Below are 72,089 nucleotides of genomic sequence, written 5' to 3'. Positions count from 1 at the left end.
GTTTTGATCTTCATTAGCAGTACCAAAACTTTGTCCTTGCTCAAATCTAAGTCTACTAGAATCTCCAATTCACCTTTGTCTTTTCAATAAGTCATCACATTGTGCTGAGTTGATCTTGAATTTTTCTTTATACTTACTTACAGTAGTTAATGTTAGGTCCTGGAGACAACTAAGAGGGGGGGCTGAATCAATTGTCAAATAAATTCAAACCAAAAACAACTTAACCAACTTAATGTTGAATACCGGTAAACTAGTCTTTTATACCAGTTGACAGTTTTATCAGTTAATTGCAATACCGGTAAAGATTAATGCATGAAACAAAAAGAAAAAGTCATCCACAACACATAACACCAATATTTGTACATGGAAACCCTGTAAGGGAAAAACCCACGGTGGGGAACCTTACCCACAATCAGATGATACTACTACAAATAGTAAGTGTATACAAATGGGGTCTGCATATGCAGAAAGGCCAAGCACCTAGAGCTCATTGCTCAAACACAAAATAGGAGTCACACTAACTACAATTCGATGGTTAAATCCAATAAGGATGTACTGCTCAAAATAGCATCTTCATATGCTGGATTTAGTATCGGTGTAGTTCTGATATACTTTCATAAAAACCTTGTTTCACCTTCAAATGATGTCTATGTGTATAGCTCTACTTATTCTTGCATATACCTTCATACAATTCTTCTTCGCATTCCTCATTCAATCTTACAATAAGATCTTACATTTATATCATAACCTAGGACCAATTTTAGTAGGTCAGCTCTAAAGGATATTACAATAAAATCAATTTACAATTAAAACAATACCTGATGTAATAACTGATACAACATGTCGACTTGATGCATTTACAACAATAATAAATCATCTCCATAGTGTGTCGTGCTGATCTAGAAAAGATAATCCTGTTGGTGTATAACTTGGACCTATTTGCCAATAACAACAAATATGCCAATAAAGAAATCTCCAAGACAAAGTGTCCAAATGATGTCTTTGACATAACCAAGTGTTTTCCATGCCATTCCAAGTGTCGGTGATCATTATATCCTACCAGTGTACCAGATATCGGTGACTGTGCATGAGTCATTTGCTTGCTGGTGAATGTTGTTGATTCTCCAAAGTGCCAAAGTTGATAAGGTTTAGTATGTGTTGACATCAATGACAAAACCATACCAAAATACCAACAATCTCCCCCTTTGGCATTGATGGCAACACAAGATGGAAAAACCATCAAAGTGCCAAAACAAAAATGCCAAATACCAAAAGCCAACAAAAACCAACAATCTCCCAAAAAGAGATCATAACCAAAAATCAAAAATTCAGATATAAATAATCTCTCCCAAAGTAACAATCTCTCCCCCTAAGAGTGACATGTGTTTGCTTGTGTTTTTCCATACCAATCTCTCCCCCTTTGACATCAATTGCCAAAGTAAAAACATTTTTCAGATACAAAATACCAACCAATTTGGTATACCAACTACTCCCCCTGAGAAGTAGCTTCCTCATCAAAGTCGGAGTAAAAGATTTCTCTGTTAATTCTGTCGGTTGATGACAAACATCAACTTCCTAAGTCTCTACCGGTGGGGGTATGACCCCAAGATGATCTCTGATATATTCAAAAGTCTCCTTAGGCAGAGGTTTAGTGAAAATATCTGCAATCTACTCTTTAGTATTCACATAAACTAGTTTTATTTCTTTTGCTTCAACATTATCCCTTAGAAAATTCAGTTTGATAGAAACATGTTTGGTTTTAGAATGTAATACCGGATTCGTAGATATATCAATTACTACAGTGTTATCACAATAGATAGTAATAGGTTCCTTGCATTTTACCTTATGTCTTTAGACATTTGTTTAAGTCATAGTACCTTTGTATAGTTAGTTGCTACTGCAACATATTCTGATTCTGTTGATAAGGATGTACAACTTTATTTCTTACTCAACCAAGAAACTAGTCTTCTACCAAGAAAAAATGCTCCATCAATGGTGCTTTTTCTATCATCCACATCTCCTGCCCAATTTGCATCTGTGTATGCACATAATTCAAAATTTTCATCTCTAGGATACCATAATCCAAGATTTGTTGTGCCTTGTAAGTACCGGAAAATGCTTTTTACTATTGATTCATGATTTTCTCTAGGATTACTCTGAAATCTTGAAACAATACATATCGCATTCATGATATTAGGTCTTGTTTATGTCAAATACAGTAAACCGCCTATCATAGATTTGTATCTAGTCGGACTAATAGGTGTAGATTCATCCATTTGTGATAATTTTTCATTTGTAGTCATAGGTGTGCTTACCGGTTTAGAGTTCTCTATCCCAAATTTATTTAATAACTCCTTCAAGTACTTGGATTAACTGAAGAATATACCTTTATCAGTCTGTGAAATCTACAATCCTAAAAAGAATTTTATTTCTCCAATCATAGACATTTTAAATTCTTGTTACATTTCAATAGAAAATTCCTTACACAATCCATCTTCTCCTCCAAAGATTATATCATCAACAAAATCTTCTAAAATGAAGATGTCATCATTAGTCACTTTATAATATAAGTTGTTGTCAGCATTACCTTTAGAAAAACCAATCTTTAAAAGATACTTATCCAATCTTGCATACCAAGCTCTTGGAGCTTGCTTCAACCCATACAAAGCTTTCCTTAACATGCAAACCATATCTTTGTTATCTGTTAGAGAAACTCCATCAGGTTGTTCAATGTAAACTTCTTCTTCAAGAAATGCACATTTAATATGATCTCCATTCAGAAATGCACATTTAATATCCATTTGATATAATTTGTAGTTCTTATGTGCTGCAAAAGCCAAAAATAATCCAACTGCCTCAATTCTAGCTACCGGTGTAAAGGTCTTATTATAATCAATTCCCTCTTTCTGAGAATATCCCTTACACACTAGTCTTGCTTTATTTCTGATAACCTTACCATCTTCATTAAGTTCATTTCTAAATACCCATTTGGTTCCAATTACATTTCTATCTTTAGGTCGGGGAACTAATGTCCAAGTGTTATTCCTCTCAATTTGCTCTAATTCTTCTTCCATAGCTTTATTCCAGTGTTTATCTTCACATGCCTCATTAATTGATGATGGTTCAATTTGAGAAATAAGATATACCTCTTCATTTGCTAATCTTCCTCTTGTCATAACTCCTTTATACTTATTTCCAATTATCTGATCTTCAGAGTGATTCAGTCTTATATACCGAGGTATCTTCGTTTGTTGTTGTTCCTTCCTCCTAGCTTGAACAGATGATAGCCTCTCTTGTAGGACAATAATGAATTCCTTAGAAAAATTCAATTAAGTTCTTCAACCTTTCAGCATCATAATCTTCAAGTGCCATCTCAAGTTGCTTCTCCAAATCCATGTTTATGGATTCTAGTTTCATGATCTTCCTCAAGATATTAAACTTCCTCTGAGGTACAAGGCTCTGATACCAATTGTTGGAAACCAATAACATTGAGAGGGGGGTTGAATTAGTGTTATACTGAAATAGTAAATTTTGGCCTTATTAAAACATGCATACACCAACTGGTATATCGATACATACAAAATTGAAAGAAGTAAAGTAACTAATAAACCAATCACAAAATGAGAATCATAACACACAGATTTATATGTGGAAAAAGTCAAAGAGGAAAAACCACACTGGGATTTGTGACCCAAAATATCAATCCACTAGCCATATGAAGAGATATTACAAAATATGAGGGGCTTGCACTTGCAGGAAGGCTTACAACCTAGAGCACACTGCTCAAACACAATAGGAGCCTCAGTGACTATATAAAATTCTAGACTACAATCCAAAGAAGTGATAACTGAGAAGATACAATCTTCTATGCTAGAATAGAGATCGGGTTTAATCTTTGTCTATTCAGGTCTAAATCCCTAAACCATTTAGCGGAATAACCCTTACAATAATTTCCTCATACAATCTCTCTGAATTACATCATATTACATTTGCATATCCATGATTGATAATATACCCTATTACAAATTGTCCTATATACCCTATACAAATTTTCATTCCTTATGTCTGCTTACAAAGATATATACAATATCAAATTACATGTTGGACGGAAAACATAAATGAATAAATATTAAAATCAGTTGTCGATGTTGGATCCAAGATATGTCAACCTTCAATACTAGTAACCTTTGCTAAACCATGTTGGCTTGCATTGTTGGTGACCAAAGAAATCCTTTTGTCCTGTCAGAGTCGGTGTCGTTGTAGTATATGTGAAGTGCCTGTTGGTACACCATAGAACCAAAACATGAAGTCAGAACACAATGCCATGTTGCCATCAATGACAACATAGTGAAACCAACCAATAAAGTGTCAATTGCCAATATAAAGCTCCTAAGGAATTGATTCACTTTGACTAACTCTTGAAAAATAGAGTCAAGGAATATTCTTAGTGTTTATATTCATTTGCTGCTATGAAGAGGAGATGAGTTAAATGCAAGTAAATGGTAAACTAAGCCAGGAAGATGAACACAATAGATAACATAAATTAAAATAACATAAAAATGCAAAACTAAAACTAAGATATGGATTGTATAACAATAAATGCGACTCGGATATGCTCCTGCCAGTAGAATTTGAGATGAATTGAGTCGGACTAGGGCATTGGGCACTCTTGTTCTGGTTACTTATTGAGTTGATCTTCTAGAATTTGCAAATTAAAGTTTTGAGATGCAGAACTATCATAAAATTCCAAAAAGTACTAAGGACTAGGGTGTTGGGTTCTTTGGTCCTAGACTAGATCATTGGGTGCTCCAGTCCCATGGATTTGGGAACTCCTTTTGAATCTGGATCTGTACCTACAAATTTTGGATTTTTCAAAGATCGTAACTCTATCGGATTTTTGTACCTACAACTACAACTTGAAAAATAGTTTTTGGGTGGCTATATAGGGTTTTGCCTTAGTCAAACCCCCCTTTTTTTCCACCTCCACAAATATCCAATAATCTATTGAAATATGTGTGTTAGAAACTTATGTGTTTACAAGATCCTAAATGAGCTACTTTGCAAGAATTAGAGTTCTATCTTGCGTCATGAGCATAAAACCCTAAATGAACATAATGTAAATGAAAATGATTCAAATCCAAAATTCAATAATGGAATTAAAGAAATAATATAGATTTAAAAATGAAGGCTATGAAACTCATACAAAGATATGAAAATAACATGAAACCATACCAAACCCTAAGGGAGAGGTACAAGCCAATCAACAGTCAGTGATATCCTATTATTCTTCAATATCTTCAAAGCTTCAATGGATGATGAAAATGATTGACGTAGACTTGATGAATGTTTTATTTGTTGATTGAAGACTTGATATAAACTTGCATTTTCACTTCATAAGAGGCTCCTTCAATTGCTAGTAGATGGATCCTTCAAATGAGGAAAGGAAAGGCTTTATATATGAAACCCTAACTTTTTTTTCTCATGGGCCAACCTAGAATTGATATTTTTTCACACCAAGATAGATTTAAACATTATAATACCGCCAAAACATGATCCCAAAATTCGGAGAGAAAAAGTTGGGACCAGTGTGACTCACATCGATCCTATCAAATTTTTTCCAAATTTCTAGGGATGCAAGGTATGATGATTATAAGGTGATCCCTACGTGGGTGCAACAATTCAAGGTGTTTATATATGCAAAATCAGACCTTGAAGGTCAAAAGAGGACCTAATTAAGGCTTTGATGAATTAATTGATTTAAAGGATAAAATAAAAAAAGGCTAACGTAGGGTTAATGGCCCAATTTTATGATGTGTGGAGTGACAAAATAGAAATTTAAATTTGATTTAATTAATTAATTAAATGCTTAAATGGAATTTAAAGATGCAAAATGCAACACACTAAGGCGGGTGCTAACCTAGGCGTGAAATTGTACCACCCAATCAAGGGTGTACAATTTATGACACTACATTTTGGTTGACAATTAAGTGAACCTCCAATAGGACATTGGGTTACCCTATTGAATACCTCGGCCGGTTTGAATGCATGAAATATTATGCCAACTTTATGGACATAATGGAGACTAGTCTATAATTGTCTTCCAAATTCTTGTAATTATCTTTTTTTTTTATGTTTTGAAAATATATATATGATTCCTCTTGACTCTACTTCCATAGGATTCTAAATCTCACAATGGCTAAAGTTCATGGCCTTCATGATATACTCATATTTATTTATATTTCTCATCTATAAATTAATGTGTTTGATCCATAACATTTTATCAGAAGAAATGATTATGAAAATTTATGTACATTGTGACACAAAGATTTGGGCCACATTTTTAAAAAATGGCCTTCAACTTGATTATTAAAACTTTTGCTAATCATTTTTTTATCTACTTTATTTTGGTTTGTGTGGATATTAAGGTTATGGTAAACCAAATAGAACATCTTTTTCATTTAGAAGTTATACAGTAAACAAAAATTTAGGAACCATCCATTTGGATGTGTTTGGTTTAATAGATGTGGGTTCTTTGGAAAATCCCAATACTATGTCACTATTATTGATATTTGTTTTACATATGTTGGCTTTGCAACTTTGATGAGAATTGTAGGTGATTGAAGGTATTATCATTGATGGAAACCTTGCAATCCTATCGCACCGGTAGGCACCGGCACCAATAGACTCTACATCGGCAAATAGTTTACCGTCAGTGACAAAGATGATTACTAGCACCCTAGCCGACAGGATTTTGATTATTGTATATTGTATTTAATTGTAATATATTTTTGTAATCTAACATGGCATATTGTAATAGTACTCATATATAAGTATGAGATCTTGTAGATCATTTTAGATATAGAGATATACATAGATGGATATGATGAGCGAATATTAAGGCAAATTTTTGAGTAAAGTTTATGGTTTTTGTATGAGCTTAAACTGGTACTAAACCTGACATAGCAGATGCTTTTTGTAGCAGTACATCACATTGGATTTCTATAATCCATTTTGTAAGTCAGTGAGGCTTCCTTTTGTAATTGAGCAGTGAGCTCTAGGCAGTTGGCCTTCCTGCATGTGTAGGCACCACCTATTGTAAGTAATATCCATTCATTGGCCAGTGAGTGAATGTTGTGGGTCACAAATCCCATCGAGGTTTTTCCCACACCGGGTTTCCTCACCAAAAATCTTGTGTTATGGTGTGCTTTCTATGTTGTGTTTATTGTTCATATTTACTACATTAATTCTTGTTTACCAGTACATTGTTTTGGAATGCAATTTATTTGATAAGGTTAGAAAATCTATTTACTAGTTAGATACTGATTCACCCCCCCTCTCAGTATCTTTGGGAATCCTAACAATTGGTATCAAAGCCTGGTCCTCTATTTTCAAAAGCCTAATAGCTTGAGGGAGATTCTGACACTGATACCGATGGAAAATTTGAGAAAGCAATTGGAAACAACTCTTTCAGATTATGATTCAAAAAAGTTGAAGAATATGAATTTTGAAGATGATCTGAAGACTGCATAGGAATTTATTCAATGACTTCAAGAGAATCTCACTATTGCTAGGAAAAAAAGAAGATAACTTAGTGAGAAGATGCAGAATGATGATGATGAAAAGGAAACTCTTAATGAACTTGTGAACAAGTTGAGACAAGAAAATAGTGCTATGAGGAATGAGATGCAAGATATGACTATGAGGTTTTTTAAAGACATTGAAGACAGAAAGAAGAATGAAGATGACTTGATTAGAAGACTAAATGATGTTGGAAATGAAAACACAAGACTTAGTCATGAAAATGATATGTTGAAGACAATTTTGATGCACACATAAAATGACAAGACTGAACTTATGAGACAGAAGGGAATCTTGGAAAATGAGTTGGCTACTACAAATCAACACAAAGGGAAATTTAAGAAAAGTTCAGAGGAACTTGATAACATGCTAAAAAATCAGAGATCTGATGGAGATACTAATGGACTTGGCTTTGAAGTTGGTGAAAGCTCTGGTACTACAAACAAGCATGATCATAGTAAACTGGTAACATAACCTAATGCCTACAAATTTAATGGGAAATGCTTTAACTTTAACAAGTATGGTCATAGAGAAAATCAGTGTAGATCTAGAAACTATCATAACACTAATGCACCCACTGGTCAATGTTCTAAATGCAATAGAATTGGTCATAATTCAGAAAATTGTAGAATGAATGTAAGATGTTATGTTTGTGGAAGATTTGGACACTTATCTTATCAATGCAGAACACATACCAGCATAGGATATGGAAAAGCTATTCAAAAAAACAATGTGACTTGTTATACTTGTAACAAAATTGGACATTTTACAAAATTTTGTAGAAGGCATCACCAACAAATAACAAAGGACCTAGTTTGAAAGGCAAAGAGAAGGTTGAAGAGGTAAAGCAAGAATTTTTAAAACAATGGATTAGAAAGATAGATCAGAATGTTGATGAGGCTATTCCTTCATTGGTAGAATAGAGTATCACTCCACCGGGGGGAGATTCTTCATCTAACTGAAAAGAAATCTTTTGGGGGTATGACAACTAATTTAAAATCATGCTAGTTTACCCTCAATTGATGGTAAGAAGATGAATTGCTTCTTTACCGACAGATGTGTTAAGTTTCACTTAACTAGCAGACATTTATTGTGGTAGCTGAAGGAAAAGTCATTATAAAGAAAGAATTCAAATTTCCTAAGAGCATGAAAAACCCAAGCGAAGGCATCCAAAGTGAGAAGTGAAGCAAAATATTTCAAGCATCCAAACCTAAAGGCAGATTAAGGTATTTATCAATGGCTTCCTCCTTTGCTCCCGAATTCATTGCAAACCCTACTGTAATTGAAGTGGTTAAACGCCCTAGGCCCATATTCAAGATCATACCCAAAGTAGCGAAGTAGGATGATACCCTAGGTGCATTCTCTAAAATACCTATTGCATATGCAGAAGATCCTAGGATATACATACATTGTCATATTGAGGAACTAGGTGCTGATGAAATTATGAACACGTATAAGACTAGCATTTGTGATGAGAATGGTGTTGTGAAACTAGAACACAAGATCATTGAAACCCTAGGTTTTGTGGAAATACTTGATATTCCTGATTTTCCCAAGGAAGTTGTGAGGATTGTACTCAGTAGAGTTCATGGGGAATTCTTTTAGCTTGACTCCATCTATAAGATCACAAGAGAAGTAGTTAGGGCAGTGACTGGTTTACCTTCCACCGGTAGCAAGCCTGACAAAACTATGAAAGTTTCAAACAACACTGTAATGATCCTAACTGGTGCAACCCATGATAGCAGATCCTTGAGAGTCAATGATGTGAAAGATATAAATGTTAGATTCATTAGCATGATACTAGGATACAAAACTACACATTCTAATAGATTAAACTCTATTTCTAGTTTATGTATCAAGAGTGATTATGACATGGTGAACAATAATACTAAAATTGATATGTGAATGGTTCAAGGATGAATTGATTGACAACTTGAAGAAAATTAAAGGTGATAAGAAAGGTACTTTCAGATTTGGTAATCTACTTGTGTGTCTGATGCTATATATTACAAAGGAAGTTCCTAGTATAGGTAGGAAAGAATTTGGTTTTGACATACTGGTAGGTAAACAACTATTGGATATCTTTACCGACATGGGAACTGACAGGGAAAACAATATAATTGAATACTTCCAAGCATTTAAGGCTAGAATGAAAACAAGGGAAATGTTATCTCAAGGCATAGTTGACAAATATCATAAAGAAATAGGCTTTGTTATTAAGAAAGATGAACTTTGGATGGAAGCGGTGCTTCCAAGAACTGTTTGGGTAATAGAAATGGGTTATGAGGCTGATGAAAACATAATTGAGACATATGCTAAAGCCCTACTTGAAGCCCCTAGAGAACCTGAAGAGAAAATATTTGGTAATTCTTAAACCATTGAGAGCAAAGTACAAACACTTAAACAAAGGAAGAAAAGAGAACAATCTATCAAAAAAGCAACTAAACGGGCCAAAGAGATCAAAGAAGACATATTTAATATCACTGGTGTTAAGGAAAGTGACTTGGGAGGGATACAACTAGAAGCTCACCTCTCACCAGTTGGAACTTCATTTGACAGTGAAATCCTAGCTGATTTTAAGAGAGTAGAAAAGAAAAGAAAACCTTCACTGGCACCCTCTCATGTACCAAAGAAAGCAAGAAAGAAACAACAGACAGTAAGGCCTCCAGCAAAGAAAATGACACCAAGGAAGAAGAAGGAAAAACAAGTTATCCCTCCTCTAGACAATCTTTTGAATGAAATAATAGATAAAGGAAACTTGTCTAATGTCAGTAAATTATATGATACTTTTACAAATGAAGAAAAGGAAAGCATATAAAATAGTATCATTCTACACCTAGACATCTATAAGAAATTTTTGATAGAAGTTGTAGATGATTTACCCAGTGACTTGTATAGGCGGCTTGATGCAAAGAGATTAGCTATTATGGAATTGGATAAGAAAATAAAAGCTGAAAAACTACTTGTTGTACATCCAGTGAAATCAGTAGAGAAAAATGATGAATTGATAAGTGAGGCAAACAGGATAGTATTTTCTAGTGGTCACCTACATGTAGGTATAATGGCTAGCAGAGTGAATGAAATCTCTGAAGAGACAGAAGATAAATGGGATATCTTCTTTGTGGAGAAAGAAAAACAAGAAGAGTTCAAAAGACCCAAAATTTTCAAAGTTTACCAAAAGGATAAGGACAAAGGTAAAGGCAAGGTAGGTGGACCTCCAAGCATAAAAGTTATAGACAATTTGCCCCCACCTCCTTTTGATACACCACCAGTACAAACTGTTGATATACCACCGGCTACTGAAAATGTTGAGATAGAGACTCTGCATGAGGATACAAATCCTAATTCTAAAGTTTTATACACAATGAATATTGATACACAAGAGGTCAATATTGTGGTTGATAAGGAAACCACTGGTGAGAAGAAAGATGTGGCTACTGAGCCACTGGCTAAAAATATTGTAGTTGAAACTATTGAGATTGGGTTTGAGACACAAACTGAACAATCAATTGATCCCCTAGCTTATGGAATGGTGACTGATACCACTGATGCACACATTGAGAAACCTACTAAGTTAGAGACATCAGTTGATGATAACATAGTAAAACTAGTTGAGATACTGACAATGGATAGTACAGAGGTACATACTGAGAAACCGGTAGTGAATATTGAGACTTCATCAGAGAAACCAGTAGTAGAAAGCACAAAGAAACAAACTGAGAAACCCACTGAGAAACATGAAGAGAAAAAGGTTGAGGTACAGGTTCATGCAGAGACAGTGCCACCGGCAATTGCTGAGAAACATAAACCTTTGCTAGTTGAAATGTAGACACAAACTGAACTATCAAAGGTCAATATAAGCAAAGAGGTTACTCACACCGGTGGAATGTAGATTGTGAAGGCAGTTGGACAATCATCTGGTTCTTCCATGATAAAATTCAGACCAACCAATGTGGCAGAGGTACTTTTAGATTCCATTAAGAAAATCACATATTATAATGCACTAGCATACAAAGCTATAGATGACACTATTCCTATTCTAAAATTGATTGCACCCAAGTGCAATATGGAGATAAAGATTATTTGAGCCAATTAGACACATTGTTTAAGTATATCACTGACAGCTTATTAACAGTAGATTAGATAAATGAGGAAACATTTAGAGAGAAAATGAATAAGGAAAAAGAAAAATTCTTTGATCAGACAATAAAGAAGTGCATGGGACACATTGATACCCTATTACCAACACTGAGAAAAACAATAATGGAGTTAAAAGAGTTGTACAGGGACACATGTAAGACCAATATTTTGATAGTGGATATAGATAAGGAGATTAGCAGAATACAAAAGGAAATAAATGATATAGCTAACAATCTGATTGGTTCCTCCGAACCAATATCAATTATAGAATAGGAGATAGTAGGTTTTGAAGAGAAAATTGAGAAATTTGAAAAAGAGAAGGAAAGAATAAAGTACAAGGAAAAAGAGCTTAAATGCAGACTTGGTCCTAAACTTGATAAACTTAAAACCGTATTAATTCCATGAGAAATGACACAAAATTTTTGTTAGGAAAATGCACATCCTCACCTGTACAATTCAAAGAATAGAGGCAGCATTGAAGGACAGTGATAGGTTCACTCAGAGCCTAAATTTTGTATTGGTAGAACTTTTTCAGATTGTAACCAACTGGTTACAAGGTTCTAGCTAATAACTACACTCAGTTGACATTTTGACAGCCTTTGTCATTGATGTCAAAGGGGGAGTAGTGGAAAAGAGAAAAATCCAATAACTTAGAGATCATCTGCTCAGGGGGAGCACACAATTTTGGTAAGATTTTTGGACTTCAATTTTTGGATAACAATTTTGAATTTTTCTCATGGGTGTTGCCATCAATGCCAAAGGGTGAGTTTGTTGGTATTACATACTCCAATTAGAATTGTAGGTGATTGAAGGTATTGCGATTGATGGCAACCTTGCAATCCTATGGCACCGGCAGGCATCAGCACCAATAGACTCTACACCGACAGATAGTTTACCGACAGCAACAAAGATGATTACTGACACCCTAGCCGACAGGATTTTGATTATTGTATATTGTATTTAGTTGTAATATCTTTTTGTAAGCCAACATGGCATATTGTAATAAGACTCATATATAAGTATGAGATCTTGTAGATCATTTTAGATATAGAGATATACATAGATGAATATGATTAGCGAATATTAAGGTGGATTTTTGAGTAAGGTTTATGGTTGTTGTATGAGCTTAAACCGGTACTGAACTTGGCATAGCAAATGCTTTTTGTAGTAGTACATCACATTGGATTTCTATAATCCATTTTGTAAGTCAGTGAGACTTCCTTTTGTAATTGAGCAGTGAGCTCTAGACAATTGACCTTCCTGCATGTGCAAGCACCACCTATTGTAAGTAATATCCATTCATTGGCCAGTGAGTGAATATTGTGGGTCACAAATCCCACCGAGGTTTTTCCCACACCGGGTTTCCTTGCCAAAAATCTTGTGTTATGGTGTGCTTTCTATGTTGTGTTTATTGTTCATATTTACTGCATTAATTCTTGTTTACCGGTACACTATTTTGGAATGCAATTTATTTAATAAGGTCAGAAAATCTATTTACCAATTAGATATTGATTCAACCCCCCCCCTCGCCTCTCAGTATGGGAATCCTAACAACATACACTTGGATTTATTTTTAAAATTTTAAATCAATTGCTTTCTCAAAGTTTGGATAATCTAAGGAACTTGTTGAGAAATAAACTTGTAAGAAAATAAAGGTGTTACAATATGATAACAGTGATAAACATTGTTTAAAGGAATTTGATGATTTCTACAAGCATGAGGGTACTGCTAAATAAAATACTACCCCTTACACCCACAACAAAACATGGTTGTAGAAGAATGAATAAAACCATGACAGAAATATCTAGAAATATAATAAGTGATATATGGTCAGATTAATATTTTTTGGCGAGGAGGCTTGAGTACTACTTGTTATTGGTAAACTAGCTTTCTTGTATAGATCTTGTTGACAAAAATCCCCATGAAGTTTGAAAAGGTAAGAAACTTTTTATTTCACAGTTAAGAATATTTGGTTGTGAGGAATTCATTCATGTACTTAAGGAAAAATGATCTAAATCGGATTGAAATCATATGAATGCATGTTTATTGGTTACAAAAATGGTAAAGGGATACAAACCTTCAAATTCACTAACCTAAAAAATGATCTATTCTAGGATGTGATTTTTAAGAATCTTGTGAAATTTTTAAAATTGTGTATAGAGAGACCAATGTCAAAAGAAAGAAGAGTACATGTTGAAGAATATAATAATGGATTAGCAGATGAAGATGAAGAATACAGTGTATGTGAGAGTTATAAGTAGGTTGAGCATGTATAAGAATGGGTAGATCCACTTACTCTAACTCTGGGATGATCTTTGAAACAAGTAATGTCCCACTAAGGAACCCCAAAGGACCAACAACTAACAAACTAAGATAACAAATCAATAACTTTTTTTAAAACATAATACATAATATCATCTAACACAAAATATAATAACTATTTAAATGCATAAGCGCAACATAACATACATTTAAAGACTATTTTCAATATGGGTTCCCCAACGTCATTATTATGCATTTTAGCTCATGTTTGTATGTGTTGCATAATAATGACGTTGGGGAACCCATATTGAAAATAGTCTTTAAATGTATGTTATGTTGTGCTTATGCATTTTATAGGTGAAACAACTATGATATTTTATAACATAATAAACATATAACATCTATATCTAGATTCATTTTAAGCACCAAAGTCATATGTTTATATGATAACCTTCCAACATAAAATAAGATAAGACATACCATCATAAATAGTGATAAATTTAAGAAACCTCCTCAAAGAAAGATATAAAATATTGGCGATTTTTTATTTATTTTGGATAAAAATAATAATTTTTATTGGCGAATCTTTCATTTTTTAAAAGAAAAATATTAAAACACCAGTATCAACATCAAACCACCTACAACTATCCCACCATTAAATTGAATAATAATTGCATCAATCTAAACTACATCAACCTCCTTATGGAGTGTTCAAGAATCAATTACAACATAGTTACAATGATACTCAATAATACATAACACATATAGTAATTACAATTAGTGAATAACTAGAAACTTGAATGGAAAGGTACTCGAATGGAGAAGAAAAGATCTTTACCAAACACACACAAATAAGTCATTGGTCCCCAATGGAGGTTTAAAACTACCACCCGACCATGTGTAGCCCTCAGGTTCACCCCACCATTCTTAGGAGATAGACACAATGCCCCAAACACACAAGCAAACAAGGAAGGGAAACAAGGTCTACTCTCAAGCACAACACCAAACATCCATGAGAACACAAGGCATACACAAGTATAAATCCCAAACAAGGACAAATATGAAACAAGACAATAATTCACCAGATGCTCCTACCATACAAGATAGGATACTAGAGTACAAGAAAGAAATAGTGTCACCACATAGCACAATGAGATAGATCATGTGGAATCAAAATAGTCCTTTCATGAGGATAATGAGGTTTGATTATGTTAAATCAATGCCCCTCAGATGACCAAGCCTTCTCACTCCCATCCTTAGTTTGTACAATCAATTAAGGCCATGGGCAAGACCATATTTATCTTATTAATGTGTTTTACCCTAGTTCATTAATTGTGTTATCACTTGATTAAAAAACTCTCTAATGAATTACCTTGATAGCATCTTTAGGGCCTTTCCCTTAATCATATTTTTACCCATACCTCGAGGTTAAAATCAAGTAATCACAAAGAACTAAAGCATAGATATATCAAATAGAACATTCATGAATTTACAATCAAGAATTGAAACACGTAGTCATAAACATAGACCTCTCTAGACTTTAACATTATGGATTTAACCATTAAACCACTACTAAATGTAGAATCAACTGAATTATTCTAGAAAAAGGCATAGGAATGGGTATATGATCAACAAATCAACCCAAATCATATCCATCAGACCCAAAATCACATGATTGACATAATACAAGACCTAATTGAGCGTCTAAGATGAATCGAGAACCAAACAAGACTAAACAATAATGTTGTGCATTTGATCTAATATGTTGTGCAATTATGTCTATTTCCTATAATTGCACACTTGTAGCCTAATTCAGTACACTTGCAGCCTAAAATTATGCACTTACAACGTATTGTTTAGTTTCATGTGTTGACTTCAGACACCCAATATGGAAAATTGATGACACAAGAGATAAAATTAAAGCACAACCCATTTGAGAAGTGTTTGGTTACGTTCCAAGAACACAATAAAATCATATAAAAGAAAAATATTTAAGGTACTAAACTATAATATACAAAAATAGTCCCTTACACACATTGAATTCATAAAGAGATTCCCATTCAAAATGAACTAGAAATAAAATACACATTTCTAGATTGAACCCAAATATCCACATCAACAGCAAATGCTTTCAATCAAGAATTTGATGGGAAAAAAAAAAAAGGAAATAAGAGACCCCTACCTTGAAATTTGAAATCCAAATAAAACCAATAAAAATTTACTCACAAAGCCTTGAAGATCAATAAATAAATAACAATCATAGATGCAATCATATCGCTAAAGGTAAAAATATAATAAGATAAAGGCCAAATAATATTAATAACATAGAATATCACTTGTAGACATCTAAAATTAGTTAAAATAATATTTAATTAATTTAAGCCTTTTCATCTAATTAATTAATTTAATCATGTTGGTAACTTTCTTCGTAAAATTAATTATTCCTCATTCATCTAGAAATTATTTCAACCTTTATTATTCCTTCTAATCCCTAATTAGTTAATTAATTTTAATTAACTAAGCTAATTACTTGAATCTTACAAATCACCCTTCCTAATCCTATCATCTAGCCTAATTAATCATATCCTAATCATACTTATCATTTTCACCAATTTTATATTCCTCCACTCATTTTGTCTCCTCATGTCCCATCCTCCTAACTTACCCACTTGCAAACTAATCCCTCATTAACCAACCTATTCAATCCCCTTAATCATTTTTTTATAAATGGCTTTCCCATCTCACCTTCCAAACCTTAAATGCAACAACTTTGGCTCCTCCAAGGAATTTAAAATTCCTTAAATCTCCCCATGCCCCAGTTGGCATTTGCATGAAGATTGCATTAATGAACTATTATGTTGTCATTGATGTCAATTAACCGGTAATGTTATCATGATAATGTTGTTTTGTAACTGGTAGGAAGAGCTAAGTGAAAGGAATTGTAACCGGTTGGTAAGTTTGTGGAGTAATCTAGTATTGCTAGGTATTGGAGAGTTGAACTGGTAAACCCTACCTATTGTTTTGATAAACCCTAACCGATTAAGTTTGGTGAATTGGCTATATTGGTTTATGATCTGATGATGAGCAGTAATGATTAAGACACATATGCATATTGTATGAAGAGAGTTTCAAAGTGTTTTTGACAAATTGAGATAATGGTTTTTATCTTGGGAATGAGAAAGTATATTGCATGTAATGCAAAGCGCGTGATGAGTTACCGAGCTTGATGAAGTGGTGATCAAGGAGCGGTCGAGGCTTTCTTGAATGATGTACATAGATTGTTATATAATCCAATAGTCATACCTTAACTGACTTGTTTGAAATCTCTATGAGAGATTTAGGTTTTTGTTGTGTTACCGACCTAATTTATTTGTTTATAAGGTTGATGAGTTGAGTTTGTTTTAGTGTGTTGGCAAATTTGAATTGAGTGTGTGGTTGCCAAACTAGATGATGTATATGTAGTTTGAGTAAAGGTAGATAGGAGCATGAAAAGGATCTGAACAAGAAAGTGCAGTGCTATTCAAATAGATCAGCAAACCCATATTGTTTTCTAACAATTACAGTAGTAAAATCCCCTAACCGAGTAACCTCTAACAAGCTTGGTGTTATTCAAATCCTCTAACTAGGTGATCCATTAGCTTGGATTCTAAATCCTTTACAAAGGTTACTCTTCATAGGGTATTGCTTCTAACAAGGCATTATAGTCAATCCCTTAACCAGGTGGTCCCTAATAGGATTTGTTCTTAACGAGACTTTTTTAAAAACTTTAACAGGGTTGGCTCCTAACAAGGTGAACTTCAGATGAGTTTAGATAGTTATCTTGTGAGTCTCATCTCACCATGGTTTTTCCCATTTGGGTTTCCAAGTCAAAAATATTGTGTCAAGTGGTGAATGTTTTTGTGGTTATGTTTCTATGGTTGAATTGATTAACTACTTAATCCAGTTTGATATGTCATGATAACTAGTAGAAATCTGAAATAAGGTTTTACTTATATCAAGTAAATATATTTGGATGTTTGTGAGTTTTGAGTTGTTTACTATTATCATTTGTAACAGTCAACCAGTTTTAACTTGTCAGATTATTCTAATAATGATATTGCATTTATAGTTCTACATTTACTTGAGAGGTTATTTCTAAGAAAGGTGAAATTTTATCAGTTTTTCTATCTACTAATTCCCCCGCCCCCTCTCAGTAGTTGACTGGATCCTTATTCTTTCATCATACCATCAATTGGTATTAGATCAACTCAGGTCCTTTAAGGTCTAAGCCTAATAGCTTAAGGTAAAGATCTTGTTTAACATGATGAAGAAGGAAGGTCTGAAGTTTAATAGAGAGAACTACAGAATATGGAGTGATAGAATGAAAATTTATATCAAGAGCCTTGGAAATAAATACTGGGACATGTTAATACTTAATATGTTGCACCTAGTGGGATTATGAATGATGATTAGATGAAAGAGAAACCAAAAAACAACCAAGCACTGGAGACTATTATTAGTTCTTTGTCTGATGCAGAATACATTGATGTTCATTGTTTGGAGATTGCACATGAGGTATGGAAGAAACTTGAAGAGATTTATAGTGGTGAAGAACATGTGAATATTTCCAAGGAAGAGACTCTAAGAGGAAAGTTTGATGACATGTGGATGGCTGAAGGTGATAATATCCAACAATATGGTCAAAGGATAAAAGAGATAGTTGGAGAGATCAAGAGTGTTGGTGGTAAAATGGATGATACCACAGTGGTTACTAAGGTGTTCAAAACCCTATTACCGGTCTATCCTATCCGAGTTGCAGCCATTCAAGAGCTAAAATCTATTGACGAAACCAAGGTAACCCTTGACTCCATCATTGGTAAGCTTACTACTTTTGAATTAAATGGTTATGATGGTAGTGTTCAGAAATCTGAATTAACATTTAGAGCTTTTATTTCTAACCCATCTATGAGGGAAAGTAGAGATGTTAGACATTGTCATGAATCTAGATCCAGTAGAGAAATTGATGATGAAGACAGTTTGGTTGAGCTTGAAGCAATGTTGGCCAAGTGATTGCCTAGAGGTATCGATAAATATAGAGGTAAATTACCTTTGAAATGTTTTGCATGCAACAAGATTGGACACATAGTTGTTAACTGTCCTAAGGGTGATAATGAGCATAAGCGAGACAAGATCAAGAAGTACAAGGGACAAGGAAAAAGAGATTGTCTTATTGCAGTTGATGGTGGTATCACTAATGAGGAATCTGATGGTGATGCCAATGAAGAAATTGTGTTTATAGCCATTAAAGAGGAGACATTTGATGATAAAGCTTTAGTTTCTCGCATGAATAATTTTGATGATTGGATCATTAATAGTGGTTGCTCACATCAAATGATCAGTGATTGGAGCAAATTTCTTTCTTTGAAGGAATTTGATGGTGGAGTTGTAAGATTTGGGAACTATTTCTCTTAATGGAAAGAGCGGTGTAGATGATGTCTATTGGGTTGAAGGTCTAAAGTACAATCTTTTGAGTGTCACCCAACTCAATGACAGAGGATACCCATTAGAGTTTAAGAACGGTATGTGCAAAATCTATGGGAGCAAAGGTTAAGTGATTGAAACCAGAAAGAAAACTAAAGGTAACCTGTTTCACCTAAATCCTAAAGTCGGCAACTATTTAATTGCTAAAGTAGATGATTGTTGGCTTTGGCATAGGAGATTTTGTCATTTAAATTTTGATATCATTGTTAAAGTAAGTCCAAGATAGTGAGAGGTTTTCCTTAGTTGGACAAACTAGTTAATTTTGTATGTAGGGAATGTCAATTAGGAAAGATGGCATCCTCAACTTTCAAGAGCAAGTCTTTTCAGTAGAGCATCTATTAGATTTGGTTCATATAGACCTATATGTAGCAATAAGGACTAAAAGTATTCAAGGTGATTGATATTTTGTGATCTTCATTGATGATTGCTCAAGGATGATGTGGGTCACATTCTTGAAAGATAAAACAAAGGCATTTAGTAAGTTCACGACATTCAGGGCCTTAGCTGAAAAGGAGAGTGGAAAGAAGATAACGTGTCTGAGGACTGATCAAGGCAAAGAATTCACTTATGAATAATTCTCTAGATATTGTGAAGAAAATGGTATCAAATGAAATCTTTTTGTAACGAGGACACCACAACAGAATGGTATTGTAGAGAGGAACAATTGGTCAATTGTTGAAGTTGCTAGGACAATGTTGATACAAGGAGGTGTAGCAAAAACTTTCTCGAGAGAAGTTGTCAGCATTGTTGTCTACATGATGAACAAGATTTTGGTAAAAGGAGGTAAGGACAAGACTCCTTATGAATAGTAGTATGGAAGATCACCTAATGTTGGTTATTTCAAAATATTTGGCAGTAAATATTTTATTAAGAGAGGTGACTATGTTAGTAAGTTTGAGGCTAAAAGTGATGAAGGTATATTTCTTGGTTATTCCACCAAGAGTAAGGCCTACAAATGTTACAACAATTGGACATAGAGAATCATTAAGAGTGTTGATGTTTGAGTGGATGAGTATCCTGAAGTCTCAAGAGAAACCAGTGTGGAGAAAAAGGATGAAGATCCTTGCATTTTATTTTTGGAATCAGAACTTGTGAAACCTGAAACCGATAAAGCAAATACTGATGTACCAGTTCAACCAGAATAGGTAGACTTAGAAGATGATGATGATGATAATGAAGAAGATTAACCTAAAGATAATGATCATGTTATTCTAAGGTATATGAGACTCAATCACAATCCTGAACATATTATGGGAGATACGGATACTGGAGTGCTAACCAAAAGAAGAATCTGTTGGTATTTTGGTATGGTTTTGTCATTGATGTCAACACCTACTATTTCTTATCAACTCTGGCACTTTGAAGAATTGGAAATGTTTACCGGCAAGCAAGTGACTTATGCACAGTCACTGGTATCTAGTACACTGACAGAATATAATGTTCATCGACACTTGGAATGATATGAAAAACACCTAGTTATGTCGAAGATATCATTTGGACACTTTGTCTTGGAGATTTGTTCATTGGCACATTTGCATTTGCATATTTGTTGTTACCAGCAAATAGGTCCAGAATAAGCATTGGCAGACTTATCTATTCCAGATCAGCATTTGTTGTTTTATTCGTAAAATGATTTTATTGTAATATCCTTTAGAGCCGACCTACTAAATTGGTCTTAGGTTATGGTATAAATGTAAGATCTTATTTGTAAGATCAAATGTGGAATGTGAAGGAAGAAATAATTTGGTATATGCAAGAATAAGCAAAGCTTTACACGCAGACATCATTTGAAGGTTGAAGCAAGGTTTTTGTAAAGGCAATCAGAAATACACTGGTACTGAAAATAGCATAGTAAGATGCTATTTTGAGCAGTACATCCTTATTGGATTTAACCATCCAATTATATTCAGTGTGACTCCTATTTATGTTTGAGTAGTGAGCTCTAGGCACTTGGCCTTTCTGCATGTGCAGATCCCATTTGTATACACATACTATCTGCAGTAGTATCATCTGATTGTGGGTAAGGTTTCCCACTGTGGTTTTTCCCCTTTCAGGGTTTTGATGAATACTAAGAGGGGAGGTGAATTAGTATGGCAAAAATCTTTGCACTTAAACACTTTACAAGACTGATAGTAAACTGGTAAAATAGTTTAGCAGACAAACCGGTTAGCACACATGCAAACCAAATAGAAAATAATGCATTCACCCACAAATGCACAAACACCATAACACATGAGATTTTGACATGGAAACCCAAATGGGAAAAACCACAGTGAGATAGAACTCACAAGTAACTATCTACAGAATAGGAACCAGACCAGTTAAGGTCTTATAATATTCTTTACCAAAATAGATCCTGTTAGGAATCTCAATCTTTGTTAGGAGATAAGTCCGATTAAAGACTACCTTGCTAGAGGATTTTAGATCCATAGATGTCAACCACCTTGTTAGAGGATTTACAAAAGGTTTTTGGGCCTACCCGGTTAAGGGCTACAGACTTGTCAAAGATGTGAGTAATCAACAATTGTTTGATCTAGATAGTAGCATAGACTGCTTGGTTAGATCCTTGGTAGCTCATTCCTAATGCACTCCAGCATTACTTCAGTCTTCTACACATTCATATTCTCTCCAACTCCTCAATCACCTTAAACCCTAGCAACAACATAAACTTTCACTATATCCACATCAACAACCTAAAACCCTAGACATGATGTCCTTATAAAGGAATCTGATTTCATGTTGGTCCAATAGGATTACATTACAATTTCCTAGGTTCAATGAACCTGGACATACTTGGTAATCACAACACAAAAAGCATCGTTAAAGTGTCAGCACCATCAAACAATTGGTGGATGGTAACTCATCACAAAATGCCAGTTGGTAACTCATCACAGAGTATTACCGGTTCATACAAAATGCCAGTTGTCAGTTTGACAAAAATGAAGATTGGTAAAAATATGTTATGCCACTTTAGTCCCTCATACTACTTGGTATCCACGATCCACTTGGGGTCAACATGCCGCTTCAAACCGGGAAACACATTCTGCAAAACACCAATAGTCTAAAGATTATAATACAACATACCGGTTGGAACAAATACCGGTTGTGCTCAAACTCATACATATAAAGGGGATCTCAATGCAAGTGTGTGTCCATCAATGACAATCACAACATAAACATCAAAAATGCCAACAGGTTTCCACGTACAAATATTGGTGTTATGTGTTGTGGATGTTATTGTGTTTCTATTTCATGCATTAATCTTTACCGGTATTGTAATTAACTATTAAAACTATCTACCGACATACAAGTTTGGTTTACCGGTATTAAACATTTAAGTCCGTTAAGTTGTTTTGGTTTGAATTTATTTGACAACTGGTTCACCCCCCCCCCCCTCTTAGTTGTCCCTGGGACCTAACAATTGGTATCAGAGCCTAGTCCTCTTTTGCAGAAGTTTAACAGCTTGAGGAGATCTAATGTCTACTAACTATTTTAGGAAGGACGGTCCTAAACTTGATGGAACCAACTATGGCATATGGAAGATCAGAATGGAGACACACTTAAATTGCATTGGAAAGGACATCTGGGAAGTTACAAAGAGTGGCTATATTGCTTCTACTCCCGATCAGCCTAATCCACCTACCTTAGGAAAAGATGAGGAAAATGATTACAAAGCTAGAGACGCACTTTTTAGCCCATTATCAGATCAAAAAATCATGGGATTATCAAATAGATCAACTGCTAAAGCTATTTGGGATCACTTGGAAACATTGAATAAAGAAGATTCCACAGTCAAAATTGCAAAACTTGAAAGCTTCTGGGTCAGGTATGAAAATCTGAAAATGGAAGAAGATGAAAGGATTTATGCTTTTATGGAAAGAGTAAATGAAATTGTTTTGGGTATTAAATGTTTTGGAGGAACCTTAAGTAAAGATGAAATTGTTTCAAAAGTTTTAAGATGATTTCCATTGGTAAAATGAAGGTTACCGCTATAAATGAGTTAAGAACATTGCCTAATACATCAATTACTAGGGATACATTGATTGGAAAGCTTTCAGCTTTTGAAATTGAGGAATTTGGTCCTATTGCTACTATAAAGACAGATTTAGCTTTTAAGGCATCAACATCATCTGCACCATCATTTGACAAGTTTGATTGGAAAGCCTTTTATGCAAGAGAACTTGAGGAAAGTAGGAGAGAAAATGAAGAACTTGAAGCACTGATTTATGTGATCTATCTAGAACTAAAAGTTTACAAGGTGATAGATATTTCATGCTAATCATTGATGACTATTCTAGAATGTGTTGGGTTACTTTTCTCAAAGAAAAATCAGAAGCACTTGGGAAGTTCACACTATTCAAAGCAATCGTAGAGAATGAAAATGGTAAGAAAATCATAATGTCTGAGATCAAATCAAGGAGGAGAATTTACATCTAAGGAATTTAATGCATTCTATGAAGTGAATGGAATTAGAAGACAACTATCAGCACCCCGAACACCATAGTAGAATGGAGTTGTTGAAAGGAAAAACATAACTATCTTGGATGCAGCTAGAAGTATGTTATCTGAAGCAAATCTACCACATGTATATTGGAGAGAGGCAGTAAGCACATTGGTCTAGACATTCAACAAAGTTCACATCAAAGGAGAAACCGGTAAGACCCTTCATGAACTATGGTTTGGTATTACTCCTACTCTTAAATATTTCCAAATATTTGGAAGTAAATGCTATATTAGAAGAGATGAGTATATTGGCCAATTTGATCCTAGAAGTGATGAAGGAATATTTCTTGGTTATTCATCTAAGAGAAAGGCATATAGATGTTTTAAAAAAAGATTACAGAAAATTGTTGAGAGTACAAATGTGAAGTTTGATGAACAATTCAGAGGAACTTCAAGGTATATAGACTCTAAACCAACGTCAGAGATTCTAACAAATGAACCTGCATTGAACCAACTGGTACAGAATGAAGATCCAGTTACACCAGTATCATTTGAAAATTCCACAGTAACTGAGGAACAACAACAAACAAAGACACCCCGGTATGTAAGATTGAATCACTCTGAAGATCAGATAATTGGGAACAAGTATAAAAGAGTTATGACAAGAGGAAGAATAGTAAATGAAGAGGTATGTCTTATTTCTCAAATTGAACCATCATCAATTAATGAGGCATGTGAAGATAAACACTGGATTAAAGCTATGGAAGAGGAACTAGAACAAATTGAGAAAAATAACACATGGACATTAGTTCCTTGGCCTAAAGACAAAAATGTGATTGGAACAAAATGGGTATTCAGAAACAAAACTAATGAAGATGGTAAAATAATCATGAACAAAGCAAGACTAGTGTGTAAGGGATATTCTCAGAAAGAAGGAATTGATTATAATGAAACCTTTGCACCAGTAGCTAGAATTGAGGCAGTCAGATTATTCTTGGCTTTTGCAGCACACAAGAACTACAAAGTATATCAAATGGATATTAAATGTGCATTTTTGAATGGAGATCTTGAAGAAGAAGTTTACATTGAAAAACTTGATGGATTTTCTTTGACAAATAACAAAGATATGGTTTGCAGGCTAAGGAAAGCTTTGTATGGGTTGAAACAAGCTCCAAGAGCTTGGTATGCAAGATTGGATAAGTATCTTTTGAAGATTGGTTTTTCTAAAGGTAATGTTGACAACAACTTATACTACAAAGTGACTAATGATGACATCTTGGTTATAGAAGTTTTTGTTGATGATATAATCTTTGGAGGAGAAGATGGATTGTGTAAAGACTTTTCTATTGAAATGCAACAAGAATTTGAAATGTCTATGATTGGAGAAATAAAATTCGTTTTAGGATTGCAGATTTCACAAACTGATAAAGGCCTATTCTTGAGTCAATCCAAGTACTTGAAGGAGTTACTAAAGAAATTTGGGATGGAAAACTATAAACTGGTAAGCACACCTATGACTACAAATGACAAATTATCACAAAAGGATGAATCTGCACCTGTTAATCTGACTAGGTACAAATCTATGATAGGAGGCCTACTACATTTAACACAAATAAGACCTGCTATTATGAATGTAGTATGTATTGTTTCAAGATTTCAGAGTAATCCTAGAGAAAATCATGAATCAGCAATAACAAGGATTTTCTGGTACTTACAAGGCACTACAAATCTTGGCTTATGGTATCCTAGAGATGAAAACTTTGAATTATGTGCATACACAGATGCAAATTGGGCAGGAGATGTGGATGATAGAAAAAGCACCACGGGAGGAGCATTTTTCCTTGGCAATAGATTAATTTCTTGGTTAAGTAAGAAACAAAGTTGTACATCTTTATCAACGGCTGAATCAGAATATGTTGCAGCAGCAACTAACTATACACAGGTATTATGGATTAAGCAAATGTTGAAGGACATAAAGGTAAAATGAAAGGAACCCATAACTATCTATTGTGACAACACTGCGGCAATTGATATATCTAAGAATCTGGTATTACATTCTAAAACTAAACATGTTTCTATCAAACTGAATTTTATGAAAGAGAATGTTGAAGCAAAAGAAGTAAAACTGGTTTATGTGAATACTAAAGAGCAGATTGCAGATATTTTCACTAAAGCTCTGCCTAAGGAGACCTTTCAATATCTCAAAGACCAGCTTGGGGTCATACCCCCACCGGTAGAGACTTAGACAGTTGATGTTTGTCATCAACTGACAGAATTAATAGAGAAATATTTTACTCCGGCTTTGATGAGGAAGCTACTTCTCAGGGGGAGTAGTTGGTATACTGAATTGGTTGGTATTTTGTATTTACATCTAGTTTTGTATTGACTTTGGCATTTTATGTCAAAGGGGGAGAGATATCAATGGAAAAACATTTTTTCTTTTGGGGAGAGATTATTCATTTGGGAAGAGATTGTTATTTTGAGAGAAACTGATTACTCTATGTATTTGTATTTTGATTTCTGGTTATGATCTCTTTTTGGGAGATTGTTGGTTTCTGGTATTTGGCATTTCTATTTTGGCACTTGGATGGTTTTTCCATCTTGCATTGCCATCAATGCCAAAGTGGGAGATTGTTGGTATTTTGGTATGGTTTTGTCATTGATGTGAACACCTACTATCACTTATCAACTCTGGCACTTTGAAGAATCGGAAATGCTTACTGACAAGCAAGTGACTTATGCACAGTCACTGGTATCTGGTACACTGATAGAATATAATGTTCACCAAAACTTGGAATGATATTAAAAACACCCAGTTATGTCAAAGACATCGTTTGGACACTTTGTCTTGGAGATTTGTTCATTGGCACATTCGTATTTGCATATTTGTTGTTACCGGCAAATAGGTCCAGAATAAGCATCGACAGGCTTATCTATTCTAGATCAGTACAACATACTATGGAGAGGATTTATCAATGTTGTAATTTCATTGAGCTGACATGTTGAATTGGCTATTGCATCGAATATTGTTTTATTTGTAAAATGATTTTATTGTAATATCCTTTAGAGCCGACCTACTAAAATTGGTCCTAGGTTATGGTATAAATGTAAGATCTTATTTGTAAGATCAAATGTGGAATGTGAAGGAAGAAATAATTCGATATATGCGAGAATATGCAGAGCTTTACATGCAGACATCATTTGAAGGTTGAAGCAAGGTTTTTGTAAAGGCAATCAGAACTACACCAGTACTGAATCCAGCATAGTAAGATGCTATTTTGAGCAGTACATCCTTATTGGATTTAACCATCCAATTGTATTCAGTGTGACTCCTATTTGTGTTTGAGCAGTGAGCTCTAAGCGCTTGGCCTTTCTGCATGTGGAGACCCCATTTGTATACACATACTATCTGCAGTAGTATCATCTAATTGTGGGTAAGGTTTCCCACTGTGGTTTTTCCCCTTACAGGGTTTCCACGTACAAATATTGGTGTTATGTGTTGTGGATGTTATTATGTTTCTATTTCATGCATTAATCTTTACCAGTATTGTAATTAACTAATAAAATTATCTATCGGCATACAAGTTTAGTTTCCCGGTATTAAGCATTTAAGTTGGTTAAGTTGTTCTAGTTTGAATTTATTTGACAAATGATTCACCCCCCCCCTCTCAGTTGTCCCTAGGACCTAATAGAATTAGAGAAAATTCTTGCATGATCTCCACTATTGATCCTAGAACTACTAAGGAAGCATTTGGAGATGATCATTGGGAAAGCTACAGAGGAGGAGCTTGATCAAATTGAGAAGAACAACACATGGACCCTATTACCCCAACCAGTGAATAAAAATGTAATAGGTACTAAGTGGGTTTTCAAGAATAAGTTGAATGAAGATGGTGTAGTAGCCTGAAAAAAAGCTAGATTGGTTTGCAAAGGTTATGCACAAGAAGAAAGAGAAGATTATAGTGAGAATTTTGTACCAGTTGCTAGACTGGAAGGTGTCAGAACTTTACTAGCTTTTGCAGCTCATAAGGGATTCAAAGTATATCAGATGGATGTGAAATCTACATTTTTGAATGGAATACTAGAAGAAGAAGTATACATTGAGCATCCAGATTGTTATGCCTTGACTAATGAAAAAGACATGGTATGTAAGTTGCACAATGCATTATATGGATTAAAGCAAGCACTAAGAGCATGGTATGAAATGCTTCACTCACACCTAATGAAGATAGGTTTTTAGAGAACCAGTGAAGATAGTAACATATATCTCATATCTGAAGGAGATAAGATACTGGTTAGTGAAGTGTTTGTGGATGATATCATATTTGGAGGAAATGATGACATGAGCAATGACTTTGTAAATGAAATGCAAAGTGAGTTTAAAATGTCTCTAGTGGGAGAGATAAAAAATTTCATAGGTTTGTAAATATAACAAATGAAGAGTGGTATTTTCATTACACAGTCTATGTATGTGAAGGAGGTGTTAAAGACATTTGGTATGAGTTACTGTAAACCAATTGGGACACTAATGGTTACATGTTGTAAGTTTTCTAAGGAATATGAGGCCACATCTATTGATGAAAAAGAGTATAGGTCAATGATTGGAAAATTGCACTATGTTGTTCACAACAAACTAGATATAGCTCATGCAGTTGGTCTAGTTGCTAGATTTCAAAACAATCCTAAGGAAACACATTTGATAGCAACCAAGAGGATATTAAGATATTTGAAAGTCACTATTGATTATGGATTATGGTATCCATATGAAGGAAACTTTGATTTGAAGGTGCATACAGATGCAGATTGGGTAGGTAATGTTGATGAACAAAAAAGTACAACCAATGGAGAATTATTTCTAGGAGGAAGACTTGTTTCATGGAGTAGAAAGAAGTAGAGTTGTATATCACAGTCTATTGTTGAAGCTGAGTACATTGCTACTTATATGAATTGTACCCAGGCTATCTAAATGAGACACATTTTAGAAGGTTTCAAGATGAAGTTTACAGAACCTATAAAGATCTTATGTGATAATACCAGCACCATAAATATTTCAAAGAACCCTATTTTGCATGCACAAACCAAGCATATTGAATTTAAGTATCATTTCTTAAGGGAAAAAGTGCAAAGTAAAGATATGATCTTGGAGCATGTTTCTACCAAGGAGCAACTTGCAGTTATCTTTACTAAACCTCTTCCTAAGACTACTTTTGAGTATCTTAGAAGTTAGCTAGGGGTTGTACCCCTTCATGAGGTGAATTGAGAATGATGTAGATTACATCAGTCTCGAGGCTACTTGCATAATTTTATAGCAGGATTGGTGTAGAAGTGGAGTTATTCCATAGGGGGGAGCATCAAGTTGCAAATTGTTGATGTTGAATAGTGAAGTATTACATTGCATGTTTTACTTTCAATTTGGCATTGTTGTCAAAGGGGGAAAAGAACTATGTGATTATGGGGAGAAGAACTAGTGACAAGTTGAAGACAAGGAGAGTACATAGTAAAATGTAAACCTAGATTCCTATTCACATCACAGTGATCAATGTTGATTTTTGTGTTGACATCAATGCCAAAGGGGGATATTGTTGGCATTTGCATGAAAATTGCATTAATGAACTATTCTGATTAATTAGAAAAAAAGGTTTTCAGGACCCAAAACCTTTAACAAAGGAGATTAAAATAAGACACCAAAAATTCCAGTGCTTAAGAACCACAGACAAAATGATTGGCAATAGAGTTAGCAAACCAAAAAGAGAACAAAAAACACAACAACAAAGAAACAAGGAAGGCGCTACATAGCTATAGTCTTCAACAGGTCCTCTACCTTTTTCACCAACTGGTCATAGGTGGCCCCAATAGCTTTGAGATCTTCCACGTCCTTGTTAGGTTTCTTTTCTTTCTTTTTGCCTCTGGTACAAGTTCTAGGACCTTGAGCTTCCCTTGTTCCTTCAGTGTCTGGGTCAATATCTAGTATTTTCTTTTCTTCATCCAGTTTGCTGATGAGAGTGTTAGTGTTGCTAGTAGAAACCTTCAAGATGCTTAAACTCTATTCATCAATACTCTTCAGACACTCCTCAATTTTGCTGACTTTACTAACAGTATCCAAGATGGTTTGGTCATTAGCATTAACAAGATTTTTCCTTTCTAGCAAATCTTTCTCTATTTTCTCAAACCTGGGGTTGAAGGAATCTGTTATGTTTTTGGCTTTTGCGATGGTATTTTTTAGGTCCTCTATGTAATTAGCCATGGTCTTCCCTTCCTCAGTATTGATGGTTTCCAAAATGAGAATTCTGTTATAGAGTTTTTTGCTATCGTCCACAACTTTCTTGTAACTAGTTATAAGCCACTCCATAGTGTCCATAAAACCTTGCATACCCTCTGGAGGAGGGTTAGCGGGGTTCAGCCTTATCAAGGATATCATGTTCCTTTTTGGGGGTGTCCCAAAAAGTAGTTGCAACCCTAAGAACCTTGTCAATGGTCACCTTTTCTGGATTCTATTCGGCTTCCAAGGTCCTTTCCTGCTTATAGACCTCCATCTCTTTAACATTCTTCTCCTTCCATTTGTGCTTATTTTTGGTCTAGGTGTTGACTTTTGTCTTCTTTTTCAGCAACCCTTCAGGGTTCTCCTTCTCTGAGTCTTCTGAGACCTCCTCCTCTGAGGAAAGGCTAATCTGGGGGATTCTACCTCTAGGCTTTTTACCCTTAGAGGAAGAAAGTCTTGTTTTGTTGTGTTTCATCTTCTTTCTAGTTTCATAATCCGAAACATCCATGCTCTCCTCAGAATCACTTGAGGGGCCACTATCAGACTCCTCCTCCAGTGAGAAGGCAGAGTCAGACCCCTCCTCAATCTCTACAAAGGGCTACATACGGGCTATTTGATTGGCCTTGAGATGGTCATAAATAAGGACCATCAGGCCTTGATGCATGGCACTATCCCCCATTAGGCTATCTTTGTAGGCCTTAATAGTGGTATTCATCGAGCAAAGTAGAAAATAAGGAAAATTAACCTTTTCATCGTGCCTAAAATGATTCAGCAAGATGAAATGGTAACCATAAACTTTTGTAAACCTACCATCTAATGTAATGTAGCGCATTAAAACAAAGAGGACCTCCCTCCAAGGTTTGACAAAAGCCCTAGGAGGGTAGTAGGTTTTGCTCAGCTTTACTAGTCATTTTTTCTCCCTCTCAGTTTCCGAATATCTCTCAATAGCTTCCTTGCTGACTTTCTTATCTCTGTAGAAATTTCAACCTTCTCTTCTAAGGCCCGTGGCTTGGGCAATAAGATCTTCATCAATTTCAACTATCTGGTCTCCCATTTTTAGCATACCCTTTCTCTAGTTTTTGTAGAAAAAACTGGTAATCGTGCCATCTTGTCTGTGGAGTCTCTCCATGAATTTCAAAAAACCACCCTTCTACAGAATACTCTAGACCTCCTCCTTCTATTTCCATTCTTTTAAGCTGTTTGGTTCGTATCGTCGCTTGTTACCACCCATGTTCTCATTGTTTAGAGCCAAATTTTGAAACTTGTAGAGCAAATTAACCAAAAATCTTGTTGGAGCTATCAAAGTTACCCAAAATGTGGGGGAACTAATGAAATAGGTATTATAATAAATGAGGCTCTCATTATTATAATGACTCGAAGTACTCCAATCAGTCCTTTTCATTATTATCCTGTCCATCAAAAATCTTTGGAGTACTTCTATATCGATCATTAAAAATGATTTGCCTGACATTTTTGGGGAGTCCTTGTTCTCCCGTCCACATAAGCATTTCCTCTTTGTTAACCGCCACATTGGCAACCTAGTCAGTAGAGCCATTGGCCTCCTAGTAAATGTGGGATATGTAACCTTTTTTAAAAGTGCTAATAAGGTCTATAGCAGTATTGATGATGTTGTTGATCGACCATGAGGGCTCTAAGATCCCCTTAAGACATTTTATGATATTGTTTGAGTCCCCTTCAATCCATAAGTAGGGGAAATTCCATTTTTTAGCAAGAAGAATACCTTGGAGAGCTGCCATCACTTCACCTTTATGGTTTGTTTGGGTTCCAATAGGGACATCAACCATTTCCTTGAAATTTCCTTTGTCATCTTTGAGAATAGCTCCACAACCTGAAGGACCCAGGTTACCTTTTGTAGACCTGTCAAAATTAACTTTGAACCAACCATACAGGGGGGTTTGCCATCTAGCTTCAAATCTTTTATTGTGATTGGAGTTAGAACTGTCAGCAATCTTCAAATTCCATGCACTTAAGATATTTGAATCCAGAGGGTTGTTCGAGAAACAAGGACCCTCAATGATCCCAATATTTTCCACAATCGCCCAGTGAATTTTCTGGAACACAATATCCTGATTGAGGGAGACATCTCTGAAGATATGATTATTTCTTTCTTTCCATAGTCCCCATAGGATGTGAGGAAGAGATAGCTACCACAGAGATCTCAAAAAAGAGTTAGTCCAATATAAGTTCCAGGAAGAAAACAACTCATTGATAGTGTTAGGAAACACCCAATCAATGCAAAAAATTTTAAGAAATCTTTCCTAGACTGAGGCTAAGTAGGAATAGTGGATGGCAAGGTGGTCCATAGACTCTTCCTCCTAAAGGCATAGAGCACATCTATTAGGGAAGGCAAAGCCTCTACCCTTTAGGTTGTCAAGGGTCAGGATCTTATTTTGGAGGATGGTCCAGAAGAAAAAATTAATCTTTGGGGTAAGACCCTTAATCCAGGCTTTAGACCAGTAAGGATTATCAGAAGGGGTGGGGGAAAGGACATAATACATAGAGGAAATAGTTAAAATACCTTTAGGTTCATGTTTCCAAATTAGGGATTCTTCCTCATTATTCAACCAAACCAAGTATAGATGGATGTTAAGCTTAGAAAGGCTAGGGTGAATGCTTTCACTGTTCTACCATTTGTTACCAGACTAGTACTCTACAACTAAGGAGCCAAATGTACTAATATAGGAGGGAGCATGGATGGCCCATTCAGTGATTTCAGTCAAGGGTTTATCAAAAAGTCAGGGATCCTCCCAGAATTTAACTTTCCTACCTTTTCCTACTTTCCAGATCACTCCTTTGGCTATAATTTCTTTGCATTTAGAAGCATGATTCTATATGTGGGATCCATTAATATTAAGATCCAAATTGATAAAAGAAGAAAGAGAGGAGGACAGAAGAGAGTATTTACTTCACCAAATTTTACACCATTCAGTATCTGAATGAAACATTCTCCATACCTGTTTTGACAAGAGAGCTTCATTTAAGGTTTGAATTCTCCTCAGGCCCAGACCTCCTTTACTTTTTGGTCTACAAACCTGGTCCCAAGCCACCAGAGACATTCTTTTCTTGTCCTCAACCCTAGACCATAGGAATCTTCTTTGAATTTTCTCGATTGCGTTAGCATACTTGACTAGAATTCTAAAAAGACTTAGAGCATAAATCAGAATACTTTGAAGAGAAGCTTTAAGTAATTGGAGTTTTCCAACCTGACTTAAAAGGGCTCCTTTCCAACTAGCAAGTTTTTTATGAAATTTGTCCACTAGATAACTCCAGAAGGGATCGGGAGGTGCAGTGCCCATGGGGAGACCAAGATAGGTCATAGGAAGATCAACAATCCTACAATCCAGGATTTTGTTAATTCTTTGTTGTCTTCTCTCAGGAGTATTGATGAAAAAAACTTTGCTTTTGACCCAGTTAATAAGCTGCCTAGAAGCAGAGGCAAACTTACAAAGAGTACTCTTCAAGATTTTAGCTTCAGATATACTAGATTCCCCCATAATAATAGTATCATCAACAAACTATTGGTGGGAACAAATAAGGTTAGCAGAAAAAAGTTGGAGACCCTTAAAGGAGCCTTGAAAAACCATATTTTCCATAGACCTTCCAAAACATTCTGCCATAATTATGAAGAGGATGGGGGAGATAGGATCCCCTTGCCTTAGACCTCTAGAAGCTTTGAAGAAGGGTGAAGGTGAACCATTTACAAGAATAACAAAAGAGGTAGAGGTGATTGATAGTTCTGATACTTAATATAAGTACAGATCCAATAGCCAACAAGATGAGAGGGGGGGTGAATCATACAAACTTAATCATCCATAAAAACATTAGATTCAACCTCGGTAACATATATATCAGTAATATAATCAAAACTGTTAAACATGCAAACTCAAAAGCATATGAACAGTATAAACCTCATAACACCAGATTTAACGTGGAAACCCAAATAGGGAAAAACCATTGTGGGATTTCGGACCCACTAAGAAATATACTCTTCTAGAGTATGCTCAGTTAAAAGCAAATCCTATTAAAGATTACAAACACATTGCTAGATGTGACCCGGTTAAGGGATTTCCCTTAGATCTGTTAGGATCTTCACTTTGTTAGAAGTGACCTTGTTAAAGGATTTCAAACACTCAATCAGAATGTCACCTTGCTAGAGGGTTTACATATAAGACTGTTAAGTCCACTCAGATAAGAGATTTTCTCTCACTTTCACAAAATAATAGTAATAAAATCTATCTCCAACTTCACGTCTAAAATGCTAAAGTGGATTCCTATTTGTTCAATACAATCTAGACATAGAAATAATCTTGTCTATTTGTTGGGCTTCTATACTTTGTTATTCTAAAAGGTCTTCAAGCTTCTGTGCTCGGTAATCACTATGTAGCATCCCTGTGCATACACTTGCATACATTATTTATCAACAGTTTCCTATTTATAAACAATTAGGTAACCACTTAATCTCCTTGATCACATTTCCCATGATCAATCATAGCCATCAGATCTTCAATCTTGTCCAGGTTCAATGCATCTTTCGATCTGAAAACATTTTACCCCACCTTGGAACTTGCACAATAATCTTGGAACTTGTGCCAGGGTATTGTGGTTCAATCTGAGCTATAGATCTTCATGCCGACTTTTCATTGCCTTAGATTCATTAACAAACTTCATTCATGGCTTACCAATCATTTCATCCACTCCAGCTCATCAACTTCCTTCATTAAATACCACATGTAAACATTTAATGCATTATGTTATAGCTTGATTACAACTCGGTAACAACTCGGTGCATACTAAACTCCACTCAGTAGACATTCCACCTTCATTAACCGATAGCGATAACCTTAGGGTTTACCGACTAGATTCTTTAGGGTTTACCGACTAGGTTCTTTTCTTGATAACATAGTATAGTATTAACCTTTACAATTTACAACATATGTATGATGTTAAATCATTCTAAAACATCATGATCTCATCATTGTCTGACTCGGTAGTAGTTGCCCATTCAATACCTTATTCATCATATTATTTCCTGTGTCTTTTACTGACATCTTTATAATCTTCATATCATACTTCTCAAGATATGGCAACATCATACTGAATTAGAAAATCAATTTCTTGACATCAATGACAAAATAATAATATCAAGAGAGTAAAACATCTTTAATCAGTTATATCCATAATCATCAACAACCTTCTCAATATCCTTATGAAATGCCAACAATCTTTCATTGTCTATTATAATGCAATATTGCCAAAAATATCCCCCTTTGGCATTGATGGCAAAACCAATTGATTTGACCTTAAAAGATTTGGATTGTTTGTGATTCTGAAATGCTGAAATGCTCTCCCCCATACATTAGACTTCTCTTGTTGTTAGTCTTCTTTCCAATATGTAGTTTGCTCAGTTTTCTTTAGTCTTCTCCCCTTATAGGTCTTCTTCCTCTTATACTAGTCTTCTCCCCCTTTGACAACAATGCCAAAAAGTAAAGAACTAAAACATAATTTCTTTTTGTAAGAAGTGATTTCCTACTATTGTGTATCAACTGAGTATCGGTCAGAGCATTTGTCTTCAATTCTTGTTCCCTGTAGTATTTCTTGTATTATTTCCTGTACACCTTTAGAAAACATCCTAAAGTGTATAACTCAGCATCAACTCCCAAAAGGTATTCATTAGAGTCATCGGATCGATGCTTTCACCGAACTCAGTCAGTGAGTAGATGATAGGGGTAGGACACCTAACTTACTTCTGAGATATTCAAAAGTGTCCTTTGGTAGTGGCTTGGTGAAGATGTCTACTATTTGCTCCTTTGTGCTAACATATTCCAACACCACTTTCTTATCTTGAGCTTCTTCTCTAAGATAATGATATTTGATAGATATGTTCTTTGTCTTAGAGTGCATAACAGGATTCTTTGAAATATTAATGGCACTAGTATTGTCATAGAATATAGTTACTGGCGCAGTAACTTTCTCATTTATACCTTCCAACAGTTGTTTGATCCATGCAATGTTGGTACAATTCAATGCTACAACAACATATCCAGCTTCTACTATTGACTGTGAAATACATCCTTGTTTCTTGCTAAGCCAACTCACTAGTCTTTCTCCTAAAAAGAAAGCTCCTCCACTTGTGCTTTTCCTGTCATCAATGTTGCTTGCCCAATCAGCATCAGTATAAACTTTTAAATCAAAATCATTTCCTTTCTGATATACTAAGCCATAATCCTTTGTGCCTTTCAAGTATCTAAACATTCTTTTGATTGCTATCATGTGTGTTTCCTTAGGATCTACAGAGAATCTTGCAACTATACCTACTGCATGTGCTATGTCTGGTTTGTTGTGAACAACATATTGTAGTTTTCCAATCATGGATCGGTAGAGTGTCTCATCAACAGATGCAGATTCATCATTCTTTGATAATTTGCAGTTGGTAGTCATAGGAGTACTTACTGGTTTTGAATCCTCCATTCCAAATTTCTTCAAGATTTCCTTTTGTACTTGGATTGAGTAATGAAAATATCATTTTTCATTTGCATTATCTGTAAACCTATAAAATACTTTATCTCACCTATTAATGGCATCTCAAATTCTTTGCTCATTTCATTTCCAAAGTTCTTGCATAAAGAGTCATTTCCACAAAATATAATATCATCAACAAATATGGCTAAGATCAGTATTCCATTTTCATCATTCTTCATGTACATGTTGTTGTTCTCACTTGTCCTTATAAAACCAATCTTAATCAAATAAGAGTGCAACCTTTCATACCATGCTCTTGGTGCTTGTTTCAAACCATATAAAGCTTTGTTCAATTTACATACCTGATCTTTATTATTGTCTTCAACAAATCCTTCAGGTTGTTCAATGAAAACTTCTTCTTCTAATATTCCATTCAGAAATGCAGATTTGACATCCATTTGATATATCTTGAAATTTTTTAAAGCAACATAGGCCAACAATGTTCTAACTCCTTCAAGTCTAGCAACAAGTGCAAAAGTTTCACCATAATCAATTCCTTCTTCTTGAGCATAACCTTTGCAAACTAGTCTTGCTTTGTTTCGAATGACTTCACCTTTTTCATTTAGCTTGTTTCTGAAAATCCACTTTGTACCGATTACATTTTTGTCCTTTGGTCTTGGGATTAGTGTCCATGTGTCATTCTTCTTGATTTGATCAATCTCTTCTGTCACAGGATTTACCCAATCTTCATTGTTAAATGCCTCTTTTACTATTCTCGGTTCACATTCAGATATCAAGCATGTGTTCTATCTTAGTTTGTTCCTTGTCATCACTGGATCATCCTTATCTCCTATAGTCCGACTTGGTGCATGATGTCTTCTAACATACTTGGCTAATACAGGCTCGGTAGGCTCTATATGATCTTCTTCATCACTCGGTAACTGGATATTCTCTTCATTTTCTTCAACAGTCTTCTTGGTAGGACTTCTCAATTGAACATAGACAAATTCATCATAGTCTTCTGAGTCCTTGGAATTTCCTTCATCATTTCTTTCTACAAATTCATCAATTTTCACATTTGCACTTTCTACTATTTTGTTAGATGATTTGATCAGACATTAAAATGCTTTGCTTCTAGAAGAATAACCTAGAAACGTTCCTTCTTCACTTTTCTGATCAAATTTGCCATTTCTATCATCTTTATGAACATAGCATCTACTTCCAATGATTTTAAAATAACTTACATTAGGTTTCTTATCATACCAAATTTCATATGGTGTCTTCAAAGTACCTTTCTTCAATTGAACTAGGTTCAAGGTGTAAATTGTTGTGCTTATTGCTTCTCTCCAAAATGTTTGTGGCACCTTCTTTTCAATCATCAGTGTTCTAGCACAATCCACAATGGATCCGTTTCTTCTTTCAGCTATTCCATTTTGTTGTGGGGTTCTCAGTGCAAAGACTTGTCTTTTAATACCATGATCATTGCAGAATAAGTTGAACTCATCAGATGTGAACTCTCCTCCTCTATCTGATCTAAGACATTTTAGTTGTCTTCCTGTTTCATTTTCAACTCTTGCCTTGTACCATTTAAACATTTGAAAAGCTTCTGATTTTTCTTTTAAAAACATTACTGACATCATCCTTGAATAGTCATCCACAAATAATATGAAATATTTATCACCATAATAACTTTGAACTTTCATAGGACCACAAAGATCAGTGTGCACTAGATCTAAAATTCCCTTAGAAGTGTAGGACTTACTTGTAAAGCTTGATCTTGTCATCTTACCCATCTGGCATCCTTGGCACATAGCATTCTCAGGTTTTTCAAGACTCGGTAGACCTCTTACTCTATGCTTCTTACTTATTTTGATCAAATTATCAAAACTGACATGACAAAACCTTTTATGCCATAACCAGGTATCATCTAACTTTGCATGCAAACACTTATTCTGAGTTGAGTCAAGGTGAAATGTATTGCCTTTTGTTTATGTCCCAGTCGCAGCTAACTTTCCACTATTGTCATGAACTTTGACAATTCCTTTCTAAAATTCTATTCAGTAACCTGTGTTGTTTAGCTGTGCTACACTCAACAAATTGTATTTCAAACCTTCAACCCAATAGACATCATTGCATCTTGCATTATCAAGAAGTGTTATAGATCCTTTACCTTTTACTGGACATGGTGCATCATTACCAAATCTAACATAGCCTCCATCATAATCTTCTAATATAACAAACTTGTGTTTATCTCCTGTCATATGATGTGAGCATCCACTATCTATAATCCAAGAATCATTAGTGTTTATGTGAGATATTAGGGCTTTTTCTTCATACCTTTCTTCATCTGAGCCATCCTTGATAGCCACATAAACTACTTCCTCTGTATCAGTCTCATCTGATTTATCATCATTAGATTCCTCATCAGCTATTAGGCATGTCTTTCTATCTCTTCTTTTGAAGTCTCGGTATCCTTTGTAATGATTATCTTTCTGTCTGTTATCTCGGTAATCTCTCTTTTCAATAAAATCTTTGTCAGGACAATTAGAATCCATATGTCCTATCTTATCACAATTGAAACATTTCAAAGGTAGTTTTCCTTTATACTTACCTTTGCCTCTCGGTAACCTTTTGGTTAATAGTGCTTCAAACTCTTCTTGCTTTCTGATTTCTTCATACAGTTTGTGTACTTCTTCCATGTTCTTCTGAAATCTTTCACTTGCTCCACTGTGATCTCCTTTAGAGTACTTATACTTTCTTTCATTGAAATCATTAGATTCATCAAGATGAAAAGAACTAAATGCAGATTCAACTTTACTTACCGAAGATCCACTGTTATCAAAATTACTTAACTCAAATGCATGTAGCTTACCAATAGTAGCATCCAAAGAAACTAGCATGTTAGGTACATACCTCAATTCATTGATTGCAGAGACTCAGATTGCATAAGCTGGTAGAAGGGTTCTCAACAACTTACTTGTTATATCCTTTTCTTCAATAGTTCCACCTGCTCTTTTGATTTGATTGATAATCTCCTTTAGTCTTGTACTATACTGAGTTATGTTCTCACCTTCATTCATCCTCATAGATTCAAGTTGTCCTCTCAGACTATCTACTTTTTCTCTTTGAACATGTTCATCTCCTCCATATACTGATATGAGCTTATCCCACATTGCCTTTGCATCATTGTAGCCTTCTAGATCATTAAACTCTGAATCAGTCAATGCAGATGTTATTTCAATCATTGCTTGAATATGTTCTTGCTTTGCCTTTATCTCTTCCATAGTCAATGAATAGGTGCTCGATGCAACAATATCATTCTCCATATAGTATACAACATATTCTCCAACTCCTGATAGATGTAGCTTCATCCTTTTCTGCCATGTAGAGAAACTTGACTTGTTAAGCTTTGGTGCATCCCTCTTATACATCTTTGGATCTTTAACTCAAGTGCCTTTAAACTTTCCTTCCGGAGTCCAAAGCTCTAATACCAATTGATAGTTCTGATACTTAATATAAGTACAGATCCAATAGCCAACAAGATGAGTGGGGGGGGGTGAATCATACAAACTTAATCATCCATAAAAACATCAAATTCAACCTCGGTAACATATATATCAGTAATATAACCAAAACTTTTAAACATGCAAACTCAAAAGCATATGAACAATATAAACCTCAAAACACCAGATTTAACGTGGAAACCCAAATAGGGAAAAACCATTGTGGGATTTCAGACCCACTAAGAAATATACTCTTCTAGAGTATGCTCAGTTAAAAGCAAATACTATTAAAGATTACAAACACATTGCTATATGGGACCCAGTTAAGGGATTTCCCTCAGATCTATTAGGATCTTCACTTTATTAGAAGTGACCTTGTTAAAGGATTTCAAACACTCAATCAGAATGTCACCTTGCTAGAGGGTTTACATATAAGACTGTTAAGTCCACTCCGTTAAGATATTTTCTATCACTTTCACAAAATAATAGTAATAAAATCTTTCTGCAACTTCACATCTAAAATGCTAAAGCAGATTCCTAGTTGTTCAATACAATCTAGACATAGAACTAATCTTCTCTATCTGTTGGGCTTCTATACTCTGTTATTCTAATAGGTCTTCAAGATTCTATGCTTAGTAATCACTATGTAGCATCCCTGTGCATACACTTGCCCACATACATTGTTTATCAATAGTTTCCTATCTATAAAAAATTATGTAACTGCTTGATCTCCTTGATCACATTTCCCATGATCAATCATAGCCATCAGATCTTCAATCTTGTCCAGGTTCAATGCATCTTTTGGTCTGAAAATGTTTTACCCCACCTTGGAACTTGCATAATAGTCTTGGAACTTGTGCCAGGGTATTGCGGTTCAATCTGACCTGTAGGTCTTCATGCCAACTTTTCATTGCCTTAGATTCATTAATAAACTTCATTCACGGCTTACTAATCATTTAATCTGCTCCATCTCATTAGCTTCCTTCATTAAATATCGCATGTAAACATTTAATGCATTTTGTTGTAGCTCAATTACAACTCGGTAACAACTCGGTGAATACTAAACTCCACTCGGTAGATATTTTGCCTTCATTAACCAATAGTGATAACCTTATGGTTTACCGACTAGGTTCTTTGCTTGATAGCATAGTATAGTATTAACCTTTACAATTTACAACATATCTATGATGTTAAAACAATCTAAAACATCATGATCTCATCATTGTCTGACTCGGTAGTAGTTGCCCATTGAATACCTTATTCATCATATTCTTTCCTGTGTCTTTTACCAACATCTTTATAATCTTCATATCATACTTCTCAAGATATGGCAACATCATACTGAATTAGAAAATCAATTTCTTGATGTAGCATAGGAAATTAGGAAATCATCACAAGCATTATAAACATTAACCATTAGCTCAATCACGAAAGCACAATTGCAATGATCTTTCCTAATTACATTCAATAAAGACATAAAGATAAAACATTCAAAAGTAAATACTATACAAACCATATGTGGATATGAATGCTTCCTTCATGCGGCTCCATTGTTCTTCTTTCCTCTTCAAATAGTTTGGTTGTGGATCTCACCTACAAGTGCACATACATGATTGAAAGCAAGTAGGTAAGAAAATTGCTCAAAAGTACTCGAAGCGTGATTGATTAGAAATTCGATAATCTGATTAGGGGGTTTGATTGAAGAAATTCATCCAATTTATAGACAAATTGGAGAGATGATCAAATTAGCATGATAGTGATTCGAATGGAAATTCAAATCAAGAATAGCAAAATTATGACATGTGTATGACAAATTGCTATGCAAGGATTTATGACAATTTATGACAAATTTATGACAAATTGCTATGCAAGGACTTATGACAAGATTTTGGAATAGAAATAGACATTTAGGAATTTAGGAGAAATTAGAAAATTAAGTTTGAAATGATGACTTTGAAATTAGGAAATTGATGCAAATTAGGTAAATTAATTAATAATTTCTCATTCATTAATTAATTTACAAAAATAGGAGGAATTAATTAGCCAATTAAATAAACATTTAATTGTGACAAGAAGACTTAGGATAAATAAATAAATTATTTAACCTAAAGGGAGAAATGACAAACAAGGTTAAATGATTAAATCATGAAACCCTAGAAGATGAATTAGAAATGCAAAGACGACAATTAGGTCTTGATGCAAGATTGATTTGATGTCGATTCGATCATGATTTTGAATTGATAAATGATTTTATTGATAAATAATTGAAATTGGTTGACAAATTGACCAATATTGATAAAGAGACCAAATTGATATGCGCCAATTGAAATGATTGAAGAGGACAAGGATCGATGACAAATCGATTGCAAAATTGACGAGATTGACAATTTGATAAGAGATTGACAAGATTGACCAAAATCATGACTGAAAATTGTTATTGACAAGACCTAATTCGAAAGTGAGACAGATGAAGAAGAAGGACTCGATGCTCGCAAATGATAAAGACCAAGTGCATGACATAGGAGAAATGTTAATGTGACGCAAAAACCTAAAATGAGGCAATGCGCAAATGTTAAAGTATGATCCCGCAAGCGTTAACCATTTTTAGGTGTCTACACTTGACATCAATAACAAAATAATAATATCAAGAGAGTAAAACATCTTTAATCAGTTATATCCATAATCATCAACAACTTTCTCAATATCCTTATGAAATGCCAACAATCTTTCATTGTTTGTTATAAAGCTTTGAAGAAGGGTGAAGGTGAACCATTGACAAGAACAACAAAAGAGGCAGAGGTGATAAGTTGGCTGAAGAGGTCAATAACTCTAGAGGAGAAACCAAAAGACAAAAGAACCTTCTCAAGAAAAGGCCAATGAACCCTGTCATAGGCTTTGGAGAGATCAAGCTTGAGGATGAGACCCTGCTTCTTAGCTCTAACAAGAGAGTGAATGTTCTCATGGACAGTTATAATAGAGTCAATATTTTGTCTTCCTGGGACAAAACCATTTTCCTGGTGATTTATTAAAGCAGGAGGGACAGACAAAATTCTAGAAGTAAGAATCTTGGAGATAATCTTATAAAAAGAATTGCAAAGAATGATAGGTCTAAATTTGTCCATTGAGTCAGCACCTTGGGTTTTGGGGATGAGAGCAATAAAAGTACCATTGATTTCTTTCAAAAGTTTTATAGCCCCAACAAATTCCTTAACCCCATTAGAGACAACTTTCCCAACAATATCCCAAAAATCTTGAAAGAAGAACATGTGGAAGCCTTCTGGACCAGGCGGTTTGTTACCATCAAAGGAAAAAAAAGCATTTTTAATTTCCAATTTCGAAGGAATGCAAGAGAGGGAGACGTTCATTTGATCATCAATGAGACAAGGGATGTTATTAAGAAAATAAGATTCAGCTTCAGCATCCAATCTATGATCTCTCTTGCGCAATTCCGAGAAATACCTTTTAGCTTCATTCCTTATTTCATCCTCCTTGACCAACTCCCCATTATCCACCATTAGTTTAGGTACCCTATTAACAACTTTATTCTTGATCATCGACATATGAAAGAATCTTGTGTTCCTATCTCCTTCCTTAAGCCAAATGCATCTAGATCTCTGCTTCCAGAAGGTTTCCTCTTTAGAAATGATATCATGGTATTTCTTGAGAGTCTCATTTTCATCAGCAAAGGACACAATACTGAAACCATCCTTCTAGATTTGAGCCTATATTTTTTTAAGGTCTTCCTAGACTTTACCTTTGGCCTCAAAAATATTCCCAAAGCTGGATTTATTCCGAAGTCTTATGTTATCCTTTACACTTTTGAGCTTCTTAACAACCCTATACATAGCAGTTCCCTCAACTTGTATGCTCCACCATTTCTGAATGTTAATTTTGATATCTGGGTGAAGGGTCCACATTTTTTCAAATCTGAAGGGGAAGTGTCTCCTTCTATTAATAGAGTCGGCAATGAAGGTGACAGGAAAGTGATCAGATCCAACCCGAATGTGGGCTGACAAAGAACAAAAAAAATGATTGTACCAATCATTAGAGATGAGAGTCCTATCAAGGCAAACTTGGATAAGATCATTACCAGTTCTCCTATTAGTCCAAGTGTAATTGCATCCCTGTATTTCCAAATCATTGAGAGCCTGAGAATTAATGAAATCTATAAGGGCCAACCTACTTTCCAGCTAAGGGGGACTTCCTCCAAACTTTTCCTCCTCTCTCAAAGGAGTATTGAAGTCTCCCATAACTAGCCAGCTAAGATTTCTGAAGTTGTCCCTAGCTTGTATAAGTTTTTTCCAGAAGGAATTTCTAGCCTTCAAAGTATTGGGGGCATAAATGTTAGTGAGAACCCATGAAGTACCATTTTTTAAATGCTCAAATTTGATACAAGAGATATTATTTTCCTAACTAATAACATGTCCTTTGATAGTATTAAGGTTCCAGATGGTAGCTATGCCTCTAGAAGCGCCTTCTGAACTACCACCACTAACATTACCATTTTTGAAAAACTTCAAAGATTCAACTTTTTCTCTACTCATTTTGGTTTCTTGAATTAGAAAAATATCATTTTTACTGTCCCTTATCCTATTCCTAATGATGTCATGTTTATGGGGATTATTGAGTCCCCTAATATTCTAAGAGATAATCTTCATAGTTACTTACCAATTCCTAGCTTCTTAAGAGTCTTTTGGGTCTCATCTGCAATGTTCTTACTGGCCTCCTTGTCTCTGACTTTATGGTTAGAGGGTCAACCTGGGGAAGAGGAGATATACCCAACATCAACTTGAGCTATTCTGCTGGATTTCCTTAGGAGAGATGTCGAGGGAGTAGTTCTTTTCTTATTCCTATGTTTTGGTATTTTCCACTCAGCATCTATCTCAGGAACCGCTTATGGGTTGCTGAGGATTTTGGAGATTTCTTCTTCGTTACCCTAGTTAGGGGTTTTGGAAGCATTTGAATCACTGTTAATTGTTTTTAAGCTCTGGTCTAAGTCTGAAAGGTTCATACCCAGAATTGCACATTTTGGAGCTTCTTGTATTTCAAAACTTGGCATGAGCATTGAAGAGTCAATCTTTTCTTCTTGGGAGTCAGGGATCTCCCCTTCCTTAGGTTGGTCATCTTTCTCTTGCAGTTCCTTTCCCTCATAAGTGTCAGCTACTACTTTAGCTATATCATTTTAAGATTCAGTCTGATCTTTCAGATCCTTTGTTTGAGTAGTAACTAGGGTGTTGACTTTGGTTGAATCATTTCTCAATACTTCCTAGGTTAAAGGGCTAGAAATGGAAGTTGAGGGTGCTTCCTTCTTCTCCCCCAAAGGGTTGAAATAGTTAGAGTTATCTTCCCTATTCTCTTAGTTTTTAACTTGCCATACCATTTTTTGGAGCCCTTTGATTTTCAGTCTGGGGTTTAGACTGCTTGGCTTCTGCCTTCGGCTTGATTGGATAGGATTTTGCCCAATGACCTACTTTTTTACAATGGAAGTAGGCAAAGGGAATAGATTCATATCTAATATGTTGTTTCCATGTTCCCAAATTTGATACTAGATCTATCTGTTCTGGCATATCTGCATCATGGGCTATCCCTACACAGAACCTAGCATGAGTGAGTCTCCTTTTAGAAGTTGTGACTGGGTCTATAGAGAGGAGTTCACTAAAGGAGTTTGCAATTCCTAAGAAGATGCTTTCTACCCAATATTCAAGAGGCAAACCTGGTAGCTTTACCCAAACTGGAACTTGAGCCAAGAGAGAGTCGTTCATATTCAAGTTCGAATGCCATTTTTGAAGAACCAAAGTTGTCTTTCCTACCATCCAGGGGCTCCCATAGAGAATCCTTAATTTATCTTCTTCACATGAAAAAGTAAAAGACAGAAGGCCTTTAGGTAAAGCCAAGATTTCAACATTACCCTTCAGGGCCCATTTTCGTTTAACATAAACCCTAACAACTTCAATATTGGGATGTGAGCCCATAAATTTGCCTACCAAGGAATTTGACATACTATTTATATTATGGTCCAGGACCGAATCAGGGATAGAGATAGCAAACTTTCCACTAGAAGGATCAGAAATATTCTTGATAGGAGGTAGAGAGGATTTACCAGATGGTCTAGTTCCAAAGAGGGAAGACCATTTTTTTATTCTTTTCCGCTCTCCAAGGAGTCATCACGTGGGATGGGCCCCTACTGGACCCTTCCCCCACAAGCCCAGAGGAACCCGTTGTCTTCTCTGGCAGAGTACCACCTATCTGTGGTATGACAACAACCTCCAAAAAGTCTGAAGGCTTATCCTTCTCTCCTATGGGACTTGCAGCAACATTGTTTTGACCACTCCCACCATTGGAACCAGAGTTCCTGCCTTGCAGAGAATTTAAATTTTGAATTCTCCCATTATCGCTTCCTACTCCTCCTTTCTCTCCCATTGCTCTCCTATTGCCACTTCCTACTCCTCCTTGAGAATTTAAATTTAATGAACTGCTATGTTGTCATTGATGTCAATTAACCAATAATGTTATTGTGAAAATTTTGTTTTATAACCGGTAGGAAGAGCTAAGTAAAAGAAACTGTAACTGGTAGGTAAGTTTGTGGAGTAAATTGATATTGCTAGGTATTGGAGAGTTGAACCAGTAAACCCTAACTAATTAAGTTTGGTGAATTGGTTATATTGGTTTATGATCTGATGATGAGAGGTAATGATTATGACAAGTATGTATATTGTATGAAGAGAGTTTCAAAGTGCTTTTGACACATTGAGATAATTAATTTTTATCTTGGGAATGAGCAAGTATATTGCATGTAGTGCAAAGCGCGTGATGAGTTATTGAGCTCGATGAAGTAGTGATCAAGGAGTGGTCGAGGCTTTCTTGAATGATGTGCAAAGATTGTTATGTAATCCAACGGTCATACCTCAATCGACTTGTTTGTAATATCTATGAGGAATTTAGGTTTTTTTTGTGTTACCAACCTAATTGATTTGTTTATAAGGTCCATGAGTTGTTTTTGTTTTAGTGTGTTGGTAAAGTTGAATTGAGTGTGTGGTTGCCCAACCAGATGATGTATATGTAGTTTGAGTAAAGGCAGATAGGAGCATGAAAAGGATCTGAACAAGATAATTTAGTGCTATTCAAATAGATCAGCAAACCCCTATTGTTTTCTAACAATTACAGAAGTAAAATCCCCTAACCGGGTAAGCTCTAACAAGATTGGTACTATTCAAAACTTAATGGCTTCCTTCTAGAGCCTTCTCAATCCTTTAATGGTTTCCCTTAAAGTCTTCAAACTCAATGGCTTCCTTCTAGAGTCTTCTTAAGCCTTTAATGGTTTCCCTTAAAGTCTTCAAACTTAATGGCTTCTTTCTAGAGTCTTCTTAAGCCTTTAATGGTTTCCCTTAAAGTCTTCAAGCATTTAAATGCTTTATCTTCCTTTTTCTCATATAAATAAATTAACATTTATTTAAATAAAATCCAAAATTTATATTCACATTTAAATAAATTAATATTTATTTAAATATCTATCCAAATGCAAATTACACCATTTAATTGAAATAAATGATTTTATTTTAATTGAAAATCTTAAAATTCCTCCCACTTGCATTCTCCTACAAAATCCACTTGCATGCCTAAATCCCTTCTAGATTCTTCTAAGTCCTTCTAATTAGCCTAATCCTATCCTAATCAGGATCACATTCCTAAATAAAAGGAAGTCACTTCTAAAAAACCTCCAAAGTCTTCAATAACCATCAAAGGCTTTATTTCTTCAAATGGTTAACCTCTAAAGTCTTCCAAACCATTAAAGGCTCTTACATAACCATTTATGGTTAACTCACCTTTTACCTTTGGTTAGAGACTTTTCTCTAACTTAACCATCCTTTTAACTCGTGGATCTCTTCAAAGCATTTATTTCATTGACTAAGGTAACCATTTAACCCTTGTACATTCATTTATCCCTTGGATAAAAGGAATATTCATTAACCTAACCCTAACCCAACCCCCTAGAGTAACCATCATGTCCCCTCAAGCATTTAATGCTCCTTATCTCTCCTCTCAAGCCTCCTCATGGTGACACTTGTCAACATGGGATTGGGTTGAAAGTCTCACATGGATTGAATATCTTTCAATCCTAACCCTTGTTAAGATTTCTCAATCTTAACCCTTCATTTCTCCATTTCTTCTATAAATAGAACCCTTCTCCTCAAGCAAAGAAGGAAGCATTAGAGTATTGTTGCTATACTGGTATTAGCATAGAGCTTTTTCATAGCATCACTATCTACACTTGCATATCATTTGTTTATCATATTAAACCATCTTTAATCTCCATATGGCATCCAGGGCTACTGCTAAAAGCTGAGAGCTACACTCATTTGGGACTTGGAGAGGAGAGAAACAAGGGAGGAGAATCAAAAGGAATCATGGAAGCATCTTAGGGAGGCTCTTCTCTTTTTTGTTTTTTTTGTTAAACTTCTTTCATGATTTTTGAAATCTCTTTTGATATGTTTGGAATGGTTTTTAGTTCTTTGTTTTGGTTTTATGGTTGAAACTAACTTATTAACATTGAACTTTGTTGTTGCCTTGTCCCCATTTCCATGACATCAGTTGGTGTTTTGGATGTGTTGCATTGGTTTTGATATTGATGTCAATACTTTTCAACACCTATCAACACTTAGAGATCTTTGGTTATGTTCATTGGCATGTTCAGTGACTTATGCACAGTCACCAGTATCTAGTTCATCGGCAGGTTATATTGTTCACCAGCACTAAGGATGACTTGGAGATTACTTGGTTATGTCAAAGACATTGTTTGGACACTTTGTTTTGGTGATTTGGTTATTGGTCTAATCGAGTTTGCATATTTGTTGTTACCAGCAAATAGGTCTAGGTTATGGACTGGCAAGCGTTATCTATTCCAGATCAGCACGACACATTATGGAAATGATTTGTTATTATTGTAAATGCATTGAGCTGACATGATGCATCACATATTGATTCATTTGTAATTTGATTTTATTGTAATATTCTTAGTGAGCTGACCTACATATTTAGTCTTAGGTTATGGTATATATGTAAGATCTCATTTGTGAGATTGATATGGGAATGGGAATGGGAATGTAATAAGTGGTAGAGCATAAGGTATTTTGGTATATGTGAATATAAGTAGAGCTATACACATAGAAATAATTTAAAGATTCAAGGAAGGTTTTGAAGAAGGCAAATCAGAGCTTAACCGATACTGAATCCACCATATGAAGATGTTATTTTGAGTAGTACATTATCATTGGATTTAACCATCCAATTGCAGTCAGTGTGACTCCCATTTTTTGATTCAGCAGTGAGCTTTAGGCAGTTGGCCTTTCTGCATGTGCAGACCCCATATTATACACACATACTATCTATAGTAGTATCATCTGATTGTGGGTAAGGTTTCCCACCATGGTTTTTCCCCTTACAGGGTTTCCATGTACAAATATTCATGTCATGTGTTGTGGATGTTACTTGTCTTTCTATTTGATGCATTAAACTTTACTGGTATTGCAATTAACTATAAAACTATTAACAAGCATAAAGTTTGGTTTACCGGTATTATGCATTAAGTTTGGTTAAATTTATATTTGATTGAAATTAATAGACAACTGATTCACCCCCCCTCTCATTTTCCTCCAGGTCCTAACAACTGGTATCAGAGCCTAGTCCTTTTTTTGCAGAATTTTAACAGCTTGAGGAGATTCTATGGCAACTAACTATTTTAGGAAGGATAGTCTGAAACTTGATGGAGCTAACTATGATACATGGAAAATCAGAATTGAGACACATCTGAATTGCATTGGAAGAGACATATGGTATGTTACAAAGAATGCCTATGTTGGTCCTACTCAAAGTAAACCTAATCCATCAACCTTGGCTAAAGATCAAGAGAATGATTGCAAAGCAAGAGAAGCACTTTTGAGCATATTGTCAGATCAGAAAATCATGGGATTATCATACCGATCTACTACTAAAGCTATTTGGGACAAATTGGAAACATTGAATGAAGATGATACCATAGTCAAAATTGCAAAATTGGAATGCTTATGGGTTAGGTATGAAAATCTGAAAAATGGAAGAAGATGAAAGGATTTCTACTTTTATGGAAAGAGTAAATGAAATTTTTTTGGGTATACAATGTTGTGGAGGATCCTTAAGAGAAGATGAAATTGTTTCTAAAGTTTTAATAGCATTGCCACTAGCATATGATATGAAAGTAACTGCTAAAAATGAATTGAGAACAATGCATAATGCAGTATCTAGAGATACTTTGGTTGGAAAAATTTTAGCTTTTGAACTTGAGGAATTTGGTCTTGTTGCTACAATTAAGACAGATTTAGTTTTCAAGGCATCATCATCATCTGCAGCAGCATCATCATCATCTAAAAAATCTGATTGGAAAGAACTTTATGCAAGAGAACTTGAAGACATCAAAAGGGAGAATGAAGAACTGGAAGAAATTGAAGCACTATTTGCAAGGAAAATGCCTATAGGTCTAGTTGGAAGTAAGTATGAAGGTAAAGCACCATTTAAATGTTTTAACTACAATAAAATTGGTCATATGGCATCTAGGTGTCTTGATAGACATGCAAGATTGAAAGAAGAAGCTTAAAGAACATATAAGCCTAACCCTAAATATCATAGATACAGATTTAAGAAGAATAGAGACAAATCATGTTACTATGCTAATGGAGTTACTGATGATTCTAATGAGGAACCGACAGACAATGGATAGGCTTTTGTTGCTATAATAGAAGATCAACCAGCACCTACTATTCAACCAGTAGAGCAGGCCCTGGCAGCTAAAATTGAAGAAAAGGATGAATGGATCATTGATTCTGGATGTTCACATCATATGACTGGTGATAAAAGTAAATTCTTAACTTTTCAGGAATACAATGGAGGTCTAGTAAGAGTTGGGGATGATAAAGTTTGTTTGATCAAAGGAAAAGGCACTATATCTTTTGATGGTAAGCACAATACTAATAATGTTTACTATGTTGAAGGTTTGAAGCATAATCTTTTGAGTGTTGGTCAATTAGTTGAAAAAGGATTTCAGTTAGAATTCAACAATGGTAAATGCAAAATCATGAATAGAACTGGCTTGGAAATTGCAATCGGTAATCAGACTATAGGTAATATCTTTCATTTGAATAACAATGAGAAAACATGCTTGATTGCACATATTGATGAAAGTTGGTTATGGCATAAGAGACTTTGTTATGTTAATTTTGATTGCATTGTGAAAATCAATACAACTAAGGCAGTAAGGATTTACCCAAGATTGTTAAACCTCACAATTCGGTATGTAAGGAATGTCAATTTGGAAAGAAAGTTAGAGCAACTTTTAAGAGTATTCCAAAAAAATCCAATAATGTTCTTGACTTAATTCATATTGGTTTATGTGGTCCAGCAAGAACTACAAGTTTACAAGGAGATAGATATTTTATGCTAATCATTGATGATATTCTAGAATGTCTTGGGTTACTTTTCTCGAGGAAAAATTAGAATCTTTTGGGAAATTCAAACTATTCAAAGTGATGGTAGAAAATGAAAGTGGTAAGAAAATCAAATGTTTGAGATCAGAGAAAAGAGGTGAATTCATATCTAAGGAATTTAATACATTCTATGAAGTAAATGGAATTAGGAGACAGCTATCGGCACCTTAGACACCTAGCAAAATGGAGTTGTGGAAAGAAAGAACAAAACTATTCTGGATGCAGCTACAAGTATGATATCAAAATAAATCTACCTCATGTATATTGGAGAGAAGCAGTAAATACAACAGTTTACACATTCAATAGAGTTCACATCAAAGGTGAAACTGGTAAGACCCCTCATGAACTATGGTTTGGTAATACTCCTACTCTTAAATATTTTAGAATATTTGGAAGTAAATGTTATATTAGGAGAGATGGGTATATTGGCAAATTTGATCCTAGAAGTGATGAAGGAATATTTCTTGGTTATTCATCTAAGAGCAAGGCATATAGATGTTTTAATAAGAGAATACAGGAAATCATTGAGAGTGCAAATGTGAAGATTGATGAATAGTTTAGAGGTAATTCAAGGTACATGAACTCTGAACTGGCAATAGAGATAATATCAAATGAACCTACAATGAGTACACCAGTGCAGAATGTTGATCCAGTCACACCGGCATCATCTGAGAATTCCACAGTGACTGAAGAACAACAAGAAGTAAATACACCCAAGTATGTAAGATTGAATCACTCTAAAAGTCAGATAATTGGGAACAATTATCAAGGTGTTATGACTAGAGGAAGATTTTCAAATGAAGAGGTATGTCTAATTTCTCAAATTGAACCAGTACATGGACATTGGTTCCCTGGCCTAAAGACAAAAATGTAATTGGAACTAAATGGGTATTCAAAAATAAACTTAATGAAGATGGTAAGGTAATTAGAAACAAAGCAAGATTAGTGTGTAAGGGATATTCACAGAAAGAAGGAATTGATTATAATGAAACCTTTGCACCGGTAGCTAGAATTGAGGCAGTCAAACTATTCTTAGCTTTTGTAGCACACAGGAACTATAAAGTATATCAAATGGATGTTAAATGTGCATTTTTGAATGGTGATCTTGAAGAGGAAGTTTACATTGAACAACCTGATGGATTTTCTTTTACAAATGACAAAGATGTGGTTCGCAGGTTAAGGAAAGCTTTATATTGATTAAAGAAAGCTTCTAGAGCTTGGTATGCTAGATTGGACAAATATCTTTTGAAGCTTGGTTACACTAAAGGTAATGCTGACAGCAACTTATATTACAAAGTGACTAATGATGACATCTTGGTTATAGAAGTTTTTGTTGATGATATTATTTTTGGAGGAGAAGATGGATTGTGTAAAGACTTTTCTAATAAGATGCAAGAAGAATTTGAAATGTCTATGATTGGGGAGATAAAATTCTTTTTAGGATTGCAGATTTCATAGACTGATAAAGGTAAATTCATAAGTCAATCAAAGTACTTGAAGGAATTACTAAAGAAATTTGGCATGGAAAACTCTAAACCGGTAAGCACACCTATGACTACAACTGATAAACTATCATTGAAGGATGAATCAACACCTGTTAATCCGACAAGGTACAAGTCTATGATAGGAGGTTTACTATATTTGACACAAACAAGACCTGATATTATGAATGCAATATGTATTGTTTCAATATTTTAGATTAATCCTAAAGAAAATCATGAATCAGCAGTGAAAAGGATTTTCTGGTATCTACAAGGCACAACAAATATTGGTTTATGGTATCCTAAAGATGAAAATTTTGATCTATGTGCATGCACAGATGCAAATTGGGCAGGAGATGTAGATGACAGAAAGGGCAATAGATTGATCTCATGGTTGAGAAAGAAATAGAGTTTCACATCTTTATCAATAGAAGAATAAGAATATGTTGCAGCAACAACTAATTGTACCTAGGTATTATGGATTAAGCAAATGTTGAAGGATATAAAGGTAAAATGCAAAGAACCTATAACAATTTACTGTGATAATATGGCAGCAATTGATATATCTAAAAATCTAGTATTTCACTCAAAAACTAAACATGTTTCTATCAAATTCAATTTTCTGAAAGAAAATGTTGAAGCAAAAGAAGTGAAATTGGTTAATGTGAATACTAAAGAGCAGATTGCAGATATTTTTACTAAGCCTTTGCCCAAGGAAACTTTTGAATATCTCAGAGAGCGGCTTGGGGTTATACCCTCATCGGTAGAGACTTAAACAGTTGATGCTTGTCATCAACTAAAAAAATTAATAGAGAAATATTTTTCTCAGCTTTGATGAGGAGAGCTACTTCTCAGGGGGAGTAGTTGGATAAATTGAAAAGTTGGTATTTTGTAATAAGTTCTATGAACTATTTGAATCTGGTTTTTGTATTTCTTTGGCATTTGATGTCAAAGGGGGAAATATATCTATGGAAAAACACATTATCTTTTGGGAGAGATTATTCATTGGGAGAGATATTGTTAATCTCTATATCTATATTTTGATTTCTGGTTAATGATCTCTTTGGGAGATTGTTGGTTTTTGGTTTTTGGCATTTCTATTTTTGCACTTAGATGGTTTTTCCATCTTGTGTTGTCATCAATGCCAAAGGGGGAGATTTTTGGTATTTTGGATGTGTTGCACTGGTTTTGTCATTGATGTCAACACTTGTCAACACCTATTAGCACTTGGAGATCTTTAGTTATGTTCACCGGCATGTTCAATGACTTATGCACAGTCACCAGTATCTGGTTCACCCACAGGTCATATTGTTCACCAACACTAGGGATGACTTGGATATTACTTGGTTATGTCAAAGACATTGTTTGGAAACTTTGTTTTGGTGATTTAGTTATTGGTCTAATCGAGTTTGCATATTTGTTGTTACCAGAAAATAGGTCTAGGTTATGGACTGGCATGTGTTATCTATTCCAGATCAGCACGACACATTATGGAAATGATTTGTTATTATTGTAAATGCATTGAACCGACATGATGCATCACATATTGATTCATTTGTAATTGATTTTATTGTAATATTCTTAGTGAGCCGACCTACACATTTGGTCTTAGGTTTTGGTATATATGTAAGACCTCATTTGTGAGATTGATATGGGAATGGGAATGGGAATGTAATAAGTGGTAGAGCATAAGGTATTTTGGTATATCTGAATATAAGTAGAGCTATACACATAGACATCATTTAAAGATTAAAGGAAGGTTTTGAAGAAGGCAAATCAGAGCTTAATCGATACTAAATCCAGCACATGAAGATGTAATTTTCTGCAGTACATTATCATTGGATTTAACCATCCAATTGTAGTCGGCATGACTCCTATTTTGTGATTGAGCAGTGAGCTTTAGGCAGTTGGCCTTTTTGCATGTGCAGACCCCATATTGTACACACATACTATCTATAGTAGTATCATCTGATTGTGGGTAAGGTTTCCCACTGTGGTTTTTTCTCCTTACATGGTTTCCATGTACAAATATTTGTGTCATGTGTTGTGGATGTTACTTGCCTTTCTGTTTGATGCATTAAACTTTATCAGTATTGCAATTAACTATTAAATTGTTAACCGACATAAAGTTTGGTTAAGTTATATTTGGTTGAAATTAATGGACAACTTATTCACCCCCCCCCCCCCTCTCAGTTGCCTTTGGGTCCTAACACTTGAGAAGTGTGGAGAAAAGAAATGCCTTTATGAAAAATCTCTTGAATCTCTCACTTTGTCCTCTCAATCCTCTCCCACCTTCTTTCAATCCTAGCCCTTCATTTCAATTCAATCTTGTCCCCCCATTTTGAGTCTCTCCCATCTAAAAATTGGAGTCTCCACTCCTCATAAATTATCAACTTTTGAGTAATCTTATGTTGTCCATTTGAGTCCTAAAATCCATCATCATATGCTCATAATGCCAAATTATTGCCCCACACAATCATCCTTCCATCACTCATCCAAATTCAATGAATCCATCTTGTTGTGTAGTGGAGAGAGATTCACATATCCCTCATCAAGAGAGAAAATCAAGTGGAGTATTTGGGTGCACTTCCACTTCAACCTTAATTAGAGGAAGAAGAGAAGACTAAGGTATAAATTACTGTTTTCTTTATTTGAATGCATATTTTTTGTTTTTATTTGATTATGCAATTGATCATTGTGATGAGGAAAAAACATTACACTTTTATTACAGTTATATTTTATGCTTTTAATAATCTTCAAACTAATATGTTTGGCGGCATACCTTAATTGCATACATGTTTATTTACTTTTTACTATGATACTCTGCTAATTATAAGTAATATTAAAAGTAATATTTATGATGCAATGTTTATCTTTTTGTTTGTTTAAATGATGAGAATATGATGGTAATCAGAATTATATCTTCCAGTTGTGTTTTATCTTCATTTGTGTTTTTAAATACATTTTTTAGTAAACAAGCAGAATTTGACAAAGTTCATGATAGCTGTCGAGTAAAAGATGATAACCTCCAGTCATTTCAAAATGAAAGATCTTCCTTGATCTCTCTTTCTACTCCTACCTCATCGATGTCTTTCAAAACTCAACTCTATCTCGGAGTTGATTTATTTCTTTCAATTTCTTTTTCTCCGATTGTCACTATCGCTTTAGGCGCGTAACCTTAGTTTGAAATTTGAATAAGGATTAATATATATATATATATATATCATATTGTTCTCATATTAGGAAGTAAGTTAGAAATCAGGATTTAGTTAGTATTTAGTTTTAGCGGAGCTGAGTCTTCTTTGTAATACTTAAAATTTGTTTTACTTCCTCCTAGAAGTATACATTAATGAAGATAGAAAGTTGATCTCAACACTTGTGTTTCAAGATTCCACTAGAGGAAGAGCGGGGCCCACTTGACCAAAGGGAGGTGATCTTTGTTGTTATTTTGGTTTCTTTTAAAAGCATGAGATTTAGATTAAATTGTTGAAGTTTCTTTCCATTGAGATGTTAACTTTTAACCGTTGGTAATTTCTTTCCAGTAATCAGCATTAGACATGAAGTTGAATGTTATTGTTAAGAAAAGTAATCCTTAGTTTTACATCGTTGTTTGAATAGTACAATTGTTGTAGATTAGATTGGTAATAGCATGGTTAATAAGATTGTTAGTTTGATGGTGAAAAATGGAAGCAAAATTGCTTTTAATTTAGATCATGGATTTAGGCATTATGTTTTATTTCTACAAGCATAATTAGATTTAATATTCTACAAGAGTAATTAGATTTACTTTTAGCACTTAATCTAGATTCAAATTCTTATGTTTAAAAGTAATTTCATGTTTTCTAGGAAATTCCATGACTCTTGCTTAATTCAATTTTGTTACATTTGTGTTGTCAAACTAGAAACATTTTTAGAAATAAATTGTTAGACATTTAGATTTTAGATTGATAGTCAAAACTGAGAGCTCCTGATAGCTCTAGACTACCTCCTGACAGAGCATGATTCGACCTCAGTCACTGTTCAATAGTGCACAACCCCCCAAAGTGGTACTATCCTTATCATAGATAGCTTCTAGACACACCCCAAGTCGATGATATAAGAATTGAAATGATGCAAGTTGTGACATCAATGACCTTGCCCATCACATTGACCTGGTATTTTCTCTCTTCATTTTGGCATGCCTAGTGGTACTCCAAGTCCCTTGAATCAATTTATTTGCAAGTTTTTATAGAAATTTTTTGCAAGTCTTAGGTCAATGATTTTGTCTCGAATCAATGTCTCTACCTATCCTTCAATATCTCTAAGGACCTAAATTGATGTCTTTGATTTTTTAAATTTTCTCACTTAACTATGTTTTCTGAAGACTATATAGTGGCATCTATAACTATAGATTGACATTTGTGCCTTGGTATTGATGTCTTCACAAGCTTGAATCAACATCTCCATTTGAATTATTTTTCCTTGTAATTATTTTTCTTTTTGGCAGAAATTTCTAAAAAAAATAAAAATAATCACATATTGTCATTAAAACACACAGAAAATACAATTTCCAATTTAGTTTATTTTTAATTTATAAAAGTCGACGTTTGTTGTTTTGTAAAAATCTTTCCACATTTCGATATTTTCTTGCTAATTGTTTTTTTGTAGACTACTCATTGATGTCTATGCAAACACTTCAACATCTACATCGATAGATTGGCCCCTTTGCCTCAATGTGTTTCCTGCTAGCTCTCCAAAAAAAATTTAATTTTGAGTTTTTGGATTGATTGATTGTGTGCAACGTCTAAATAAACATTTGCGTGATAGATTGGCATCTTTGCTTGGTTGCATTTCTCTTTTTTTTGTTTGAATTTTCTAATTTCTTACTAACTGGTTTTTTGTGCAAAACCTAAATAGATGCTTGCACAAATGTTTCAATGTTTGCGCCTGCACTTCAGTAACTACATTGTAAGTTTTTATTTTCATAATTATTTCTAATTCCTTATTGTCCTTGCAACTTTTTTGCTTGACCAAGATCAAACATTAAGACTACTAACTAGTGTTGCGGGATATTTTTCAAAGGAAATATGATTTTTCACTAGTTCAGATATTATTTTTGTCTTGGAATAGAAAACATTTCCTTTGGTTCTTAAAAAGGACAAGTGTTTTGTGTGTCTTGTGTGCTTGCACGTTTTGTAGGGTGGACCCGCTGTTACACCAAGTATCCTCTCCCCTCACCTTCATGGACCTTGGGTGAAAGAGAAAGGTGATTAACAACACCCAATTTTTCTTTTTGAGTAGACAATCACCTCTTGGAGGCCTCATCACCTCAAGGAAGTGTTTCAAAATTGAGACATGTTGGAGATATTATCTCTCCCCCAATGAGGTATTGAGTTGTGTTTTGTGAGTTGCTATACAAATAAGTTGGTCAAATGATTGAAATGTTGAGTGAGTTTGGCTATGTGGAGGCCTTCTCTAGCCTTATGTGGATTTCTTTGTGGATTCATTGTTGGACTGGGATCCCTCATAACATTACTAGACACCTTGTTTTAGTAGCCCAAATCCTATTTTCTTGTTGGTGATGGAAGTCGAACCTTCGAAGTCACCCCACATTGTACTACTCAAAGTAGAGATTCTAGCATGCCCAAGAAGTGAGTGCAAAGAAAGGGGGGGCCAGTGCTACCAAATCTCTATCTATCCACTTTTTTTAAGTATATGGAGAAATTAAAGTGGGGATTAACAAGTAGAATCCACTTTCCAACCTAGATCGTATGATTTTTTCATGCCTTCTTGTGAGATTTTGCCAAGATCAAGAGGCAATGGAAAGCACAAATAAGAGAGACAAAATAGATGATAGGAATAAACTGTATTCTATCAAGATGCAAAATAAGATCAACTAGATCATTACAAGATATAGATTGATTGCCCGTACAAACAATGTAGATGAGCTTGCTTATATAGGCAAGGCTAATGGATATGTGAGCACACAAACATGACATGTGGCTCAATAAGAAACAAGGGTAGGTAGGAAATAAGTTTGGGTAGGTAGGAGAAACAATATAATATTCCACATGAGGTGGATCACCTACTAAATGTGGAATGCAACAACAAGATAAGTCCACAAAAGGTGGAAATTCTCCTACACACACTATCCCAATGTGGCACAAACACCCAAGTGTCTCATACTCAAACTACTATGTAATGCATGTACCTAAGTAAACTTAAGTAAAGTGTAATAATATCCATGATGAATAATTATTTACACCAACACTTTTATTATGCATACCAGTGAGTTTTGTAATATTGGGCTAATATAGGCCCTGCCTCTTTTATGTTTGTTTCAAGCTTTACCTTGGCCAACTTGTATTCATTGTTTGATATTTCTTGCCAAGACAAAAAAAAAAAAGGCAAGATCATTTTCCACTTATGCACCATAAACCCAAGTCACTTAAACACCCCAAGAGATATATTTACTACTAATTCAAGAAGCAGAAACCCAACTATAAAAAAATCCCCAAGCATTGGAGTTTCCTATAAAAGAACTGAAAACTCTTGCTAAAAAATTGTGTCTTTTAACACTGTTTCCATGACTATCTACATAGTTGCAGTAACAAGTTTGACCAAAAACCTTGAGGACCCATGCTTTTGATCAAAGGTTAACCTTGTCCCAATATTTCAATAGGAGTGGTCACATATTAGAATCCTACTTGCCTCAACCAAAGATCACTTATTGAGTCATTTTCCATCTAGGGTAACATCCCCCCTTTTATTTTTTGTGAATTCGTTCATCTATAATCATCTTATTTTCATCCTTAAGTAATTAGCACACCAACCTAATAGATATTCAAATCTAATTCAACCAATCAATCAATCCCATCGGCAATCTCCTATTCCAAGGTAAATACTATGCGAAGTCTAATTTAGACCTTTATCATTTGTCAATCTCCAATTAGCCTTGTTCTTGAGATGAAATCTATCTCAAGTACCTTGCTCAATTGATCTTAATCACTTGGTTTGATCCAAACCCTAATCCTTTAAATATTTTACATAGGAACTTAGCCTATCCTAAGTAGAAGAAGGCTTGATCAAATCCAATCCTAATCCAAAGGTCTGACTTTATCCTATATTGGTTATTACCTTGTTTTGTGGCTCATATTATTGACCCCTTCACCTCATCTAAGTCTTAATCCAAGGGCTAAGGTATCACCCTAATCCAAACTAATCTCATCCCAATTTAAGGACAAATCAAATTGAATCCAACTTAATTTAATCAAATAAAATCAATCCCCAAATCCAATTTGAATTTGTTGAGTTTTTGTCCTCATCCAACACCATCCTATCACTTTTCTTGACCAAATCTCATTCGTCCAACTCCAACTTATCACACCATCCTCTTTGTTTTGAGGTTCCCCATGCATGGTCTTGATTCATTCCTAAAAGGAAAAGAAGGCTGTTGAGGGAAGTGAGTTACCTAATCCTAATCTCCACATGGATGCTAATCCTCAAGTGGAGGAAACCAGCCTAAAAATTCCCCACATTTGAAGACTTTCATAGATGACCCTTACAACCAAGAAATGTTGGAAAAGTTCTCCAAAGTCGATCCTAATGGGCTACTTGTTGAGCTTATCATGTTAGGCCCAATATGGAAAGCTAATGTACTGAGAGGGGAGGGGTGAATCAGTACTTCAAATCCTTTTATTAACAATATCTTTACTGTTATGCATAAACCAAAAACTATTGTAACATAACATAAAGTTAAAACAAATAAATGGCAATCATACATGATTCACTCCATAACACATATATTTTGGTTAGCAAAAACTCTTGGTTAGAGAGAAAAACTATGGTGGGGATGGCACCCACAACTTCACTACTACAATAATAAAGGTTGCTCGGTTAGAGCTACATGTTTAGCTATTTTTGATAGCTTACCCTATTAGGAGTATCAAGATCTGTTAGATCTACCTTGCTAAAGGATTTTACAACACTTAATCTAAATGTTGCACCCGGTTAGAGGCTTTACAATTTATAGACTTGATTAGAGTCTTTTACCCTGTTAAAGGTTTCTTTTACAACTTTTAAATTTTCAATAAAATCTTTACAACTATCTGCAACTTTACATCTGGAATGTTATAATAGATTCTATGTGCTTAGATAAGATTACCTTGCCTATAACATACCTCGGTAACCCATATAGTAACTCGGTAAACCCTTATGTTTACTTTGTTCTTTGACTGTTCTCTGAAATCCTTCTCAGTGACCTCTGTGTCTCTGTAACAGTCATAACACTTAGTGCTTTCACATGTCTTGCTTCATATATTTCTATATCTTCCTTTCTGTCATATTGCATGTATATCTGATCTTAATCCATGTTGTATAAATAGATCTCTTATGTCGGTGATCCATTTATTGCTTCGATCTTACAAACATGTTTTATAGAATGAATAACTATACAAAATATTTCATTGGTTAGATGACCTCAAAATCATACACAATCTTTAAGTGCAATTTCCAATGTGATAACGGTTCTATGTTCCTTGATCTTGTAACATGTTTCCATATGTATGTCCAAGTTCAATGAATCTGGTAACACATTTCACTCGGTGTATATCAACTTAGTGTATCATTTTTGCTGCTTGGTAGACATGGAATGATACTCGGTAGACAACTCAGTGCATACTGGGCTCTGTGACTACTTTCTTCTATAACCAACTGGACAGTGCATACCGACTGAATATTTTGGTAGTAGTAACTGACTAGAGTATATAGAATGACTTTGGATATAAAACTAATGGCAACTTGATAAGTAGTAACAATCTCCCCTTTTGACATTAGTTGAGATGTTTGACAAAACTACTTTCAAAGTTATAACTCAAAAATCTATATACTTGCAAAATTAGACTAAACTGACAGTATATACATTAGTCAATGAAATAGTATATCCAAATATACTCCCCTTATCAATATACTATACAAAACTTTGATTTTGTATGCTCGATGATCAATGATCAGTGTGTTGCTCTTGTTCTTTGCTTACTGTTATGTTCATTGCTCGGTTCACTGCTCTTGGATACTCAGCTCACTCTGCTCAGTATACTCCCCCTGTATACTACACTCCTTTTGTTTGATACTATGCTTTGATGCTTTGAATACTATAGAACTCCCCCTTTTTGACAAACATCAAAATTTAGTTACCATTCGGTGGTGGCAATTGGTCAAAAATGGATTTGTACTTTGTCCATGCTTCAGTGAGAGTGACTGAGAGGGCATCCTTTACACTATCCATTAAAGAATTTTGCACTTGAATATCAGCCAATAATGATATTAAGCCATCTAAAGTGCTTCCCTCTTGTGTAGTAGATAAGTATGTGGCTCGGTTGATCTATTCTTGGACGGATGAAAGATGAGGATGAAAAGTGTCATTATGTCCATCCTGATCTTGGGTTCTTCATTTCTTAGGTCCAATTGTTGAGCCATGAGTTGTTGTAACTTTGTATAGAAATTCTGAACTGAATTGGGCTCTGTGGTCAACTTATTTGAGAGATCAGTGATCTCTTTCTCAATTGCTTCTGTTTTATTTTTTATGTCTTTAATGAATAAAGAAAATGTATAGAGTTTCTGAAATAAATAAAGAATGTTCTTGAGTTGAGGGGACAACTCAATGATAAATTTGACAAGTTTAACTTTGCCAATAGCTATAGCTTTCTATACCTCTTCTATCATTTTTGCAATGAGCTCTTTGTCTTTTAGCTTGCTCAAATATTCAGATGCATCTACTCCAAATGTCTCTATCTTGGTTAGGAGTTCATCCAGTTGAATGTGGATGGCTGCATCTTTGGTTATTGTAGCTTCAGGTAGCATATCAGTTAAGAGTGTTTTAACCTTCTGAAGTACTTTCTTTTTCTTTTGAATAGCCATTTGTTTCTCTTGTTTGGCCTTTGCTTTGCATAGTTCACCGAAATCAATGAGTGCTTGCCCCTTTAATTGGGATATATCAACATTGGGCAACACTATTGGTTTTGACAAATCTACTTTGAAACTATGCTTTTTCATCTTCTTTTCTTTTCCTTTCACCGATTGAACTAAGACAATGGCTTATGAGGCTTGATGACCCTCGGTAGGTTGCTCGGTAGAGGCAACACTTTGGTCGGTTTTTTTAGCCTCTGTAGTGTCCTTTGGTGTCTCGGTACTTGTTGTCTCAGTTGCAACATTTTTAGTGCTAGATGGTGCTTGAGAGGTCTATTCTTGAGTAGTACCATCTCCTGTTGTAGACTTGTGACCTTCGGTGCCTTGATCTGTATCCTGAGGGGCTTCGGTTGAGACAAGTGGATAAGGTTGAACTTGTTCCAAAACTAATTCACTGGATACAAGTTTTGCATATGCATTCCCTTCTATCATTTCCTATTTCGGTGCCTTTATATCCATGATATCTTCATCTATTTGAATGGTGTCAGCAGGATCTTGCTGGGTAACATCAGGATCTTGCTCGGTGACATCAACTATTTCAACTTTAGCTTGCTCACTGGCATCCTTGATTCTAAAGATTTCCTGCCAATTTTCTTTTGTCTCATTTTCCACTTCAATATATAGACCATTCATCAGTTTCAAGGCTTTTTCTTTGATGAGGAACTTTGTGTGGTAGGTTGTCAAATATTCTTTTATTTCAACTACCGACATGTCAGGAAAGAGATGTACTAGACTTCTTTCTTTGATCTGTTTCTCCGAGTCTAGGGCATATTGCCACCTATTATCAATATGTGCATATAATTCTTTTGGAAGAGAATTAGAGACATCTAATGGGACCAATCGGAATTTTAGAAGTGTTCAGATGACAGCTTCTTCTATTTGTCTCTTTTCATCATCATTTTTGGATTCATACTTAACATATCTGAATCCTCCAAATCCACCATATTCCTTCATATTAGTACAAAAATTTTCAACACTATGTGCATTTACCTTCTTGCTCTTGACAATTTGAAATTTGCTTGTATCCTCAAATTCGGTGTCGCTAGACTCTTTTGCCAAAATGAGTCTCTGAGTAGATTTCTTGCAAGTTTTTGTTACCTTGGGAATAGTAACACTCTTTGTTTTCTTACTCGGTGAAGCTGCAAATGCTCTTGTGTTAGGTCACTTTTCTAGAGGAGTCGGTGAGGCCTTTGATGTATCCTGTTTCTTTCTTTTCAATACTTTTCCCTTAGGTAGTTCGGTGCTCAATGTTATAGCTGCCTCTTGGGCTTCAGATTCCTCTTCGATAATGGCTATAGTGCCTTTGATAGGTGTGGAGGAATAATCTTCTTTGAATTTCTCCAATAATGCCTTTATCATCTGTGTTGCCTTTCTTGTAGCTTTGGGTACTACAATGCTCATTTTTACTTTTTCTTTCACTTCTTCATAGGTTCCATACCTCAACTCGGTAGGATGCCTTGGTAATGTGAGAATTGCATCAATTTTCTATTGTGTGATGTCAAAATCAATCTCATAATCCATAGGTGGCAAAGATTGAGTTCTTGGTTCCACAGCATTCACATAATAGTAATCAGTGTCTACTTCAAAACATATGTCATCTTTGTATTTCTCCACTAGCTTGGGTGGGATCCGGTACTTGTTATGCATTTTCTCTTGAAACTTACTGAAGTAATCATCCATAATATCATTAAAATTATCACCTAGCTTCTTGATGAATTCATTGATCTGATGGGTGATTGGTTGGTGTAGTTCCCAAACAACTTTACTAACTGATGGAAAGAATTTTTCAAAATAGAAAAACATGCATACAAGTAGTGATCCAAACTTTAGTGTATTAGCTGAGTTGTTCTTCTTTGGCTTCCTGATGGTGTTCAGATTCTCAAATAGGTTTTTCAGCAACACCTCACATAGATCAATTTTCATGCCTTTCTTCACAATTTTATATGCTAAGTCTATTGCTGCACAGGGTACACTATTTTCCCTTGCCGATTGGAAGAAACAGTAACCTATTACTCTAATGGCAAATTTTAGTTCTGCATCAATGACATTATTCAATTTCAATCCTCTGCAATCTGATTCTACTCTGGTTAAACTGATCAATTCCTTCTATGATATCATTTTCTAAGCTCGGGCATGATCATAAATAGGGTAACTGGTAATCAAATGAATTATTTCCTTGGTAATCTTAAACGGTTGCTCTTCTAGCCACATGAAGTCATCATGAACTCTGCTCAGAACAAACTTGACCCACTAGGGTTTTAACACACAGGGATAGGTTAGGGCTTCATTTAATCCCTTGATCTTAATGTGCTCATACTTGCTATCCATTTTACCATCGGTGCACAATTCATCATATGTGTCTTTGATTTCAACATGACCGAGTTCTTCAACATAACATTTGGTGAAGAATCTCACATCCTCGACTAATAACACTCTATCTGGGATGAGTGAAAATGTGGTTTTGTCATCTAGTTCAGATGCAACTTTGGGAGTTAAAGAGTATTTTAGTGAGGGCTTTTCAACATTCTTAACAACAATGTGATCTTGGATCTTAGGTGTCATTTGTAGATTTCAAATAAAAAATAACAAAAGATCCTTAGGATTTGAGGATTTTCAAATGGCAGACACTTCACACTTAGCAGATAATAACAACTTGATAAGATCGGTAAACCAGCTTAACAATGCGTTGAGATTAATGTAAGTACCTTGAATTTTGCTTTGTAGGAGGTTTGATCGCCTTTGATTTGCTTTGATCTGCTCTCTCAAAAACTTGGTGAGTGAAAAATGACCATGTAAATGCTTTAAGTACATAATATACCTTATCGAGCTCCATGCAGGTTAGGTCAAAAACATTAAATGCACTCGGTTCCCCTAAACTTTCTTTCCTTTTTTTTGTGCTTTAACCGAGTAACCAAACTTCCTTCATTTACCGACTTGATAGGCTTCCTATTATCACCGACTTGACAGGTTTCTTGTATAGTGATCCAAAAGACTTTGATAGAATTTCAAACTTACTACTACATCTTAACTATGCAGATTTTGAATTATGTACATAATAAAGTAGGAACTGTTAAGACTTAACCTTGAGAGAATGCATTCCCTTCATACCTTTACTGATTAATTTGGAATAGGAGCACCTAACTTGGTAGGTAAGGTGCTTTATTCATTTGACACAATTTCCTTCTTTTTCCAAATCATCTTTAATTTTTCTTTTATTTCCTCAGTGTCTTTTCTAGGTTGATCTCTGCAATCTCCAGCCAAGTGTCCCACTTTGTGACAATGAAAACATGCCATACCAGGATTTCTCCATGATCTTCGATTGTTCATCCCAAACCTTATAAAGCAGTTGGAACTTATATGTCCATATCTTCTACAACATTCACACCATATTCTTGTATTGTAATCCTATGGTACTACAACATATTGTCGGTTAAGATCTCTGTGGGTTTGGTAGCTTCCAGTATTTGCTCGGTGTGCATACCACATATAGTTCTTTTGCTTATACCAACACTTCTCGGTACTATGTCCATATCTATTGTATTTTTTACAAAACCCTTTGAATTTTGCCTTCTGATAATTGTTAACATACTTTGTCCTACATTGATTAGATGTGTGACCATATTTATTGCAATTGTAACAATAACCATTAGACTTAGTGACATTCGGTTACTTACCTTATCTGATTTGGCACATGTTGGCAGTATGACCTTGATTTCCATAGTAGTTGCAAATAGGCTTACTTCTTTTGATGTTCTTCTTGATTCCAGCTTGCTTTGATGATTCTCCTCTCTCGGTAGTATGGATTCCCTTCTCGATAGAGTCTTTTCCTTTGTAACTGAGTCCTACATCTTTGTTGGGTCGTCTTGTATTCAGTTTCTCATCCAACATCTTTGATGCTTCATAACTCTTCTTCAGTGTTTCTTTGCATTTTTTCTTTGTTTCAAGTTCATTGGTCAACCTTAATACTTCAAGTTCCAATGCTTGATTCTCATCATCTTTCATATTTGCTTCATGATGTACATAACCTAGTTGATCTAACAGGTTTTGTTGAATTCTAGTCAACCTTGTGATTTCATCATTCTTATAAGATACTAAGGCTTCAAGTTGTTGTTTCTCTCTTTCTAGATCTCTTACTTTATCCTTGGTTGTCCTCAATGCATCAAGATTTTCAGTCATCTGTGTGCTGAAATGTTCATGTTCTCTTTTCATTGCTTTTAGTTGATCAGCCAGTGCTTTGTTCTTTTCTTTCAATACTCCAATCATTTCTTTAGTCTCTTCAGATATACTATTCTCAGATGATGTCTCAATTTGTTCCAATAACTCTTGAGAGTCCTACAAATCATCAGATAATTTTCTTCTCACTTTCAGAGATTTTTGCATTTGCCTTTGCATGTCTGCAATCACTTGATTAGCATGATATAGCTCTTCTTGCAGATACACAATCCTCCAAGATTGTTTATAGCCTTCCATTGATAAGATCTTTCTCTTTAGGCAGTTAAACCCTTTTCCAAGATTGAAGCTCTGATACCAATTGTTAGGCCCAATATGGAAAGCTAATGTACTGAGAGGGGAGGGGTGAATCAGTACTTCAAATCCATTTATTAACAATATCTTTACTATTATACATAAACCAAAAATTGATGTAACATAACATAAAGTTAAAACAAATAAATAACAATCATACATGATTCACTCCATAACACATATATTTTGGTTACGCAGAAACTCTTGGTTAGAGAGAAAAACTGCAGTGCGGATGGCACCCACAACTTCACTACTGCAATAATAAAGGTTGCTCGGTTAGAGCTACATGTTTAGCTATTTTTGATAGCTTACCCTATTAGGAGTATCAAGATCTGTTAGATCTACCTTGCTAAAGGATTTTACAACACTTAATCTAAATGTTGCACCTAGTTAGAGGCTTTACAATTTATAGACTTGATTAGAGTCTTTTACCCTATTAAAGGTTTCTCTTACAACTTTAAAATTTTCAATAAAATCTTTACAACTATCTGCAACTTTACATCTGGAATGTTATAACAGATTCTGTGTGCTCAGATAAGATTACCTTGCCTATAGCATACCTCGGTAACCCATATAGTAACTCGGTAAACCCTTTTGTTTACTATGTTCTTTGACTGTTCTCTGAAATCCTTCTCGATGACCTCTGTGTCTTTGTAATAGTCATAACACTTAGTGCTTTCACATGTCTTGCTTCATATATTTATATATCTTCCTTTCTATCATACTACATGTATATCTAATCTTAATCCATGTTGTATAAATAGATCTCTTATGTCAGTGATCCATTCATTGCTTCGATCTTACAAACATGTTTTATCGAATGAATAACTATAAAAAATATTTCATTGGTTAGATGACCTCAAAATTATACACAATCTTTAAGTGCAATTTCCAATGTGATAACAGTTCTATGTTCCTTGATCTTGTAACACGTTTCCATATGTATGTCCAAGTTCAATGAATCTGGTAACACATTTCACTCGGTGTATCATCTTGTTGCTCAGTAGATATAGAATGATACTTGGTAGATAGCTCGGTGCATACTGGGCTCTGTGACTACTTTCTTCTATGACCGACTCGACTATGCATACCGACTGAATATTTTGGTAGTAGTAACCAACTAGAGTATATAGAATAACTTTGGATATAAAACTAATGGGAACTTGATAAGTAGTAACATATCAAACAAGGGGTATGCTTGCCCTCTAACTTTGATTGGTTAGTCCTTGACACTCCTATAGAAGGTGGCCTTGTCAACCACCGTATGCTTAACATTATTCTTCATCTTCCACTTGCTACCTTAGCACCTTCTACCTCAACTCTTGCTAGCACATCAAATATTCCCATATTACAACCCCCTAGGTCATTTGCACCTCTCCATAATCTCAACCAACTACACCTCCTACTAATATATTGGTGGTGGTGTATCATCTACCTCCACACATATCCTAGGGCATACTTTAGGCCAATACATTCCTAATATCCATAATCAACAAATTAACCTCGTGAAGGAAATTTAGGTAATGAAGGCCATCTTTAAAAACCTCAAGGATGGGACTCGTAAGAAACCACACACTTTCAAGAAAAAATCTCCTTGTCCTTATGATCTCTCTATTTTAGTCACTCCACACCCTTTGGGCTTTGAAATGCCTAAATTTAAGAAATACAAGGGAAAAGGTGACCCTAGACACCACATGCATGAATTTTACATCCTTTGACAAGAGGTCTCCTATAGTGATGTTTACCTTAGAAGAATCTTCCTCAAGAGCCTTAGTGGAGATACCCTTACTTGGTTTCAACCCTGCCCCATGGCTCAATCAAGTCATTCTTTGACCTTATAGAGAAATTTGCATCATATTATGAATGCAACATTGAGAATTATGCCTCTATGATGGACCTATGCAACACAAAGTAGAGGCCTAGAGAAACCTTTGCCAACTTCTTGCAAAGGTGGTAACACCTCATCAAAAAGTTCCCTTGGGACATACCAGAATCGTACCAAATCAATTTGTTTCAATGCAACTTGGTTCCAAAAATGTCTCATCCTTTGACTTGTTAGTTCCTTGACTCATTCAAACAAGACACTAAGAAGGGTCTATCCTTAGGAAGAGTTATCCTAGAGGAAGGTAAATTAAATCCTTATCAAAAGTCCACCCAAGGTTCCTCTTCATCCAATGGCAACCCTAGGTTCTAGTCTAAAAACAAAATTATTGTCAATGATGCTAAGTGTGTCCAAATTCTGACCCTCCCCATCAAGCCCAACACCGCCACTAATAATCAATTTAACAACCAGTCTAATTCATGTAACCAATCCCAGGCTCACAATAACATCTTTGTTTTGGGTTGTACCCCTCATACCAACAACCAACCCTAGTGAGTACACCTTTCTTTTTGAACCCATAGAGGTCATCTTCTGAAATCTTTTCAAGGATGGTGTTTTTGTCTTCCCAATGACTCACCTTTTTGAGGCTAATCAACCAGAACCTAGATGGTACAATGAGAGAAAATATTGTGATTACCATCGTGCCCAAGGTAATGATACACACAAGTGTATAAAACTTAAAAATTACATTTAAGACCTAATTGATAAGGGTGATGTTGAGGTTGCAGTTGCTAATCCTAACAACTTTAATTATAAGCTAAAAATTTATCATGACCCTTTTTCAAAACATGGTAAGGATAAGGCCTCATCATCTTATACGATTCATTATGATTACACCAATAACATCACTAGATTTAACTCCTTGGCAGACCACATAGGGCCCACTAACACTCATGTCAACACCATTACCATCCAAGGAGATAACCCCTCATCCGTTCCTTGCTAACCTAGCATAACCATTTAGGATACCCCTCCTATCCAATAACCCAATAGGCCTAAGATAGTCTTCCAAGGTGTTGTCTCCTCCACCTCATATTCCTAGAATGACTGCAATGTACCACCCATCAAGCAAGAGTAATTATCCAAGGAGCTCCTCCTCCCCCTCCACAAGCTTCCACATCCTCCACCAATCACTAATATATCCTTGACCATCTCAGCAAGATGCTTGCACAAATATCCATCCTCGAACACCTCAAGACCTCACTAGTTCACAAAGATATCTTTGAACAAGACCTCCTCGAATCTTGTGTTTTGGATAACATAAATGTTGCCCAATTTTAAGTCTTGATAGACAACCTCGCCGCACAACACCATCTAGTCTTTACCTCCAAAGATTCTTCATCCATCAATCCCTCACACAATAGACCTCTCCATATTGAGGTCATCCATAAGCATAAAATAAAGAGAATCCTTATAGATGGTGGATTGGGACTAAATATTTCTACATATAAATTGATCAAACAACTAGTTATTTATAAATATTTGATTGACACATCCAACAAGATAACAATAAAGGCCTACGGTGATGCAGAAAGAGTCTCCAAAGGCACTATCACATTACATCTTCAAGTGGGCCCTACAATAGTGATTACTTGATGCAGTCAAGGTAGGGAGATCTAATGAAGGACATCATATCCTTGCAACCTAACACAAACATCATGCAAGATCTACCGGTAACCGGTAACACAACACCAGATAAAGTAGAAAGAACAACCGGTAAACAATATAAAAAAATCTTATAACAATTTGTATAATTACATATGCCACATGTTGGATCGCATTCAAGGATACAAACAATGCTTACAACACAAATATAAGATTCATAGATCATCTACACATCAAATCGGCCTCTGGTAATAGTATGTCAATTCAGCCCTAATTCGGACCTCAGCCCTTTCAGCTTCAGTCCTAACAGACCAGAATCTCACCAGTTCTACATCTTTGCTCGATCTCAAATTTTTGTCTTCTATCTTTTGTCTTTTGTCTTTTTTCTTCTCAAATGATTCACAAAACTTCTATTTATGCCATCCACAAATAATAACAACTTGATCAAGTCATCCCAAAGACCAACCAGTTCTTAATGAAATGTGTTAATGGTAACATGTCGGCTCAAAACACTAAAACATCACAAAAATCATAAAACAATGCGCAGACCTCCAAAAATATTGGCCAAGGTCCAAAACAACATCTCCAATGATCCGCAAGTCACAAAAATCAACTACAACCAAATTCAACTTTGCTCAACACTCTGCAAGACTAACCAATAAGAACACATCAACCAAGCCAATACCAGAATCCATATCACTAGAATCAATTCCAAATACCATGAATCACAAACATGATAAAGACAATGAACTCAAGGGAATAAATCCAAATCCACAATGCTAAACTCTCAAACATGAATAATGCCACAATCTCCAAGCAATTCCACTACTAACTACTCAAACAAGAACTACATCAGTTCTCCTACATCAAAACTACTTTTCAATTCTTTGACCTTGATCTCCCCTATAACATCCTCCTTGGCTATCCATGGATCCATTAAATCCAAGCCATTCC

Source organism: Cryptomeria japonica, chromosome 1 (assembly GCF_030272615.1).
Source record: "Cryptomeria japonica chromosome 1, Sugi_1.0, whole genome shotgun sequence".
Classification (NCBI taxonomy): domain Eukaryota; kingdom Viridiplantae; phylum Streptophyta; class Pinopsida; order Cupressales; family Cupressaceae; genus Cryptomeria; species Cryptomeria japonica.
This window is presented reverse-complemented; position numbering follows the sequence as displayed.